Raw genomic sequence first — 72,089 nt, forward strand, 5'->3', positions numbered from 1 at the left:
CTCCCATCCTACCACCTCTCACAATACTAGACAACACTGTTTCAACAGTAGAGACCTTCAAATTTCTAGGTTCTATTATATCTCAAGACCTAAAATGGTCACCTAACATTAAAAATGTCATCAAAAAAACACAACAAAGAATGTTCTTTCTGCACCAACTCAGGAAGCTCAAACTACCCAAAGAGCTGCTGATACTGTTCCACAGAGGAATCATTGAGTCTGTCATCTGCACCTCTATAACTGTCTGGTTTGGTTCTGCAACCCAACAAAACAGATTCAGACTTCAAAAGATAATCAGAATTGCAGAAAAAAATATTACTGCCAACTTGCCTTCCATTGAGGACCTGCATTCTGCACAAATCAAAAAGAGGACTGTGAAAATATTTACTGACCCCTCACATCCTGGACATATATTGTTTCAACTCCTACCCTCAAAACGTCGCTACAGAGCACTGCACACCAAAACAACTAGACACAAGAAGTTTTTTTTACAGACGCCATCACTCTGCTAAACAAATAATTCCCTCAACACTGTCAAACTATTTACTAAGTCTGCACTTCTATTTCTATTTTTTCTCATCATTCCTATCACCCATTTCCTCCATCTTATGACTGTATGACTGTAACTTGTTGCTTGTATCATTATGATTTTTATTAATATTAATTGTTTCCTCATTGCTTATTTAACCCCTATGACAATCACTAAGTGTTGTACCTCATGATTCTTGACAAATGTATCTTTTCTTTTATGTATACTGAGAGCATATGCACCCAAGACAAATTCCTTGTGTGTGCAATCACACTTGGACAATAAAGAATTCTATTCTATTCTAAATGGAGCCTCAACAAGTACAGTACAATCCTTCCCCTCTCTCCAAAGTGCATCATTTCCTTTTGCTAAAGGTCCCAATAAGTGTCTATTCCTAATTCCTGAACAATCGTGTTCATAGAAAAGAATTCAATGTCAGTACTGAAATACTATGATTTTTTTTCACTCGTTATTAAGATGTGCAATAGACACAACTGAGATTTTCAAACTTATTCCAGTAATGGAATTAGTCAGAATTTAATTGGGAAGAGAAATAGAGGAGAGAAGAAAAAACTGCGGAAAAGCCCAATGGCAGCTACAATAGTGGAACAAGGTAGATATTATAAATTAGGTAGGATGGAAACAATGACATAATTGGCTTGGATATTACACGATTCCCAAAAGTGAAGGTGATATTTTGTTACTATCTTTTGGAAACGAAGTGTGCAAGCATTCAAACAGCACAAGTCTCTTTAGTGTTTTCCAACCTTGACGACTTGACTTCAACTCCCAGAATTTTCTGTCTAGGGAATTTGAGGAGTTGAAATGCATCCATCTTCACGTTGCCGAGATTAAGAAGCACTGATTTAGTCTGGTCCACAAATTCTCTTTAAACATTGGCATTTGAAAGCTTCTGTAAAATTATCCTACAGCTGAATCTAGTCCATCATAAATCGTTTATCACCACCAGTAGAAGACCTACAAGTCTTTCCCCCCCCCCAAAAGTAATTAATATTGTGCTGATGACTGTTGCACAAAATGAGGAGACACACCACCAAGGATTTCTGAATTTCTGTATGAAAACCTGTCTGGATGGAGTATGTATGTATGTATGTATGTATGTATGTATGTATGTATGTATGTATGTATTTATTTATTTATTTATTTATTAGATTTGTATGCCAGCCCTCTCCATAGACTCGGGGCGGCTCACAACAATAACAAGAACAATGTAAGAACAAATCTAATAATTTAAAAAACACTAAAAACCCCATTATTAAAAGCAAACATACACACAAACATCCCATGGTTACCATGGAGTAACCACAAGAAATGGGTAAGGAATGTTTTGCACATTATATATACTGGATATATGTACCCTGAAATATTGGTGAGTGTCAAACTCTGGAAAAAAAATGTAAATCACAACACATTAAGAAAAATAGAACTCCATGTCAGCAGACTCCAGATAGAAAACTGGGTTTCCTGCAGTGTAATGTACAAAGTGGCCCTTAATGGCTACAAGTAGCCTGCTGAAGCTTATAATAGCAAATAAAAGGTGTGTGTGTGTGTATGTGTGCCTTAAGATGCCTGTCATTAACACAGCCTCGGGGAAAAATTATAGCAGGAAAGCTACTTGTCATTCTCCCTGGAGTTGCCCAGAAACTCCTTTGGGTTCAGATTAAAGGAAGTGACCCTTATGTGAATCAGGAAGCTCCATTCCAGAGGAAGCAAATTTCCATATATGACTGGGACTTGGCAGTGTGAAGTGGAGCTTTCTCTTTGACAAACAGACCAATCTGGAGCTCTGAAGGGGATTTGAAAAGTCAAACACAGGAGTCAGACGTCAGCTGTAATGGCAGAAATTACATTGCCCTTCACCTTTTAAAGAAAGGACTCCTTTCAAACTGCAGTAACTTCCAGGATCTGGTCTACAGAGAATTATTTCATATATTAGCTTAACCATAGACACGCCACGGTGATAGGCAGGTGCATGAAATGTACAGCTGCTTAGGGGATTTTCCTGAGGTTGTAGCAATAGCATTCAAGCTGTAGTGCTGTTTGCCAACAGCAGGGAAAACATGGAAATAAATGCTCAGCTTTAGGGGTAGCAAAAGTGGGAGCAAGCGGCGTTTCCCCAGCTTTGGATAAGCAAGAATTTATACTGAAGAGCAGCTTCATGTAGACTGAAACCTCTTAGTCCCAAATCCTACAGGATTCTAAAGTGTTGGATGCTTTCTCACAAACAGTTCAGAAGTACTGTATATTCAAGTCCAGGAATGAGTTAGGACAGCGTCCCCCACCTTTCTGGTTTGGTGGACTGGCGGGGTGGGAAGAGATGGTTCTGTGAGAGCGGCAGGCACGCGCATTCACACAAATTAAGCTTTGCATGGGAATGTGAGCTTCTGCTACCAGCACAACTAGAACTGTGTGGGAAGGGGGAGTGCCTTCTGCGAGCCTGAGTGGCCACCACTGGCGCCAAGGGAGCTGTGTACCAAGGATGGGTTCCACTTACCTTTGTCGCCGGTTCTCTTCATGACGTTTCACGCACATGTTCCCCTCATGCAAATTCACTTCCGTGCATGATCAGAAGGTGGTTTCAGCCAGAAACACAGCCGAGGTACTGCTCAGCTGTGCTTTGGGTGAAGAAATAAAGGTCGGTATTAACCCGGGGGTGGGTGGGAGGCCTTTTTTCAAAACAGAGGAAGAGGAGAAGCCATCCAAACACCAAACAAAATCGCCGAAAATTCCACCCAAAAAGATGGTGGCATGCACAGATTGGAACAGACAGAACCGGATCCGTGATGCCATCTTCACCTCACCAGCGGGCCGCTAACAGTTTGGGCGATCTGGTCCGAATAACGAGGAACCCACCCCTACTGCGCATGCATGCTAGCCTATCGCTTGTGTGGCCTTGTTCTGACTGGACTACAGCCCGATTCTAGGCTGCAGCCCAGTGTTTGGGGACCCTTGATTTAGGACACCTTCTTACTTGGACTATGGCAAAGATGGCGGCTTCCTTGTGCTCTCTGAAAAGAAGACAATCTGTTGAATCTTACAGCAAAATTGGTGACACTGTTTCATGGACCTTTTCATATGTTCTGGTTTCTGGTAGAAGTTTAGTAATTACAAATAACTCTCATTAAATGCATCATTTCATGAATAAAGCAATTCCATTTATTTCTCTGCTCTCTTGTACTTCAACACATTCCAGACATCAATTGGTCTGTTATCTCTCTTCTAGCCGCATTTCTCACATTCCTTATCCTGCTTCACTTAGACAAGATTTATTTCTTTACTAAATAGCTATAAAAAACAGCAGCACTGACTAAATACAATACAAAATACTTTGGCTTACTTTAGCGTGGCGAAAACCCCCTCCATATTTCTTTTCAGCAACGTTGAAACTCCATCCTTCTTCTTCACTAGCCCCCTGATGTGCCAAATACCTCACTACAATATTTAACCCATTCCTCTCCTTAATATCTTCTTCCAGACCTTTGCTCTCTACGTTTCTGAATCCTTCTGAATTTAGGGTTAACCCAGTGCACGTCTGATTCTCCCTCGCTAGATCCTGAACTCATAGCCCCATCCTGTGGCTGGCCTCCCACCTGTTCTACTACCTGTAACCCCAGGCCCCCCACTACTTCATAAGCACTATCTGAATCTGAGTCCTCAATATCTTCATCATCCTCCAACTGATCAAGAGTATGTACAACATCATAGGAGATTAGTTTGTGTACCATAGAAATGGCAGGCCATAGAGCAGGGGTCTTCAAACTTGGCAACTTTAAGACTTTTGGACTTCAATTCCCAGAATTCTCCAGCCAGCTTAGCTGGCTGGAGAATTCTGGGAGTTGAAGTCCACTAGTCAAAGTTGCCAAGTTTGAGGACCCAAGCCATAGAGTGTATATAATTCTCTTAAATTGAGGCTTAGTTTCCTTTGCCTCCTAGTATACCAAGGCCTCTCACCCACAACCTGAAAATATTCAGGTAAAATAGGGTTTTCACCCTTAAACGTCAATGAAGCCTAGCCCAAACCCAAATCCTAATTTCATTTTACTGTAATGCAAATATCTATACAAACCCTTGCCCAAGGACTCTCTCTGAGGCAAATCCTTGAACTAAATTTAATAACAGGCCTTAATGAATCTTAGCCTAACCCCAATATTAATAGTAATATTTACATAATACAAGACTCAGAACACATTTTTAACTGCAATATAAATCTAAATCTATCACTAAGTATAAAATCTATTTCCTAACCATAATTACAATAAATTTCTCATCAATCAAGCTTAAAACTAGCAAAACTAGCCAAACCTCACCCTAATACCAATATGCAAATATTGAATTTAATCCTAAATTCTAAGAACATTTCCAGACATAATGTGAATCTAGCCCAAACTTATTCTGGTGTCAATCAAGATTAAATTAATCAATGAAACCCTTCATCAAATACCAGTCAGATTTTATATTTGTATTGCTTTTAGAGTGTTCAGATGTCCTAAAAGATCCATTCTAAAATTTAGGGCATGGGGTGAGTTACCATCAGTACACTGATGACACTGAGCTGTACATTTCCACCCCATGTCCACTCAGCGAAGCAGTGGAAGTAATGTGCCGGTGTCTGAAGGCTGTCAGGGTCTGGATGGGTGCCAACAGGCTCAGACTCAATCCAAACAAGACGGAGTGGCTGTGGGTACTGCCTCCCAAGGACACATCTATCTGTCTGTCCATCACCCTGGGGGTGGGGATTATTGACCCCCTCAGAGAGGGTTCACAACTTGGGCGTCCTCCTCGATCCACAGCTAACTTTAGAACACCATCTTTCAGCTGTGGCGAGGGGGCGTTTGCCCGGGTCCGCCTGGTGCACCAGTTGCGGCCCTATTTGGACAGGGAGTCTTTGCTCACGGTCACTCATGCCCTTATCACCTCGAGGTTCGACTACTGCAATGCTCTCTACATGGGGCTACCTTTGAAGAGTGTTCGGAAACTTCAACTCGTCCAAAATACAGCTGCGTGAGCAGTCTTGGGCATTCCAAGAAATGCCCACATCTCGCCATCACTCGGCGGACTACATTGGCTAGCAATCTGTTTCCGGGCACAATTCAAAGTATTGGTTATGACCTATAAAGCTCTTCATGGCATAGGACCAGATTATCTCTGAGACTGCCTTCTGCCGCACGAATCCCAGCGACCAGTGAGGTCCCACAGAGTTGGCCTCCTTAGGATCCCATCGGCTGGCGGGACCTAGGGGAAGAGCCTTCTCTGTGGGAGCCCCGACCCTCTGGAATCAGCTCCCCCCAGAGATTCACACTGCCCCCACCCTCCTCGCCTTCCAAAAGAGCTTAAAAACTCATCTTTGCCACCAGGCTTGGGACTTTTAGATCTTCCCCCTGATCAATGAATGTTTTAAGTATGAAGTGTTGAATGATTGGTTTGATAGGTTTTACTTTCTTTTAACTGAATTGAAGGTTTGTTTTTAACGTAGTTTTAATTGGATTTATATTATTGTTCTGTTTTTGTATATGCTGTGAACCGCTCCGAGTCCTTGGAGAGGAGCGGCATACAAATCAAATCAAATCAAATCAAATCAAATCAAATCAAATCAAATCAAAAAATAGTGAATAACTTAGAGTAAATTTTTATGGTCAGTGGTAATTATACACTGAGGTTGCAATTTGGATTAAATGTTGGCCTAAGCGCTGAATTGAATATTGATTTGGTATTAGAGTGAAATTTGGGTTAGCAGGGGTCGGCAAATTTAAACCCCCAAAGAGCTATTTGGACCCATTTCCAACAGGGGGGGGAAAACATCGGGAGCCACAAAACCTGGGTGGGTGTGGCCAATTCAACATCATTCACTCCCACACAGTCACATGACTCTCTAACCACGCCTACCCAGCTGATCATCTGTCTCTCTCCCTCTCTGTCTGTGTATCTCTCTCTCCCCTCTCCCTCTGTCTGCATCTCTCTATGGCTCTCTTCCCTTTTCTATCTCCCCCTCTCTCGGTATCTCCCCCCTCCTCTTTGTATCTCACCTGCCTTTCCTCCTTCCTCCCCTCCTCCCCTCTGTCTCTCTGCAGGAACCTTTTAGTTGCACGTTGCACGCAAGGAATCTTTCTCTCTTCCAAACTCCACCAGAAATGAGTCTTTGTGAGACTCATCACACCTGCTCAGCCTCTTGGAGCGAAAGGGGAGAAAGATTTCTTGGGTTCAGCGTGCAGCCAAACAGTTTCTTCTCCTGGTGCTGTGTCTTAAGTGCACTCTTCCTCCTGCTGCTGAGTGAGAGAGGGGGGCGTGTTTGGAAGAGGCAAGGGAGTGTATGCCTGGCTGCTTCTGCCGCTGAGACCGGCTAGAAGTTTGGCTGTTAGCTCAGCTTCCTCAGGCAGCCCACAATAATTTCTTCCCTCTCCTGCTTCACTCAAGAGTCGAAAGTGGGAAGGATCAGTGGACACAACACTGAGGAAGGCAATAAAGCTAAAAATCTCATGTCTTGCCGAAAACAAAATGGTGACACGTGCAGTGCTGGAAACTTGGCTTCTGTGGAAGAGCCACAATCAAGGGGCTAAAGAGCCACAAGTGGCTCATGAGTCGCAGTTTGCCGACCGCTGGATTAAGTTTAAATAATTTTAATGTCTACAGCATGGGTGTCAAACTCGCTGCATCACATTGCCATCACATGACGTTTTGCAACATTTCCCCCACAGACTGGTGTGGGTGTGGCCTGTGTGTAACACATCCAGCCTGTGGGCCACTGGTTTGACACTCCTGATCTACAGTAAAATTTAGTGTGAAGGCTAGCTTTAGGCAACGTTTTTTGTGGTTAGTGATAGCCTTAGGTTTATGTTATGCTTGGAATATTTAGGGGAAGAGTCAAGGTTAGGAAATATATATTTTGTTTACTTTTAGATGTCTTAACATCTATGGTAAGATTTATTGTGAAGGTTAGTACTGTATTAGGATAGTATTAGTATTAGTGTTCTTGGGTTTGGAACAAGTGCTGGTATAAAGAATGAAACATTTGCTTTGACATAAAGTTAAAGTTAGAATTAGAATTAAAATTAGAGTTAGAGCTATGGTTAAGCTACATTAATATTTAAAATTGCACTTAGCGGAATGCTTAGAATAAAGATGATTTTTTATTATTAGTTGCTACCTTATGTTTATGTTATATTAAGGATTAAGCACTTAAATTGTGGAAACTATATCGCTACTGGGATGAAATTAGGACTAGTTTAAGCTTCTGTGATGTCTATGGTAAACTTTATTATTAAGATTAGTATAACCTTGAAATTTCCATAATTAGAGGCAGTCTTAACTTTATTATATATAGTATATTAAGCTTGAGTTCTGCAAGTTAGGACAATTATAAGTGTTGGCTTTGAATGTAAGGGGTTATACTTCGCTGAGGCCTATGGTAATATTCATTTTGAGACTAATCCCTGCCCCAAGCATTCATTCCCAACAATATAATAAACCCAATACTAGCACTAGCCTTAAACACTTAGCTTAATTCTAACCTTCACAGAAATTTTTTACCAAAATAATAAAGGCACATCCTAATTTTAATTCTGCCTCAACATTTGAATACATATTTAACCAATTCTTGCTCCAGTACTAACTATGAATTGTAACATAAATATAAAACTACCATTTACCATATAAAGCTCACACTAATGCTCATACAACAGATTTCAAGAAAGTCTAACTCTAACTCTAACTTCATTCTAATACCAATATAAATACTTTAGCCTGAGAACTCACTCCAATCATAACACAAAATCTACCACTAAAAACAAAAACTTTAATGCTAACCCTTATGCTATATTTTATTTTAGACTTCAATGAAGCCTAACCCTTACTCTAACTTTAACCTAATACTAATACAAATATTCAACCAAATCCTTACAGAAACACTGAAACTGAAAAAGAATATAGAACTAAGAGTACCACTAAGCATAAGACTCACCTTTATTCTGTCACGCAAAATTTAATAATGAACCTCAATGAAGCCTATCCATAACTTAACTTCACCTAATGCCAATAGCAATATTTACCCTAGTCCTAACCCAGCATTCATTTCCAAATGTAACATAAACTATACCACTATCCATAAAATTTCACCTTCATTCTAACCATCGCTTTAAATGTTGAGAGTATACCTCAGTGAAGCCTAAACTAAACTAAGTTCATTATAATGGCACTACAAATATTTTTCCTAAGCCTTACCACAGGACTCGTTCCCAGATATAACATAAACCTAAGACCACAGCTAATCATAAAGCTCACCTTAATGTTAATTCTTACATAAACCTTTTGCATACATGTTAAGAATTTGCACCCTGAATCCTAACTTCACTCTAATGTCAACAGAAATATACGTCCCAATCTCACTCAGTATGAATAGGAACAGAAACCTAAAATTACCACTAACCACACGCACATATACAAATAGGTAACTTTGGGTTCAGATCTCAAGGAAGCCTAACCCAATCTAAACTCGCCCTTCCTTCAGTTCAAAGATTGACTTTAGTGCTCATGTCAAACTTGTGGCCTACATTTTGGATACGTCACCTGCTGGCCACGCCTATCTCTGGTTTAGTGAAGAGAAAACGTTGTGATACGTCACGTGACAAAAATGTGATGCTGTGAGTTTGACACTCCTTCAATAGAAGGCCTGGAGTGACTATTTTCCTGTGATCAAAGATAAATGTGGTTTACAAAATTGTACTGTATAATATATACTGTAGCTGCTTTTTATCTCTAATTTGTTTTCCTTTTTTGTCCTTTTTAAAAATCACATTAAAGCATAACATTTAAAAAATACCAACCTTAACACTGGATCATACCTAAATCCAGTGAAAGGCTATCAAAATTTTTACTACCACACTGTGGGCGTGACTTATGCATTTTCTTTCAACATTCAGTGCAAATTGGGTGCTCTGGGGTGGAGCTCCATTTTCGCTACCCCACTGTGTCCCCCTCACTCTGTAGCCCACTCTGCCTAAATCCATCAGAAAAGCTGTACCTTATATACGGAATTTACCCTATCACTTCTACAAAAATTCAATCTACAATCTTAGCTAACTGTAATATAAATCCAAGCCACCGCTAACCGGAAAAGTTCATTCCCAGTGGTAACTCTGACACCAATTATAGTCCTGATTTAACCCTAACACCAACTTCACCAAAAAAAATAGTTCCTTTAACCATAATCCCACTCCTCATTCTCAACCCAAGCCTACTGCAAAGCAAAAAAACCCCTGGTTATCATTCTAATGCTAACCTTCACATCATTTTTTAATAGACCAGAAGGAAATTAGAAATACTGTACCTACTATCTGGAAGTTGACTCATGGCCACTGCACGTTTTTTCTTGCTGGCTCAAAACTTTTCACTGCTTATCCAAGTAATTTCTTCTGTATGAAACAACATGAAAATAAACTGAGCTGCCATGATTCAACTTCTAGACAATTCTACCAGGATGACTGAGAAGTTCAAACAGATGTCCAAGTGCCGCCACTATGTTGGTTGAGGCAGGCAGGATTCCCTTGGGTACCATTTGTTGGGGGTCAGGGGAAAGGGAAGGTTTGCCCTCTCTTTCTGCTCAAGATCCCCACTGGTGGGCCACTGTGTGACCCAGAATGCTGGACTCGAAGGGCTTTGGCCCGATTTAGCATGGCTCTTCTGATGTTCTTATAAGCTCTATCAATATAAATGCCTACCCTCTTCCTTGTAGGATGGGGTGGACTAGAACAGGCTTCACCAACTTTTTGGACCTCAGGGACCACTAAATTCATAATTTAAAATCTCATGGACCATTAATATGATTTGCCTAATGACCGGCTGGGTGGGCGTGGCTACGTGGGCATGGGCAACTTGATGCCACTTATGCCAAGGGGCATTTCTCCAGCCTTTACTCACCCCTCCCCTCCCAGCTGGCCTTGCCTGCCCGCTTGGGCTTCTTAAGGCCCCAACAGGAAGCAGCTGTAGGAACTAAGCAGTCATCACGACAAAGAGTTGGCAAAAGAGATGGCTCGGTTCAAATTGGACATGACCAAGAAGGAGGCTCAGCAGAAGCACCTCGCTGAGGACTACGAGCATATGCTTTCCAAGCAGAGGGATGACCTGCAGGAGTGCAAAGCAGGTACCGGTTCTTGGAGGCTCGGCGGGCTGAGATGGTCAGCTAGTTCCAGGCCATGACGCAGTCCCACTGGAATAAGGCCCTCTGGCTCTTTGCCACCAACAGCACTTCCCTCCAGCCTTCGCCCAAAGCCCCACACCAGGAGGCTGAAGCAGACCCCAAGTCAGAATTCCCCTCCCCACACACAAAAAGACCCTGAAAGGAAAAACTGTCTGCAACAACGCAAACGCATGTATCTGGCCCTGATTAGCGCAATATAAAAAATGCAAATAATTTTTCTGCAGGCCACCAGTTGGTGACCGCTGGAATAGAAGACCTCCAAGATCCCTTCTAACACTATGATTCTAGAATTCTATGATTCTAATGGGAATAAAAATATACTGCTCAAAAAAAATAAAGGGAACACTTAAACAACCGAATATAACTCCAAGTAAATCAAACTTCTGTGAAATCAAACTGTCCACTTAGGAAGCAATACTGATTGACAATCAATTTCATTTTGTTGTCAGAACATTCAACTTTGTACAGAACAAAGTATTCAATGAGAATATTTCATTCATTCAGATCTAGGATGTGTTATTTGAGTGTTCCCTTTATTTTTATGAGCAGTGCCTATCCTACTCACCATCTTAACTAGTTTGTTTATGGTTGATGGGCTACTGAATAACAGAATACCAGAGTTATTCCAACACTGTTTTTATTTTATTCAGTAGCCTATCGCAGAGATTAAGACTGGCCAGAACAATAGGAAAAATCCTTCCGATTGTTATCGGAAAATAACAGGAACAAAAATAAATTAGGCAGTGATGTTGGAAGGTGGGACCAATAGCTAGATCTGAATGAGAAAGATATTTCTTCAGCACGATTGAAAAAGAAACGAAATAGTATGAATCAATTATCCTTAGATTAAAGAAAAATAAAGAAAACTTAATATCAGGATTGAGGATGTTCATGGAAACTTAATTTCCTGTATTCCTGTAGTTCTTACCCAAATCTTGTGATGTTTGCTAAAGCCAGCAAGAAACAATATTCTAATTAGTGAATTGCTATTCTACAAAACTTGTAGAATAAGAGCCATTTTGGTCAGTGATAACAAAAAAAAACCCTCAGAGAGGTCTAGCAGCACCTTTTCCGACTAACAAATGTTATTAACAGCCTTTTTGATGTTTTCCTGATAAAATGAGCTGCAGCTCATGGACGCTTATGCTTTTTAATTACATTCATTAGTTGGAAAAGGTGCCACCGGAATTCTCCTGACTTTTGTTTTCACATATAGAAAATGTGTGGCTTATGCATTTAAATGAGGACTTGCAATGAAAGGGACAGAAATCAGTCCTTCACTTGCTTTCCCAGGAATCAAGATTCTTCATATATTGGAAGGAAAAATAGAAGGAAGACAGCTGGTTGAAAAGATAAAGGTCTATAACGATCAAGAACTGTTATCCCAGGGACGGTGGGAGCTAGTACTGCTGATTTACAACTCTACTACATGTCCATATAGCAGTAAATGTCAAATTTATCCCCATTCCATGGTGTTTTGTAGCAATGTTTCTCAACCTTGGCAGCTTTTGGATGGGTGGACTTCAATCCCCAGAATTCCCCAGCCAGCCGTGTATCTGAAAGCTGCCAAGGTTGAGAATACTGACCTAAAAGTTTTTATACTGTTATTTATCCCTTCCCCCAAAGCACCCCCAGTTCATCCCACCGCTACCGCACCCTTGTCTTCACCAGTTATGGTTTCCAAGCACTGCCAACATGGAAGAAAGATCTTTCAGCCATGGGGTTGCACTGGGGTGAACAAACTAGTGAGCTACACAACTCTTTGAAAAATGGAAGGGTTCTACTGAACTAGCAGTTAGTTAGTTAGATAGTTAGTTAGTTTACATACATCCGGAACCGCCGTCTACCGCACGAATCCCAGTGGCCGATAAGGTCCCACAGAGTTGGCCTTCTCTGGGTCCCGTCGACCAAAAAATGTTGTTTGGCGGGCCCCAGGGGAAGAGCCTTGTCTGTGGCGGCCCCAGCCCTCTGGAATCAGCTCCCCCCAGAGATTAGAACGGCCCCCACCCTCCTTGTCTTTCGCAAACTTCTTAAGACCCACTTTTGTCGCCAGGCATGGGGGAGTTAAGTTATTCTTTTCCCCTAGGCCATTACAAGTTATGCATGGTATGTTTGTGTGTATGTTTGGTTTTTTATAATAAGGGTTTTTAGTTGTTTTATCAAATTGGATTGTTATACGTTGTTTTACCATTGTTGTTAGCCGCCCCGAGTCTGCAGAGAGGGGCGGCATACAAATCCAATAAATAATAATAATAATAATAATAATAATAATAGTTTGCTTGTTTTTTAAACAAATACAGTGATCCCCCGATCATTGCGAGGGTTCCGTTCCAGGACCCCTCGCAATGATCGGTTTTTCGCGAAGTAGCGCTGCGGAAGTAAAAACACCATCTGCGCATGCGCAGATGGTGTTTTTACTTCCGCAGCGCTAGCGAGGAGCCGAAGATTGGGGTTCCTGGGAAGGGGACTCAGCTGGGAAGCGGCGCTGGGGTTTCCCCACCGCCCACGCAAACTCCTCGCTACCGCTCGCCCGCCCTTCGCCCGCCCACGCCGCTCGCTCGCGCCGCTTCCCAGCTGAGTCCTGAAGCCAATTCGCTTCAGGACTCAGCTGGGAAGCGGCGCGAGCGAACGGCGTGGGCGGGCGAAGGGCGGGCAAGCGGCAGGCGCGCGGGCAGTCAGGCGGCGGACAAGCCGTTCGCTCGCACCGCTCGCTCGCGCCGCTTCCAAGCTGAGTCCTGAAGCCAATTCGCTTCAGGACTCAGCTGGGAACGGCGCGAGCAAACGGCGTGGGCGGGCGAAGGGCGGGCGAGCGGCAGCGAGGAGTTTGTGTGGGCGGTGGGGAAACTCCTCGCTGATGCCCGCCGCTCGCCCTCCCGCCAGCAAGAGGGGGAAGACCCAGGGAAGCCGCCCAGCAGCTGATCTGCCCGGCGCCATCTACGCATGCGTGCCCATAGAAAAAAAGGGCGCGCATGCGCAGATGGTGTTTTGACTTCCGGGTTGAAAAATCGCGATTTAGCCCGTTCGCAATGATCGGGATCGTGATACCTGGGGGATCACTGTATGCCACCTACCACAGTCATCAGTACAATCATAAAAGCAAAACAAATAAAAACTTAGCATGAAATAATACATAATAACACTATAACACTTGGACGTCCTCCTCGATCCACAACTCACATTAGAGAACCATCTTTCAGCTGTGGCGAGGGGGGCGTTTGCCCAGGTTCGCCTGGTGCACCAGTTGCGGCCCTATCTGGACCGGGACTCATTGCTCACAGTCACTCATGCCCTCATCACCTCGAGGTTCGACTACTGTAATGCTCTCTACATGGGGCTACCTTTGAAGAGTGTTCGGAAACTTCAGATCGTGCAGAATGCAGCTGCGAGAGCAGTCATGGGCTTACCTAGGTATGCCCATGTTTCACCATCACTCCGCAGTCTGCATTGGCTGCCGATCAATTTCTGGTCACAATTCAAAGTGTTGGTTATGACCTTTAAAGCCCTTCATGGCACTGGACCAGAATATCTCTGAGACCGCCTTCTGCCGCACGAATCCCAGCGACCGATTAGGTCCCACAGAGTGGGCCTTCTCCGGGTCCCGTCAACTAAACAATGTCGGTTGGCGGGCCCCAGGGGAAGAGCCTTCTCTGTGGCGGCCCCGACTCTCAGGAACCAACTCCCCCCAGAGATTAGAACTGCCCCTACTCTCCCCGCCTTCCGTAAACTCCTTAAAACCCACCTTTGTTGTCAGGCATGGGGGAATTGAAACACCTCCCCCGGGCATGTCTAATTTATGCATGGTATGTTTGTGTGTGTGTATGTTAGTAAATGGGGTTCTTTTTAAATATTTTTAAATATTTTAAATTTATTTGGATTTGTCATGATTTGTTGTATTTTGCTGTGAGCCGCCCCGAGTCTGCGGAGAGGGGCGGCATACAAATCTAAATAATAAATAAATAAATAAACAAGCAAGCAAGCAAGCAAGCAAGCAAGCAAGCAAGCAAGCAAGCAAGCAAGCAAGCAAGCAAGCAAGCAAGCAAGCAAGCAAGCAAGCAAATAAATAAATAACTGGTTTAAATTGAACAAGATGGCAAGGAAGGAATATACATAAGGAGGAAGCAGGCTCTTATCTTCTCTTAGTCCATTAACCAAGTTCAGAATGACACATCGCCATTGGACTAAGTTTGCTTCACTCAGGAGAAAGAGGGGCCAGGAAGAGAAGCATATATAGCAGGTCAGTTTGGAGAAACATCTGGCTCTACTTGAAGCATGCAAACACCCCAAAACATTATGGTTTGAAACTGCAGGGTGAGGGTGGGTATGGGTTTGGGGTGGTTTTTTTTGCACCAATCAGATAGTAGTCAGTACAGAGAAGGTATCAGAGTGTCCAAAAACAGAAAATGCAAAATTTCTCCTTTGCATGGTTGGCTGTTGTAAATGCAAATCACTAACTCAGAAGCATTAAAAAGTCAAACAATTTTTTAAAAAAAAAGTCAAACAAAAAGAACTAAAAAAACCCTGAGTTATTTTGTCTATGTAAATTTGCAAGAGAAACTGAAGATGGGAAAGTACTAATTTTTCAATGAAAAATATGCTAGGGATAGACTATATATAATGTGAGTTTATGTTTTTTTAATTGTCATTGGGGGATGAACCAATAGGGACGTCTGGCCTACAAAGTTTTTGCAAGATGCATTCTAAAAATTTACAAAACAGTCAGTTGTTTAGGGCCCCTTGTTAGACAAAGTGTTGCAGTACAATTTGTGAGATGCAAATAAAATCTAAATTCAGGATTAAAATGTGAACATTTATATCTCATGAGGTTGGATTTATGGGAATGGATCATGGTATAACTGACAAGGAAGGCCATTTTGATTTTGTTCTACAAAGTTTTTCTTCTGTTTAAGTCGGTTTTGGTTATAGATTTCTAGATCAATGTTTCCCAACCTTGGCAACTTGAAGATATTTGGACTTCAACTCCCAGAATTCCCCAGCCAGCAACCCCTGGCTGGGGAATTCTGGGAGTTGAAGTCCAAATATCTTCAAGTTGCCAAGGTTGGGAAACACTGCTCTAGATGCATGGGCGGTACTCCTGTTGTACTCTGTGAATTTCTATCAGAATCCTTTAGTCTGCTCTACACTCGGAAACAGATTGCTGGAGTAGATCATATTATTTCAGGTCTATAGATTATTAATTTGATTTCATGTAATGGCTTGGAGGCAAAATCTGCAATCTCCAGAACATTTTCCCGTACTGTGAGTAAGGTTCATTTTTTAGTCAACATGAGTAATTCCAGGAAGTGAATGTAACAGGGTAATTAATATACGTTTTGTACAAATGTAGAAACAAAAAGTGGCATGATTGCACATCTATATTCTTGGGCTGAAACGAAAACATAGTTTTATTTGCCTAATTAGCGTCTTCTTTTGTCCCACATTAAAGGCAGTTATTATCAATGAGAAATCAAGAACTTGGTAAATTTAATTGTACAGAGAATACATCAGAAGTGAGAAAAGCCATTTGTAACATGAAGAAGCAACCAATTTCTCTTCTTGCTTCTTAGCACTGAATACAAAACTATTTCAATCATCCTTCCAAATTGGTGATTATGTAGCTGGGAATGATGGGTACTTGTAGTCCTTCACCTTTGATAAGTAACAGTTAATGCATTATAGGTGTTGAATCAGTTGAGAGGCAGAATTTGTTTCCAGCATGGATGTAAAGTGCTTTATTAGGACTACTCATTCATTCATTCTGATGCAAACACTTTGATTTTTTTCCCCTCCTTTAATTTCAAAGACTAGGTTCAAGTAATTTAATTGCAGCAGGAGAAAACTTGTTTTCTTGCCTTGAAATCCAGTCATCCCTGGGATATTTCCTTCTAGCAGCTTCTTTATATAATTCTCTTGTTTCAATAGTATGACGCCTCCCCCCACCAATATTTTAGCCAGAGGATACACAGGAATTTTGTAAGCACGTATGGAAACTGTGGCTGCTAGGGTGGATGGGTTGCCCATTCATAATATGCCACAGCAGGCATAGCTAGACACAACATGCGAAAATCAGATGAGGCAGAAAGCTCAGTGGTTGCTCAGTGAAGTCTGTATGGGCAGTTTTGCAAACATACAGCTAGCAGCAGGAAAAGTAGATTAAGCAGAATGGCAGCGTCCTTTAAATAGAGGACCAGAGTTCTTAAGTCATTAAGTTCTGATGTGGTTACAACATTTGGGTTGATTTAAAAGATGCAGATGATTGTGAAGCTCATAGAGGATTCCCTGCTGGGGTGGGTTCCATGCACCTTCCCTACCGGATCACATCATGACGGAAGTACGCAATTTGTGTGCGTACCCTTACTTTGTGCACGCGCCTCTGTCACATCACACAAAACACCCAGAAATGACCCTCTGTGCATGCACAGAAGCCTTTGCACATGCTCAGAGGGTTTTTTTTTTTTTGCAAGTTGCAGCAACTGGAGGATCGGTTCATGAATGTAGACTATTGGTCATTTTTGTTGGTTTGGCGAACGGCGGTAAATTCTGCTACCGGTTAACCAGAGCAACCCACCACTGATTCTCTGGCACGTTAAAAGATCGCTTTGCTAAATACACAAAAAAAGGACTACAGCAAACCTTTGGAAAACATACATTAAACAGAGAAAGGCTTTGGGGACTTTGTAGGAAGCTTACAAAGAGATGAGCTGTAGGGAATTAGAAAGTCCAATCATTTTCATGCTGAGTTACTAAAGAACCCCAGGTTTATTTATTTATTTTTATTTATTTAATTTTGTCCAATGCACAATAATACACAATGAAGGTAGTAGAAGACACCTTCAAGGAAATAAAATTAGAGAAGGAATAGAAGAGAGAGTATAGGATAAAATAAATCAATGAGAGAATAGAAAAAAGATAAAGGGATGGAAGATATATGGGATATAGGAGGTTAAAAGACTGAACGGATAGCACAACTGGCCTAGAGATTTGTGACCGGTACAATACCATTGCTACCAAGTAGGCTTGATCATTATTTGACCTGGCTAAACGCTGGTCTCTCCGTCTATTGGAAAAGCAACTAACGACCAACAGTTACATCTTCTGGAACTGATTAAATGGATGGCTTGCTTGAAACAAAGACGCATCTTTCTTTGGTTGTTCCTGGTCAACTTCACCCCACTTTCCATCCTGGCGAAAGCAATGTTTAGCGATGCTTGCAACCGTTGGGTTTTATACACTGCGCTGTCACTTCCGGCTTTTACCCCAGAGTCCTCACTGCTGGGCTGGTGATTGCTAGCTGACGCCAGGGCCCTAGGGCTGCAATATTTCCTTAATGGCACCTTGCAAGCTTGTTGATACAGAAATGGAAATATATGTTTTTAATGAGATACAACCTCATGCTGGGTCACAGGTCACCTCCTTTGGGGTTGACCCAGCCAGGCTGCTTTTCATTGTCAAACATGTCAGAAGAGTGTCACCAACTTAACCTCTCAAGACAAGTGGGTCAGATTTTGAGGCTCGCCACTGGGCCTCCTTCCTTTCTGTCTGATAACAAGGTCTGCCCCATTGTGCGTTGCTCTGCTGACTAGAGGCTGCAGCATTCATTGGAAGGGTGGGACCTTTTTCCCCCTTTCCATGGACATTCATTTGTGCTCTCTATGGGAGCCTGACTACAAGAATTCATCCGCCCCCCTTTCTGCCCTTCTGCCCTACCCTATTTTCAACTCCCCAACATGCATTATGAAGAATGAGGGTGAGAACGGCCACATTTTGCCCGTCTCACTTCACTCGGCCATCCTGAGACTCTAATGAAGAAGTTCCAAAATGCATCAGCAGGTTTTGAAAGAGGTAAGCGAACATTTAGTAAAATAATACCAGAAACTATATAGAATAGAAGAATAGAATAGAATAGAATTTTATTGGCCAAGTGTGATTGGACACACAAGGAATTTGTCTTGGTGCATATGCTCTCAACGTACATAAAGTAAAATATACATTTGTCAAGAATCATGTGGTACGACACTTAATGATTGTCATAGCGGTCAAATAAGCAACGAAGAAGCAATATTAATAAAAATCTTAGGATATAAGCAACAAGTTACAGTCATATAAACTGAAGGTGGGTTATAAGATCAGCTGTTGCAGTTTTAGAGGTTACCAAGCCTAAACTTTGCTAGAATTCAGCTTTTACACCATTTCTTCTTGCCTTTCTGCAACTCTCTATTTTTCAGATAGCATCCAAGTCTCTAAGTTGAGGCATTCATTTAGAATTTTTCGGAATTTTAAAAAAATCTGGCTCAAGCCTACCTTCCTGTCAATAGGAGAATTCAGCTATGATAACGCTGGCAAAAAAAGCTATTCAACTTGTTGAAATGCCCAAAGCATCTTGCTAAAATGATGTAAAAATGCTCTAAAACAAAATTGTTTAAAGCAGCAAGTTTGGATATTTCCTGAGCAGTTTTTCTTACCGCATATATATACATGGAGCTAAGCCGTATGTGTTGTTAGTGTAAAATATAGACTCAGCTATTGTGGTTTGTAAATCTATGGCTTGTGATTTAGCACATAACACGGTGTCTACCTGAACAAACACTGATTTAAACAAACCATAACTGCAGGAACTCACTTTAGGATTAACACATCAATTAGCAAAATTAATGATGTCTTGCATGAGTTCCAGACTATGATGTTTCAATACTTGAAACTACAACACTCCTGCAGTTTAGCAACAGGCATCCTTTTAAGCCAATGAGCACATTTTGTGGGTGCTCTCATAAAATGGCTCCAAGGCAGAGAGATTGTCTATTCCAGTGTTTCCCAACCTTGGCAACTTGAAGATATTTGGACTTTAACTCCCATAATTCCCCAGCTAGCGAATGCTGGCTGGGGAATTCTGGGAGTTGAAGTCCAAATATCTTCAAGTTGCCAAGGTTGGGAAACACTGGTCTATTCCAGCACAGCTGGCTGAGGAATTCTGGGAGTTGAAGTCCACGAGTCTTAAAGTTGCCAAAGTTGGAGACCCCTGGTCTATTCCTAAAATGACAGATAGGCATGACCAGTCACAAATATTCATTCGCAAGAAGGAAAACCAATCCAATTTTTGTACCCTTTCTTTCTTTCTGGGCAGCTGATCACAACTGGAAACAAAAGAATGAGCTGTAACTGCCCACCATTTTATTTTCAAAGAATTCCTACAGGGGCCATGTGAAAACCTGAGTAATTATCATAAATAATGATGATGGAGGGTTGGCACTTTATGTTGCAACTTGCCCATGTTGCACATTATTATTTTAATTAAAAGAAACCAAAACATTAAAAAGTCAGTGGGGATAGAAGTGCTTGGCAGACACCATAGGAGACATTTGTGACCATAGCAGCTTCCTTAGATACCCGCGTTCCTTATCCCTCCTATGGCACACTGTTTGCATTTTCCAAGCAATCAAATTTTTAGAAGCTGAAAAAACATGCAAACTGCTCCTCTTGCTAATCTGGCCTCCTAATCAGAATGGCATGGGGTATTTTTCAAATGCTGTTCTGAAATCAAAATATGGTAGATCTAAAGCATTCCTGCTATTTACTGACAAAACCGTTTGGTGCATATAAGGTTGGTTTTGCAAGGTTTGTTTTTAATATATCCATGTTGATTTCTAGTAATTGACATATTCTTTACAAAGCATTTTCTACTAAATCCCCGATCCCCCTCTTTAGCGACAAAGACCTTTGCTCTTCTCCAATCTTCTTGGTATGTCACCTGATCTCCGGGATTTCTTCAAAATAGTGCCTGGAGGTTTTTTTCCATCACAATCACCAAATGCCTCCAATAACCCAAAGTCCAATTAACCTGCATTTGGAGATTTGTTTAATTCTGGATAAATAGGCATTCTTTGGCCAGCTGTTCTGTGACCATCCTTCTATCATTCCAACTTCAATCTTGTCTTTTCATACTGCTTTTCACAATTGTCTGGGGGAACTTGTGTCCCATTGTCAGAAAAGAGTGAGCCAAAAATGGGACTTGAATAGTTCTGCCTGTTCATTGTTATGTCTTAGAATTTTGCCAATTTCTCTAAGCAGCTGGTATAATGATCCCTTTTTCTTCCTTTCATTTTCAGTGTGAAGCAGCTCATTTTATTCTCAGCATCCAACAGCCTTAGCTCATTTTGAGCATTAGCCTTTTGGATACCACCTCTATTATTCCAAACTACCTGTTTATACCACTCTGAACCTCATATGTATCATTTCTGGTTTTCAGATTAACTCTGTTTGTTTGTGTGTATGTTAACTACATTGGCCTCTTCTCCTGTTCTCTACTTTTTTCTTATTTAAATTGCTAGTCCTTCTGTTTTTAGAATCTCCTTTTTAAGGAAATTCCTACTCGGTGAGCTTCTTTGCCTAATAGCTTCTTTTGGCAGTGGAAGCTTAATTAGATCCACTCCAAGTTCATTAAAATTCACCTTCTTGAAATTGTGTTTCATTAGGCTCAGTTTTATTTTTCCTTAAAATCAAATACTTCAGCACTTCATGGCTAATGTTCTTGCTACTTCCACTTCCAAGTCTTTTCACCACTTAAAGGTAAAAGTACACGTTATACATGTCCAGTCATGTCCAACTTTAGGGGGGGAAAGCTCATCCCCCTTTTTGTAGCCAAGGGCATTGTCCAAAGACAATGTGGTCATGTGGCCAGCATGACAATAATAAGAACCTATGATTACAACAATATGCCAAAGGTGCAGAAGTGGCACCTATTTGTCTACTTGCATTTGCATACTTTCAGACTTGTAAGTGGGCATGAGCTGGGATAAATAGCGAAAGCGCATGTTATCAGGAGATGCCCAGGTCTTGAACCCTGGGCTGTCAGCTTTCCAGCACACAAGCTCAGTGGATTTAACTGCTGAGCCATCATGCTCCCTATTGTTATAATTTACATGGAATCAAAAATAAAGGATTTTCTTGTGCCTTCTGGTACCTTCTGAAAGAAAAAGTTTAGCAAGATAACCCCAAAAGTGTTAGAATTTCTCAGAGCATTGCTTTCAGCTTTGGAATGGTTGAAGTACCCCAATATCACAATCATTAAGTGTTGTACCGCATGATTCTTGACAAATGTATATTTTCTCTTATGTATACTGAGAGCATATGCACTAAAGACAAATTCCTTGTGTGTCCAATCACACTTGGCCCTTAAAGAATTATCTTCTCTTCATTTTGGATGGCACAATGAAAAAAAGCTGTAGTATTATCCATCTCTTCCTTAGAGGTAGGTGGGCGATAGTTCTAACTACTCTATTGCTTATTTTAACCAGATGTTCTCAACTGTATCTCCAAATTTATTCACATGGATTTCTGAGCTAGTGAGAATATTTTTAATGTTCAGTGTACTTCCCCTGCATTTTTCTTTCAGTTGAGTTCTGTTTCCTTTGAACAAATATTATCCTTTGATCATGATCCTCAAACCATGTGAGTCATCCTGTTGAGCCTTCTTTACTTATTTCATTAATTTAATAATAGTTCTAAGCCATATCTATCCACATGGATTCTAGACAACATACAGCAAGGTACACCAGAAAAATCAAAACAATTGAAATGGTGATAACAATCAGCTAACTATAATGGTTGCCCAAACAATATTCAAGGCCAAAAGCTCCCTGCAATAATATGAATGTAATTGCTTTCTGAAAGCAAGGGAAGTTGGGAATTGTGCAGGTAGCCCCCAACTTACAACTTTTGTTTAGTGACTATTTGCAGTTACAACTGCACTGAAAAAAGTGACTTATGACCACTTTTCACACTTGTGATGGCTGCAGGATCCCCATGGTCCTCTGACCAAAATTCAGACACTTGGCAACTAGATGATATGACATTTGCAGTATCCCAAGGTCATGTGATCTCCTGGCAAGCAGTCAATGGGGAAGCCAGATTTACTTAGCCACCTTGTTACTAATTTAACAACTGTAATGATTCACTTAGCAACTGTGGCAAGAAAGGTTGTATAAGTGGGCCAAAACTCACAACTGTTTAGCTTAACAAGAAAATAGCAAAACTTTCAAAAACAATGTGATATTAACTAATATTAACATCTGAACTGTTTTTTCCTTGTTAAATTAGGGTCTTGAAATGGAAACTACATGGAAATTGCAAATATAAGAGTGGATTATTTGTAAGTGAAACTTTGCATTTGGTTCTGACATATTCTAGGTGAAGAATATGCTCAAATGCATCAAGTCCCTGAGATAGCTAGAGCATAAGCAGTTTGAGGGTATTAAAGTGAAAACCAGGGTTTAAATTGTGCCTGAACTGAGTTGACAACCACCACAGGTGTTTTAACATGGATATTCATCTTCAGAATCTAGAATTGGTAGGATGATGTTGCAGTTGTCATAAAAACACAAACATGAAGATCTGCTAGAGGTTAAGTCTTCCATACAAATACCCATGTCCATTATGACCTAAATTCTGCTGTATCTATGGGTTGTTAAACCCATTATGGCTTACATCTGTATCTTAGTCTTCCTCTAGAGTTTCAATCCTGGGTGTAAAATTACTATAGAAGGAAGATAGCAGCTGCCCTATGCCTAGTGGGGTTTCTGGCTGAGCATGTATCTAAATCTCCAGGGGCTAATTCCTACTTGTCATAGGAATTAAGCACTGTGTGGATCCCATAACCAGCTATGAAAATTTTGAAGCACAAAGTTTCATATTGCAATTTGTCTAAAATGTCTGTTGCTTTGTCATGGGATTTTGAGGAAATGTGATCCATTGACTGGGAACCTGGCATAGAAGCCATGCTTGAAGGCCCTTTGGCTACTGGCAACTGACCTTTGTTTTCTAGAGGAAGAATACATCACAGTAGGCCATCATTCTTACTTATAGCCAAACTGAATCTTTCAACTAGTTCAAATGGATCGGTTTTATAGTGAAACACCTTTTTGAAAATGTCAGTGTGTGATTTCTCATAGATTAAATTGATTTTAGAACACCCTGCAGTTTATAAAACACTTTCAAGGTCCATTGTTACTTTGCCCAAGTGAACTAACACTGTATTCTAGTGGACATCTGGGTTGCTTTTATTCCTCCACTGCTCTGATTCACACATTAGGCTATGCAAGTGATTCATCTGGTTTGTGACTTAGTGTGTTGCATAAATCCAGTAGCTTTTATGATGTGTAAACTTAGCCACTGTAGCTTCATTAACAAGTTACCATTTACATAAAACTACGGTTTGGCAGAATGTGTAACCTAGCCACAATATTTATTTTATTTTATTTATTCATTTGTCCAATACACAATACATATAGAAGAGAATAGACATGAAGTAATATATATAAAGATAATATGTAAAATTAGAGGAGAAGATATATGAAAGGAAGAAAATATATATGATATATGAGATAAAGGAAACACAATTGGACAGGGGACGGAAGGTACACTAGTGCACTTATGTACGCCCCTTACTGACCTCTTAGGAACCTGGAGAGGTCAATCGTGGATAGTCTAAGGGAGAAATGTTGGGGGTTAGGGGTTGACACTATAATGAGTGTAATGAGTTCCATGCTTCAACAACTCGATTGTTAAAGTCATATTTTTTATAGTCAAGTTTGGAGCGGTTAATATTAAGTTTGAATCTGTTGTGTGCTCTTGTGTTGTTGCAGTTGAAACTGAAATAGTCGTTGACCGGTAGGACGTTGCAGCATATGATCTTGTGGGCAATACTTAGATCGTGTTTTAGGCGCCGTAGTTCTAAGCTTTCTAGACTCAGGATTGTTAGTCTATTTTCATAGGGTATTCTGTTTCAAGTGGAAGAGTGAAGGGCTCTTTTGGTGAAATAGCTTTGGACGTTTTCAAGGGTCCCTTGCAGCTTCTAACAATACGTCAAGTATTACTAGACTGGACAACAGACTGAGCAGATTTAAATTCTTGGCATTTAAACAAATGAAGTCCAGAAGAACTTTTTAAAAAGATAACAAATTGTACAAATGACATATAAGTCATAGTCAAGCAGGTTAGGCATGTTACGATCAGGGGTGGGTTTGGACCAGTCCACTTGGTAGCGATCCACTGGTATTGTCAGATATCACTGAACTGGAATGCTCACGGCCGGTCTGTCGGCACTGCCATCTTTTTTTTTTTTAAATTCTTCTGAGCATGTGCAGAAGCTGAGTTCCTGCACTGTGCATACGGTCACCATCTTGTTTTTGGCTTTATTTATTTATTGAATTTTTTTAAAAAAAATTACTTCTGAACATGCACAAAAGCCAAATTTCTGGCACTGTGAATGTGGTCACCATCTTTTTTTTGGCTTTATTTCCCCCCCCCCCCGGATTTTTTTGTTACTGCCCGCACATGCGAGGCTTGACCACGCGGCACAAGAGGGAGCAAACGCACAGCGAGGTAAGTTGGAACCCACCCCTAGTTTAGATGATTAACCAACTTCCTTTGTTTAATCAATCCACAGTAACTGAATTTAAACATGCCTGGGATAAACATATATTCATCTGAAAATAAAACACAGGAAATAGTATAAGGGCAGACTAGCTGGACCACGAGGTCTTTTTCTGCCGTCAATCTTCTATGTTTCCATGTTTCGATCATCAATACTATTGCAGCAGTATGGTAGGTCCGCAGCCTTTACTGAGTCATCAACTAAGATCATTGTTCTGGGCAGACCTGCTGTACCTACAAACTCCAATTGAAATGAATATGCAGGTAGATTACTTTTGGAAATACAGAAGGGGATGCAAGATAATTTACAATTTAATAAACAAGCCTACCACTTACTGGCGGAAGAAAAGGCCACCATCAATCTCTTCCTTTAAATTTCCTGCTACAGTATTACATCAGAGGCAAAGCAAGCCTCAGAAAATAAACAGACAAACCTTTTAGCTAGTACTCTCGTGATTATAATTGTCCTGTATTGATTAATCAGGTAAAGCTTTACTTGTGCATTCTATATAATAATTACACCGATTAAAAAACTTGCAGCACAAAGAACATTATTTCTTGCAAAGGAAAAAAAAATTCACCCCCTGCTGGTTAAAGCACTTTTTAATGATTTGTTATTTGATTTATTGTTGCGTTTGGGGGTTTGTTTTGTTTTGACGAACAAACTTGGTGACCTCGCCTTCATTTTTGCCTTTCTGCCTTGGAGACTTAAACAGAGGCTCAGTACCCCTCACATTGTATTTCTAACATTCACCTCTGCAGACGAGTCTTACTTTCTACGTTCATTCAAAGCTTTTCTCCTTCTGAAACCTGCTACTGTCCTGTCCATGCGGCAGCAGCCGATTGCCAGAGGGTGCGGTGTGTTTGGTGGGTTACAAGAGTCACGGTGAGATGCAGCAGGAAGTTATGATGCTCTAGTCTAGCAGGTGGCAGGTTGCCATGGCTGGAGGCGTTTTGGATGTCACCGCAATTGTGGTGGCTGCTGAGGGGCGTGGCGAATTGTGGTGCTTGTGATGTGGTGTTGGCACACAGGCTGGGCTCCTGCGGAGGGCTGGGGGTTGTTGCTGTGGTTGGTGGCTGCTGCCGCTGCCGCTGCCTTGTTGCTTGGAGGAATATTGAAGAATCTTTCCTGGCTGCCAATGGGAACAAGGCACTCGTTTCATTTTCAGAGTGTCAGTGTCCGAGAGGATCGATGGGAACACTGTGTTACAAGTGGGGAGGAGGGGGCTGGCTGTCAACCATTGTAAATCTCCGCTCCACTTGCACAGATCGTTTGCTGGAAGGAATGACACGCAGCATGCAGTGTGGAGAATCGATGAGGCCAAACAAGACGTCAGCGCGCATAAGTCTTGGTCAGAGTTCTATTCCGAGGTGCCTTTTGAACGTGCTCAGCCCTTTGAGAGACATTTCTTGCCCTTTCCCCACTGGCTTTAGAAACTCGCCCTCTCTGCAAGGCTTAAGGGAGCCTTCGCTTTTGGACTGAATATGCTGCATGGCGGACAAATCAGAAAGGACGATTCAAATACGGTCCAAAGAGATGGTTTCTTTTGAGGCTCCTGCTTTGTTCCAAGTGCTAGAGGGCTTACAGCACAGGAGCACAGGCTGAGTGAGTAAGCATGACCTCGGAACAGCAGAAGACATGCAGGATAGCAATGCTAATAATATCTATCATAGGTTTGGAATCTGCTTACAACATATTGGTTGAGGCTAAAGCAGTGGTTCCCAATCTTTTATTGGCCATGCCCTACCTAAGCATCTCTAAAATCCTGAGGCCTCCACCCCCTATGACATATAATTCTTATTATTCAAAAAGTGAACTACTGACCCCTAGGAAGCCTAAAAGGCCATTAACTAGGTTTAAATAAGATTCCAATTGCCCCCATTAAAAATGAAATTGCCCCCCTGTGGGGTGTGGGCCCCAAGTTGGGAATCAGGGGCCTAAAGATATATTTCAAGGTGATTTTAGACAACAGCAGCTATATTGCCCCCTCCTCAAGAAGCCTTCCCTGAACCCAGCCGTGCTTAATAACTACTGTCCAGTTTCCAACCTTCCCTTTATGGGGAAGGTTGTTGAGAAGGTGGTGGCGCTCCAACTCCAGCGGTCCTTGGAAGAAGCCGATTATCTAGGTCCTCAGCAGTCTGGATTCAGGCCCGGCTACAGCACGGAACCTGCTTTGATGGATGATCTCTGGCGGGCCCGGGAGAGGGGCTTGTCCTCTGTCCTGGTGCTTCTTGACCTCTCAGCGGCTTTCGATACCATCGACCATGATATCCTTCTGCGCCGGCTGAAGGGGTTGGGAGTGGGAGGCACTGTTCTCCAGTGGTTCTCCTCCTACCTCTCTGGTCGGTCGCAGTCGGTGTTAGTGGGGGGTCAGAGGTCGACCTCTAGGTCTCTCCCTTGTGGGGTGCCTCAGGGGTCGGTCCTCTCCCCCCTGCTATTTAATATCTACATGAAACCGCTGGGTGAGATCATCCAAGGGCATGGGGTGAGGTATCATCAATATGCCGATGATACCCAGTTATATATCTCCACCCCATGTCCAGTCAACGAAGCAGTGGAAGTGATGTGCCGGTGCCTGGAGGCTGTTGGGGCCTGGATGGGTGTCAACAAACTCAAACTCAACCCAGACAAGACGGAGTGGCTGTGGGTCTTGCCTCCCAAGGACAATTCCATCTGTTCGTCCATTACCCTGGGGGGGGGGGAGAAACTATTGACCCCCTCAGAGAGGGTTTGCAACTTGGGCGTCCTCCTCGATCCACAGCTGACATTGGAACATCATCTTTCAGCTGTGGCGAGGAGGGGGTTTGCCCAGGTCCGCCTGGTGCACCACTTGTGGCCCTATTTGGACAGGGAATCGCTGCTCACAGTCGCTCATGCCCTCATCACCTCGAGGTTCGATTACTGCAACACTCTCTACATGGGGCTACCTCTGAAAAGTGTTTGGAAACTTCAGATCGTGCAGAACGCGGCCGCGAGAGTCATCGTGGGGCTTCCTAGATTCGCCCACGTTTCTGCAACACTCCGTGGCCTGCATTGGCTGCCGATCAGTTTCCGGTCACAATTCAAATTGTTGGTTATGACCTTTAAAGCCCTGCATGGCATTGGACCAGAGTACCTCTGGAACCGCCTGCTACCGCACGAATCCCAGCGACCGATAAGGTCCCACAGAGTTGGCCTTCTCCGGGTCCCGTCGACCAAACAATGTCGTTTGGCAGGCCCCAGGGGAAGAGCCTTTTCTGTGGCAGCCCCAGCCCTCTGGAATCAACTCCCCCCGGAGATTAGAACTGCCCCCACACTGCTTGTCTTTCATAAATTACTCAAGACCCATCTATACCACCAGGCATGGGGGAGTTGAGACACCTTTCCCCCAGGCTTTTTTATATTTATGTTTGGGTATGTATATGTTGTTTGCTTTTTTAAATATAATAGGGTTTTATGTGCTTTTTAATACTAGATTTGTTTTTGCTGGAATATTATTTTTATTATTGTCGTGAGCCGCCCCAAGTCTTCGGAGAGGGGCGGCATACAAATCCAATAAATTGAATTGAATTGAATTTGTTGTATTGTCTGCCAACAGTGACCGTTTCATGTTAGGTCCAGTGAAACGGTCATCTTCCATGGGGTGATAGTTGAATCCAGTGTATGTGCTCTTTATAACATGGCATCTGTCTTTGGAAGGACAGATTTCAAGCTTGTTGGGTTCAATTCCCTGCTGAGTTCTGGAACCCAAGGACCAGAATCTGATGCTACATTATTCTGAAGCCTTTTGAATCTCAAATTGGGGAATTGCTTGGTGGTCTTTTTCATACAGAAAAACTCTTTTCTTTCATTTCAGCAACATAATTTACAGTGATGGAAGGGGAAAACAATCTTTTTCATCCTTATGGTTAAACATCAGATGAGAAGCCAGAAAAGTGCTGATGTAATCTACTTTCTGCCCACCTATGCAATTGCATTTTTGATGTAGCAGGATGGGTGGGAAACATTTCACTTAACATAATGCAGAGTGCTGCCTGTTGTTGTTTTGTTTTAAATTTAATACCTAAGTATCAGGTTGTTAATAGAGGAAGTTCCTGGGCATGTATCTGCTTCATCCTCACTCTGCTAAAGATGAAATACAGTACAGTCAGTATGTTAGCTAACTGTCCTTTCTAAAATGATTTAGCAGCCTATCTTCAATAATTGGGCAGATGAATTTATATCTAGATATAGTCTCTATTTAGACAGAATGTTCATAGTGCATAGAAGCTAGCAATTTGATCACTGGATAGTATCATATGCTTCCAGGACCTCCACAAAATATTATAATGGGGATTACATCAGATATTCCCTGTTTAGTTACCACAATTGGGACTAGCAACTTGCTCATTAAGTAAAGTGGTTGCTAAGTGAAACTGTAACCCTGTTCATTATTTGACTTCAGCTTTCCTTCGATTTATCGAACTGTGATAGTCGTAAATATAAAGATTGGTTGTGGAAATTTCTTTTTCATCACTATTGTAATTATGAATGGTCACTAAACAAGGTAAATGAGAATTGTTTGCATCTTAAAACTCCATATAATGCTGGACTATCTTATCTTAAGAAGGTTGTCAGCCATATAATAATAATAATTAATTAATAATAATTTATTGGATTTGTATGCCGCCCCTCTCCGCAGACTCGGGGCGGCTAACAACAATAATAAACACAACATGTACAATCCAATAATAAAAAAACAACTAAAAATCCCTATTATAAAACCAAACATACACACAAACATACCATGCATAACTTGTAATGGCCTAGGGGGAAGAGCTATCTCAACTTCCCCATGCCTGGCGGTATAAATGAGTCTTGAGTAGCTTACGAAAGACAGGGCGGGTGGGGGCAGTTCTAATCTCCGGGGGGAGTTGGTTCCAGAGGGCCGGGGCCACCACAGAGAAGGCTCTTCCCCTGGGGCCCGCCAAACGACATTGTTTAGTCGATGGGACCCGGAGAAAGCCAACTCTCTGGGACCTTATTGGTTGCTGGGATTTGTGCGGTAGCAGGCGGTTCCGGAGGTAATCTGGTCCATTGCCATGCAGGGCTTTAAAGGTCATAACCAACAATTTGAATTGTGACCGGAAACTGATCGGCAGCCAATGCAGGCCACGGAGTGTTGCAGAAACGTGGGCGAATCTAGGAAGCCCCACGATGACTCTCGCGGCCGCGTTCTGCACGATCTGAAGTTTCCAAACACTTTTCAGAGGTAGCCCCATGTAGAGAACGCTGCAGTAATCAAACCTTGAGGTGATGAGGGCATGAGCGACTGTGAGCAATGACTCCCTGTCCATATAGGGCCGCAACTGGTGCACCAAGCGGATCTGGGCAAACGCCCTCCTCGCCACAGCCGAAAGATGATGTTCGAAAGATGATATCCTTTACATCAAGTCCTTTTTTTTGGCATCTTCCACAAAAATACTATCCTTTGCAAGGGCTTCATTGTTTTTCCAAATTGTGCTATATAAAGAAAGCAATAGCACACTCTCTGCCTTTTTATAGCAATTGTTTTACAGGCTTTCAAAGCTGTGTTAGAATTTACATTCAGTATTTTAGATGAGTAGCACCTTATAAAACATTTCCATTTCGCAGTGGAAAGTTCTATTGTCTATCACAGACGTCTAATGTGAATTTAGACACCACCACATACTTGCAATTTTCCAGAGAGCTGAGCCAATGAGATATGATGGAAGGAGCGTAACTGTTACCAGGGCCTCAGATAAATTGAATTTATTAGGTAACAGTCATGTTATGATATTATCCTTCTGTTCACCCACAAAGACAAAGCATATTTTAAAAATGAATTATTCAACTTTCAAGAAATATTTTACTGATATCCTCAAATATTTACGTGTATAGAGTTAAAATAATACATAGGCAATATAACATGACCATTAAAATATGGAAACTATGGTCACAATGTTCTACAGTAATTGTAATTTAGATGTTACTTGCTACATATAAAACCTTAGATGACTCAAGAGTTTTAGTGACAGTCAAACCCCCTTTTGAATACCATGTCCAGTTCTGGAGACCTCACTTAAAAATAAATGATATTGATAAGATTGAGCAAGTCCAGAAATGGGAAACAAAAATGATACAAGATCTCAGGGACAAAACATATCAGAAAAGATTGGGGGAGCTGAATATGTATTGTACACCCTCGAAGACAGAAGGGAAAAGAGGATTGAAACCTTTAATTTTACCAAGGGTGTGAATATGGTTCTAGAAGGCAGCATTTTCAATAGTAAGCAAAAATCAATAACATGATAGCATAACCACAGATGGATAGGAGGGAAGTTCAAAAGCAACATTACAAAAAAGAGTAGTAGAAGCTTGGACCCAACTCTCAGAAGTGGTAGAAGATTAATCTTCAGTAACAAAGTTTAAACATGCTTGGGATAAATACATGCCCATCATCCCACAAAAATAAAATAAAAATTAATAAAATATAATTATGAGGTAACAATACTTGGAGACGGCAGAATAAATAAAGAGTGGAGAAGATATCAAAAGGCAAAGATCTGCAAGTGGAAATAAAATGACTGTGGCAAAAGGAAGCAAACGTAGCACCAATAGCAATAGCACTTAGATTTATATACTGCTTCCCAGTGCCTTAAAGCTCTCTTTAAGCAGTTTACAGAGTCAGCATATTTTCCCCAACAATCTGGATCCTCATTTTACCCAACTTGGAAGGATGGAAGGCTGAATCAACCCTGAGCCTGGTGAGATTAACTGCCAAATTGCAGTCAGACATCAGTCAGCAAAAATAGCCTGCAGTACTGCATTCTAACCACTGCGTCACTATTATTTATTTATTTTTATTTATTCTTTGTCCAATATACAATACATATGGAAGAGAATAGACATTAAGTTATTTATTTATTTACTTACTTACTTACTTACTTACTTATTTATTGGATTTGTATGCCGCCCCTCTCCAGAGACTCGGGGCGGCTAACAGCGACAATAAAACAGTGTACAATAGTAATTTGGTATTGATGATTAAAAATCAATTAATATAAAAACCAAACATACATACATAGATACCATGCATAGAATTGTAAAGGCCTAGGGGGAAAGAGGATCTCAATTCCCCCATGCCTGGCGGCAGAGGTGGGTTTTAAGTTGTTTACGAAAGGCAAGGAGGGTGGGGGCAGTTCTAATCTCTGAGGGGAGTTGGTTCCAGAGGGCTGGGGCCGCCACAGAGAAAGCTCTTCCCCTGGGTCCCGCCAGGCGACATTGCTTAGTTGACGGGACCCGGAGAAGATCCACTCTGTGGGACCTAACTGGTCGCTGGGATTCATGCAGCAGAAGGCGGTCCCTGAGGTAATCTGGTCCGGTGCCATGAAGGGCTTTATAGGTCATAACCAACACTTTGAATTGTGACCGGAAACTGATCGGCAACCAATGCAGACTGCGGAGTGTTGGCGTAACATGGGCATATTTGGGAAAGCCCACGATTGCTCTCGCAGCTGCATTCTGCACGATCTGAAGTTTCCGAACATTTTTCAAAGGTAGCCCCATGTAGAGAGCGTTACAGTAGTCAAGCCTCGAGGTGATGAGGGCATGAGTGACTGTGAGCAGTGACTCCCGGTCCAAGTAGGGTCGCAACTGGTGCACAAGGCGAACCTGGGCAAACGTCCCCCTCGCCACAGCTGAAAGATGTTTCTCTAATGTCAGCTGCGGATTGAGGAGGACGCCCAAGTTGCGAACCTTCTCTGAGGGGGGCAGTGATTCTCCCCCCAGGGTAATGGTTGTCCTTGGGAGGTAAGATCCACAGCCACTCCGTCTTGTCTGGGTTGAGTTTGAGCTTGTTGACACTCATCCAGGCCCTAACATCCTCCAGGCACCGGCCCATCACTTCCACTGCTTCGTTGGCTGGACATGGGGTGGAGATGTATAACTGGGTATCATCGGCGTATTGATGATACCTCACCCCATGCCCTTGGATGATCTCAACTAGCGGTTTCATATAGATATTAAATAGCAGGGGGGAGAGGACCAACCCCTGAGGCACCCCACAAGGGAGAGACCTAGAGGTCGACCTCTGATCCCCTACTAACACCGACTGCGACCGACCAGAGAGGTATGAGGAGAACCACTGAAGAACAGTGCCTCCCACTCCCAACCCCTCTATTCGGTGCAGAAGGATACCATGGTCGATGGTATCGAAAGCCGCTGAGAGGTCAAGAAGCACCAGGACAGAGGACAAGCCCCTGTCCTGGGCCCGCCAGAGATCATCCATCAACGCGACCAAAGCAGTTTCCGTGCTGTAGCCGGGCCTGAATCCAGACTGCTGAGGACCTAGATAATCGGCTTCTTCCAAGGATCGCTGGAGCTGAAGTGCCACCACCTTCTCAACAACCTTCCCCATAAAGGGAAGGTTGGAGACTGGACGGTAGTTATTGAGTATGGCTGGGTCCAGGGAAGGCTTCTTGAGGAGGGGGTGCATAAGTGCCTCCTTATAAGGAGCCGGAAAGGACCCACTCCCCAAAGAGGCGTTGACAATCTCCCGGACCCAGCTCCGCGTCACCTCTCGACTGGCCGAAACCAACCAAGAGGGACACGGATCCAGTAGACAGGTGGCGGAACACACAGCTCCAATGGCCTTGTCCACTTCCTTAGGTGTCACCAAGTCAAACCTCTCCCAGACAGATGGACAAAGACGTTTAGCCCCAGTCACCTCGACTGACTCGTTGTCAGTTGACTCTGTTTTACAATTGGAGTCGAGGTCCGTTCGAATCCGAGCAATTTTATCAGCGAAAAATGTGTTAAAATCCTCGGCACTACTCTGCAAGGGCTCTCCAACTCCCCCCTGGTTAAGAAGGGAGCGGGTCACCCTGAACAGAGCGGCTGGGTGGGATTCCACTGATTCAATCAAAGTGGCATGATACGCGCATCTTGCTGCCTTGAGTGCCACTTTGTAAGTCATAATATGAGCTCTTACAAGTGTTCGATCGGATTCGGACTTACTCTTCCTCCATCGCTTCTCTAGACGTCTCTTCTGGCGTTTCAACTCCCGGAGCTCCTCGTTGAACCATGGAGCTCTACGGGGTCTAGTGCCGCGGAGAGGTCGCAGCGGTGCAATTCGGTCAAGGGCCTCCGCTGCAGCCTTGTTCCAGGCCTCAGCCAGAGACTCTGCCGAACTGTGGATGAGTGCATCTGGAAGAGCCCCAAGCGCCTTCTGAAAGCCTTCTGGATCCATCAGGCGCCTGGGGCGGAACAACTTAATCGGTTCCGCCTCCCTGCGAGGGAGGATTGGAGCCAGGAAGTCAAGCCACAGTAGAAAATATGACGATAGAAAGTAAAAAGAAGAGAAGTAGATGGGAGGGAGAGAGTATATATGATATAAGAGATAAGGAGAGAATAGATATAGATATATAGATATAGATAAAGAGAGAATATATATGACATATGAGATAAGGAAAGACAATTGGACAGGGGACGATAGGCACATCAGTGCACTTATATACGCCCCTTACTGGCCTCTGAGGAACCTGGAGAGGTCAATCGTGGAGAGTCTAAGGGAGAAGTGTTGGCAGCTTGGGTGGAATCCCAAAACAACTGGAGCACAACTTGAACACCATCAGCATTGACAAATTCACCATCAGTCAATTGTAAAAGGCAGCTTTACTCAATAAGAGCTTCCATCCTGTGACGATACCGCTAACACCATCAACTATCCACATCTGCCTAGCCCAGGTCCTTGGGAACGACTCGATAGGTGGATCAAAATGCCAAATCCAATCTCAACATCTGGCAGACTGTGTGACAAACCATAAAATAATAAATGCATAGATTAAAAAGAAAAAACAGAAAAAAAACAAACTCAAAGGGCAGACCAGACTACGTCTTTTTCTGCTGTCAGATTCTAGGTTTACTATATCTCCAAGATGCCTTTCCCAAAACAGATTTCCACCCCCCTCACTGACAGTCCCCACCTCTTGTGAGGGGCAGCAACAACAACCATCATTCTCTGTGGGAGCTCCCCTCTTTTACATAGCTTGTACCATTCCCCCAAATAAGGGTCAACCTTATTTCTGGTCTTCCAAAATCTTTTGAAGTCTTGGTTGCTCTGAAAAGTGTTCAGAATCTGAACGGCCCAGATGTTGTTGTTGTTATTATTATTATTTATTAGATTTGTATGCCGCCCCTCTCCGTAGACTCGGGGCGGCTCACAACAATAACAAGAACAATGTAAGAACAAATCTAATAATTTAAAAAATGCTAAAAACCCCATTATTAAAAGCAAACATACAAACATACCATGTATAAACTGTATAGGCCCGGGGGAGATGTCTCAGTTCCCCCATGCCTGATGGCAGAGATGGGTCTTAAGAACTTTAAGAAAGGCAAGGAGGGTGGCGGCAATTCTAATCTCTGGGGGGAGCTGATTCCAGAGGGTTGGGGCTGCCACAGAGAAGGCTCTTCTCCTGGGTCCCGCCAAACGACATTGTTTAGTCGACGGGACCTGGAGAAGGCCAATTCTGTGGGACCTAACCGGTCGCTGGGATTCGTGCGGCAGAAGGTGGTCCCGGAGGTATTCTGGCCCGATGCCATGAAGGGCTTTATAGGTCATAACCATGTACCAAACTTGGTTGCTTTTATTTTAACAGTTGATATTTAATGAATTGTTTGTAGAATCGCTTTGCAGTGATACGTTCATACAGAGAGGAATTCTGCCCTATAGCTTAGATCAAAATGCTTTCTGCAGTTTTGGAAAACCTCCAGTGTATGTGTGAACATGCCCAAGGGTTATGTCTCAAGATGGAACCACTTCATGGTCTACTAATTTATATTTAATTTATGTGGGAGCATAATAAGTATTATTATTGTGGAACATACTTTTTAGCACCATTGTGATGACTAATGCTTCCCCCCCCCCACACACACACACCATGTAAATTTACTCGCATGTCATTCCATGTGTTTTAAGAGATGTGAGAAATCTTCAGAAAACAATGAGGAACTGGAAAATATTATTCTCTCCTTCTCTTAGAAAACAACAGCTAAAAATCTTAACCATCTCACCTTTCTCTTCGACCTCCAGGAAACCTGATGTCCTCCATATGTTTTGGGCTACAATCCTCGCCATTCCTTCGTTTGGGTCATACAGCCTTGGGTTTACGGGAGTCAAAAAGCACCTGGTTGCCCACTTTTCTTGTTCATGCTAGTTTCCCATATGGAATAGTTAAATCTGAGAGGATCAGATGGAAAGGGGGAAAGGGCTCCTGCAGCTTTAATATTTGCACGCAACAGGGGATTTTAGCCAGCACAGCTACCCATGGCCTAAAATCTCTTCTAGTGCACAAATATTAAAAGTGCATGAGCCTGTCTTCTCTTTTGTTTCTGCCTTCTTCTACCTTTTTATCCAACGTAGAAGCTATTTAAGGGCATTGAGAAATTTGTGCAAAAAACACCCAATGCTAAAATAAAGTGATCTAATTTGAAAGGCTATACTTCTGCAATGGGCATAAATTAAGGCTGAGACAGCACTACAATGAAATCATGTAGGGTTCACCTATGTGGACTGCCAAACTTTGGATCATCATTAAGGGCTGCAATGAAAAAGGGAAAACACTAGCCCTTGGCTGCCCCCCTCATGGTCAACTGGATTGTTGCAGCGCAGATGACCTAATTTTTGCCCATTATCAGGGAAAATGAACAGCATAATCTGAGGTAACTTGAGGCCTGGTGAAGACCAAATGGAGCTTGCAAAATTTAATAACTGAGAAATTGGAATGCTGCCATAATGTACATTTCTCCAAATCTTTGCTATTTCTATAGATCAGTCACACATGCACAGAAATACACAGAAAATAGTGTACAGTGTTCCCTCGATTTTTGCGGGTTCGAACTTCGCGAAACGGCTATACCACGGTTTTTCAAAAATATTAATTAAAAAATACTTTGCTGTTTTTTCCCCTATACCACGGTTTTTCCCGCCCGATGACGTCATACGTCATCGCCAAACCTTTGTCCGCCTTTAATAAATATTTTTTTAATAAACTTTAATAAATAAACATGGCGAGTAATAATCTAAATGGTTGCTAAGGGAATGAGAAATTGCAGTTTAGGGGTTTAAAGTGTTAAGGGAAGGCTTGTGATACTGTTCATAGCCAAAAATAGTGTATTTACTTCCGCATCTCTACTTCGCGGAAATTCGACTTTCGCGGGCGGTCTCGGAATGCATCCCCCGCGAAAATCGAGGGAACACTGTATATCATCTGTACTGTTTGCTATTTGCTGGGAGGCAAATCGCTGGGAGGCAGAATTTTTTCTTCTTGTTTTCCGACCCAAAAGCTAGGTGCATCTTATACTCCAAAAATATGGTACATTCATAACCCGAGAATTTGCAAGAATGAATCACACAACTTGAATGTGGTCCACTCCTTTTCGCCCATGCATTCGCTAATTGAATGTGCAGGCCATTAAGTGCACAAGGTATCACAAAGTGGAGAAGGCTATTGGAGGGCCTAGTGTTTCCAACACCCAAGGCCTTCCCCAACCCTCTGAGATATCTCATGCTTCCCCCCCCCCATCCTGCCCCACTAGGTCACTTACCTTCTATAGATCTCAATGATCAAGGGAGCTGTCTCCTCCCCAGCTTCTCTACTGCAGTTTTGCCTTGAGCGAAGCTTGCCAAGACCTGCAAGGATGAGAGATTGTGTCCCTTATAGGCTCCAGTCATTTATTTGCAAAAAAAGATTTTGCCGCCAAGAATGGAAGCCAGGAGGGATACATGCGGCCCTCCTGGACTTCATTCTTGGCAGCAAAGCTTTTTTGCAAAGAGAAAGTGTTTGCAAATGGAGGGAAGGCTTTGGTGCTTCAGTCCTTCCCTCTGCTTGCAAAGCCTTTTGCCGCAGATCTCATCCAGGCCTCTTTTTGCAAAGAACAGAGGCCTAAAGTACCATGAGAGCACATGAAATCAATTGCACAAGATGACGCACTACTGATCTCATGTGATCTCGTGACACCTTAGGCCTCCATTCTCTGTGAACACACTGAAGGCCTAAAGCAACGAAGCAGGCCAAGAAACTGAAGACTCGCTAGATCTACATGGGGCTACCTTTGAAAAGTGTTCGGAAACTTCAGATCGTGCAGAATGCAGCTGCGAGAACAATTATGGGCTTCTCTAAGTATGCCCATATTACTCCAACACTCCGCAGTCTGCATTGGTTGCCGATCAGTTTCCGGTTGGTTATGACCTATAAAGCCCTTCATGGCACCGGACCAGAATATCTTCGGGACCGCCTTCTGCCGCACGAATCCCAGCGACCGGTTAGGTCCCACAGAGTCGGCCTTCTTCGGGTCCCATCGACTAAACAATGTCGTCTGGCGGGACCCAGGGGAAGAGCCTTCTCTGTGGAGGCCCCGACCCTCTGGAAGATTAGGATTGCCCCCACCCTCCCTGCCTTTCGTAAACTTCTTAAGACCCACCTCTGCCGTCAGGCATGGGGGAACTAAAACACCTCCCCCTTGCCCATGTTGTTTTGTTGATTGATTGACTGTGTGTTTTTTATATATATTGGGATTGTTTTATGAAATTACTAATTTTAAATTGTAATTAGATTGGTGGGCATTGGATTTGTTATTATGTACTGTTTTTTATTATTGTTGTGAGCCGCCCCGAGTTTGCGGAGAGGGGCGGCATATAAATCCAATAAATCTAATCTAATCTAATCTTTGCAAGGTGAGTCTCCACAGGCCCAGTGCCTGTGGAGATCCAGCGGGGATTGGGGGGGGATAGGCTGAGCGAATGTTATAGTGCCTCTGCAGTTGTTCGTAAGGGTGGAACAACTGCCATGGTGCTGCAAGATTTGTAACTTTGGACTGCATTGTGAGTACCTGGGGGAGGGGACTTAATGTAACTTCAAATGGTCACTAAGTGAACTATGGTAACTCGAGGATTACCTGTAATTATACATCCCATTAAATCATAATGTGGCTTATTTGTTCTGGCCTCAGCAGGCTATATGAATTCAACCCATGTCAAAGGAGCCACCATCAGGAGCCTTCTACTGGCGGCATACAAATCTTGAGTTCATGATTGCAGACAGCAACATGGGCAGGACTTCAATATATATCTGGGAATCAATGCTATAAGGCATGAAAGTATACTTAGCCACAAGCTGTTCACGCCTGGAATGACATCGAAAAAAGGCGGCTATTGCACCTTCAACTCAGTGTTAAAGGTATGAACTGGTCTCCTACAGATCTCTTGTCAATATTTCAAAAGTGATTTGCTGCCATTACCTTCATCCTAAGAGAGTGTTTTGCCCAAGGTCATCCAGTTGGCTTCATGCCTAACATGGGACTAGAACTGAGTCTCCTAGTTTCTAACTTGGTGCCTTAACTACTGCATCAAACTTGTTTTCTGATTGGAACAGAAAGCAGCTTAATTAAATGGTTTTATTGCCCTCCTAAAGGAATTGACAAAAAGATGCAGAAGGTACAAGAACAGAAGGAAATATTATAGTTTTCTCATCATAATTCACAAATACTGTATAGGTAAAAATTTGCCTTAGTATTCCAAATCCACCATTCAGGTTTTTACCTTCTCAGGATCTGTACTCTTGTCTGTTTTTTCTTAGCAAGCTGACTTTTTAACTTGCCTTTACTCTCTTCCAAATTTGGATCGGTTGATTGAACAAGTCTATGAAATTATGGCAGAAATATCCATGTTCCAACATGATGGGAACAAAAACATTGTTAATGATTATATGGGCTCAGAAACTTTGATGATGCTGTACACAAACATTTCAAGGTGCTTTCTATCGCAATTTACAGATTAACGGAAATATGTACTGTATGTATGTATATATGTATGTATTTATTTGGATTTTATATGCCGCCCAACTCCCAAAGGACTCTGGGCCAGGACCAAATATTACTGAGCCAGGACCAAATATTACAACACAATATTCACTCTTCCAGCCAGTTTTTAATCATGCTCTCTTCTGGAAATCTCCCTTAATCCACCCCAACTAACACTTAATATTATGTGGCTGCCACTGAGCATGCAGAATCCTCAATTTCTCCCAAGCTTGATGGTAACTACTCCTTTCTCATGGGTGCCTAAGCATTGGTTTAAGATTTAGAGAATACATTATACTGCTAGTAATGTAAAAGAAAGTTTAAATGCTTCGGTCAACACAACTTAAATTTTTGTTTAAATTGCAAAAGCTTTCAGAAATTACAACTTATAGCTTGGACAAGGTGTTATTGGATAAAAGTTATGTTATCCAAGGAGGCTTTTACAGATGGGACAGAAGTAGGATACTGACCAGTAGGTGGTCAGATTATCTTTAGACTCTGACTGAAAATGACAACAGCTGATGTGCTTAATAGTAAAGGGGTGAGAAGCAGTGTTCCCTCTAATTTTTTTGGGGGGTGGGCGGAAAAGTATAGTGTCTGAGCGGCAGTCCCTTTGGGACTGGGCGGCACAGAAATAATAAATAAATAAATAAACGAACAAACGAACAAACAAACAAATAAAAAACCCACCCTGTTTTGCCTCAGAGAATTTCAAAATAAAAAACTGTACTGTGTGTCTATAACAGTGAGCTCATAATAGGGCAACTCTATCAATATCAAAATGCCACTTAAATAGTTGAGCTAGTTTCAAACTAGATTTTGATTTTCTTTCTCTTTTCCTTCCTCTCTTTTTTCTATCTGTTTCTCTCTCTTCCTCTCTTCCTCTCTCTCTCCTTCCCTCTCACTCTTTCCCTCTCGGCTTCTGGGCAGGTTTGGAAAACTCTGAGTTGATGATGATTTTTAAGTGAGCGATTGCTCACTGCTCAGCTTAGAGGGAACTATGGTGAGAAGAGCAGCAATCAAACACTCTCCAAGAACATCACATTCCTCATCTCTAGGGGAAGAATGTCTGATGTATGAATCAAGGTGGATTAAGTCTACTTGTATTTTGGATAAAGGGTTAAATGGTTCCCAGACCAGATTTTGCACAACAGGATTCCAGAGCATTCCAAACATTACACATTCTTTTGAGCCATTTCGACTGAACCTAATAAAGATAATACCTAAATATATATTTTGTGTGTGTTTGCTATTGATTAATAATAAACCAGAATTGGCTAGGCTTCTTTTTAAATGGCATTTGTTAAGCAAAAGCTGGAAGAAAAGGGGTTTTTTAAAGTGGGGAACTCGCCATCCTTTGGGCACTTTCAGGTTAACCCTAACTCTCTAATTCAAGAGGTGCTTCAGTTCAGTTTCTTCCCAGCTTCCAATAGAAACACTGGAACTTTTTGGAACCTGGGTTCAGCCTAATTTCCCACTTAGCATTTTTCTGCTCTTTCCAATGCTGTCTATGCAATAGCAAACTTTGAATATTGTCAAAGCATGCAACAAAACTATCCACGCATGGGAGCTTTGTGATGGATCTTTTTTTGCCCCTTCTTCTCAGCTGGAAACTGTGCTATCCTGGTCATCCTGCTCGGGTTTTGGATATAGATGTGGGGAGCAGCCGTATGTAAGGAGATTTGGGAAAAGGAAGCAGGGGGGATGTCCAGCTGGAAGGAACCCCCGGGAAGGCCTTGGCTGCAGGGACAGTAGAAAACAGTGACATGAGCAGCATATAAATTTAATAAAGTCAATTTGGGGCTCACGGGGGCCGCTTCCCACTTAGGATAAACCAGATAGCCCCCCCCATCCCTCCAGAGGCTAAAGAGCCTCAGTCGTGCAGTGGTTATACTGCACGCTACTTCTGCTGATCACCAGCTGCCAGCAGTTTGGCAGATCGAATCTCAGTCGGCCCAAGGTTGACTCAGCCTTCCATCCTTCCAAGGTTGGTAAAATGAAGACTCAGATTGTTAGGGGTAATATATTTACTCTCTGTAAACCGTTTTACACTATGAAGCGGTATATAAGTCTAAATGCTATTGCTAAAGGATGCTCCATAACAGGGGTCCCCAACTTTGGCAACTTTTAAGCCTGGAGGACTTCAAGTCCCAGAATTCCCCGCTTAGCATTTATCTGCTCTTTTCAATGGCGTCGAGACTTTGCTGCCTATGCAATTGCAAACGCTGGCTGGGGAATTCTGGGAGTTGAAGTCTTCCGGGCTTAAAAATGGCCAAGGTCGGAACCCCCTGCTCCAGAGCGCGGGCCCTTGCCTTTATTTTTCCCCCCCGGCCGTCCTTCGCAGAGGATGCCTCGTCAAATGGCTCGCCTCCCGACCGCGAGTTCTCAAATATTGACACACACGGCGGACGCGCCACACCCCGGCTGGGTCTTGTAAAGCTCTCGGCAGAAAGGGGACGGCGCGTTCGGGCTCCTCTATAAAGAAAGTTCGCGATTCCTTGAGAGTTTATCTTCCCTCAGTCCCACCCCACCCCATCCAGCAGGGCGAGGCAAGCTGCTGCAAGGACTTTCCCCTCACGCACACACACACCTCACTTTTGGGCCAAGCCCGGCCTGCCGACGGACGCTCCCTGGGTGAACCCGTCCTGCGGTCACACACTGACTGGCGGGCGGGAACGGGAAGCGAGTACTGTATTATAATAAACTTGGTTTGCCTTTCAAGTCCCGGACGAAGTCCGCAAACAAAGCGAGCGCTGGCGAACGCGTGGCTCGCCGGCCAGAAAGTGGCTGGCGCTTTTCCCGTCTCTCTTTTCGCGCCTTTCCCAAGCGGTCGGGTTGGCTGGATTGCGGGCGCCCGTGGCGTTGGCCTCCCCGCAGGTGCGAAAGCCGTTCTCGGGAGACTCCCGCTCTCCCTGGTTCCTCCGAGACTGACATTGGAGCGGGGCGAACTGGAGTGTCAATTGGGATGGCGGCGGCGGCGGCGGCGGCTTCTTGGCCGAGCCAGAGAGCCTGCAGGTCGCGAGAGGAGCGGATCCGCTAGAAAGAGAGAGGGAAGGAAGGAAGGAAGGAAGGAAGGAAAGAAAAGTAGGAAAGAAAGAAAGGAAGGAGAGAAAGGAAGAAGGTAGGAAGGAGAGAAAGAAAGAGGTAGGAAGGAGGAAGGAAGGAAAGAGAAAAGAAGAAAGAAAAAGAAGGAAAGAAAGAAAGAAAGAAAAAAGAGAAAAGGGTAGGAAGGAGAAAGGAAGGAAAGAGAAAAGAAGAAAGAAAAAGATAAAGGAAGAAAAAGAAGGAAGGAAAGAAAGAAAGAAAAAGGTAAGAAGGGGGAAGGAAGGAAAGAAAAGGAAGAAAAGAGAAAGGAAGAAAAAGAAGGAAGGAAAGAAAAAAAGGAAAGAAAGAAAGAAAGAAAGAAAAAGGTAGGAAGGAGGAAGGAAGAAAGGAAAGAAAGAAAATCAGAAGCTGGTGGTTGATTCCCTCCCCTCCAAGGTGCTTCAAATGCTTAATGTTGGTTTACCGGGAACAGCTTCTCTTTCTTGCCGGGTTTTGGGCCGCTCCCAGCTCTTTTGACATTCCTCAGGTGAAGCTCGGGGACTGTTTTTCTGCTGGACCAAAGAGGCTGGGGAGTAAGAAAGACAATGCCTCAAGGCCGCATAGTAAGTGCTGGGAAGAGGTGGGCTTTGAGAGACCAAGGTTATCCATGGAGGGGTGTGTGGGTTGTCCTTGGTGCATAGCTTCCAAAGTGCTTCCAGACTGGGCTTTTGTTTTGCAATCCAAGCCTTCACAGTTTGTCCCTCACTCCTGCAATCTTGGGGATTGTATTTCATGGCTTTAGCGGCCTCTTCCCTCCTTTGCTTTCTTAGCAGTTCTTACCTTCTTTTCTCCTTTTGCCGCTGAGAAGCCATTAGGGGAGGGGATGGCAGAATAAACTGTACAGTGTCTCTTCACTAAGAACCATCCGCCCACCAGGCCCTCAAATGGAAGCAGTCCTCAAGCATCCATGGGCCCTTTACTGCATTTCTTTGGAGCTGGACCTGGCTGTAAAACGCATACACACTTCCAACTGTAGACTACCTACTTGTGAATAGTTAATGAGAAACAGAGCAGCTGGACTACATGTGTTGCCCTGTTTCAGCCTCTATAACCCTTTCCTTTCCAACTGATTCCAGCTGTTCACTCACAGCTGCTTCAGCCAGACACTTCTGAATCTGTCTTGAATGCTTTCGTTTTCTTCTGCAGGCCATCATATCATTGATTGTTCCTTATGTCTTGTATTCTGCAAAAGATGAGGGTTATTACTAAGTTGCATGAAGAAGCAAAGGCCACAGGAAATATCTTTGGGAGGCTCTGAGCTAACTTCACCTGGGCTGATCAAAGCAAAACAAAACAAAAAACAACAACAGCCCCATTGTTGTTCTACCTTAGCTTGACAATTATAATTGCTGGCTTTCTAATTGTTCTCCCCACTTTAGTGAAATTCATCATAGTGATGGTGAACCTATGGCACAGGTGCCACAGGTGGCATGTGGAGCCATATTTGCTGGCATAGGAGCTGTTGCCCTAGTTCAGCTTCAACATACATGTGTGTGCCAGCCAGCTGATTTTGGCTTGCACAGAGGTTCTTGGGGGGGGGCATTTTTGGCTTCCAGAGAGCCTCCGGGGGTGGGGGGTGGGGAGGGCGTTTTTACTGTTCCCCAGCTCCATGGAAGCCTTTGAAGCCTGGGGAGGGCAAAACACGAGCCTACTGGGCCTACCAGAAGTTGGGAAACAGAGGGCCTCCGAGGGGCGGGGGAAGCTGTTTTTGCCCTTCCCAGGCATTGAATTATGGGTGTGGGCACTTGTGCATGCGCGATACTATGCGCCCACACTCTTTCAGCACCCAAGTAAATCACTGATCTATCGTAACATTTGATCCATCACCAGGGCCTCGCCTGTATTAACTTGGCTATATGAGACCCAATAGTTGGAGAGAAACTATTCATACGTCTTTTGTTCTTGCTGAACTTGATACAAGGTGCCATTGGAAAGACAAAAAAACAAGACAAACAAACAAAAAACATCCTGGTTGCTTCACTGGAGAGAATCCATAGATGAAAGGGACATCAATACAGTTGTCACAGTATCTAGAGAAAAGCTAAACCTCAAATGTTGTGCCTTTTAATTTGCAAAGAACATCTGATTGGCATGTCTGCCTTCTGTCAAATCAGAGTATTGTTCTCATACCTTATTGCTACCTCCTGAAATAACGGAAGTGGCTTTTTTCAGATTGGACTCTTTCCCTGTCCTACTTAGATATGTCAGAGATTGGATTGTTCTGAGATCTGCTGAATGCAAAGCTTGTCCTCTAGCACCGAGCAACGACCTTCCTTGTGTGATGTGTGATTATAGAGATTCATACTCTGCTTTACAGCGCTAATCAGGGCACAAACTTTACCCATTCTTTTTCTGCATTTGACCTTGATCTGCATGGCCCCCGGGCACCCGGGAAGTCTCAAACTTGAGCAGAAAACTCTTTCCTTAAATTTTCATTCCGCGGCTCTAATCGCTGCTTAACCTCAAGGAGAGCAGAGGCTGGTACGTGTTCCTTCAGATCTTGCTGTGATGAATCAGTGCAGGCATGTTGGCAGACACACCTGTCTAGGACAAATGAAGACATCGAGGAGCAAAGCTAAAAGTAAAGCCAAGAGTTAACCAAGTCAAAAGGGATGGAAAAAAAAAAAAGCATAAGGAGGAAATGATAACAACTGAAATGACATCATGATTCTAGACTGAACCATATGTACTGAAGGTTGCTAGCTGTGAAACATGAGGTATGAAACTGGACCAGGAAAGGATGGCTGGCTTTTATTATGGTGTCCTGCCAGGCTATTGGCTTTAGCACTTTTAACATAAAGCAGAAATGTGAGTGATAATTAATCCATATTCATGACCTTATGAATTTTTGCTGCACAGTGTCTTAAAGTGACAGGAATTGCAAAGAGAGAGAGAGTATTTTCTTATTTCTCCTTCTTTCCTTTAGCTGATTTCTCCAATGCACAGAAGTAAAGGATCGTTCCCCTCCTGTCCTCAGTGCTAATCCTGAGAAAGGTCTTAATTAAAGGCCAGTTCAGTTTGGCCCAGCAGGCTGGCCCCTCTCATGCTTAGTGCTTGGAAGCTGAGTGGTGTCGGAGAACAGGAACCCAAAAATATAGGGGTGGGGTGGGGAGAAGAAGAAAGACTTTCATAGAGAAACTGAGATCTCTGTTCTTTTGATTGTCCCTCCTTCTGTGTGGCTGATCAAAGAGTCTGATTGTACGCAATGGCAATGTGGGAGAACAGCCTCATCTTACAGCTTGCTTGGGATGGGAGGGAGGGTGAGGAGGGGGCAGGAAGTGAGACAACACAGAGAAGACTGTGCAGCAGCTGAACCCATACAAAAAGTAAGCAAGAGCAATTAAAGAATTTATACCTTATCCATGCAGGGCCATTATAATCATAGATATCAATTATTTCCTGTGTCTGGTACTAAATTATAGTGTTTTGCTCACAGCCCCTGAAAAACATTACTTTTCAGATACTAGAGATCAAAGCACAAATCACTATTTCCTTTTAGTCATGGAGGACCAAGGCAGGGGAGTCAAGATACCGGTCTGAGCAGAAATGTTGCCCCCAGAAGACTTGAACTATTTTGTCCACCTGGTCAGGGCTCCACCTGTGATATTCAGCTTTTAAAAATTGAGGTTGGAGGGAATTCAGAAGCAAAAATGTGGAAGAAAACAGTCAGATATTTGGAATGAATAATCAGTAGTCAAAACTGAAAGGAAACTCCAGAGAAGAAAAGTTTGAGGTGGCATGTCATAAAAAAATGAACGCTTTCCCCAATTGCTCTTACAGTGATAATTGCAGTGCTGTTTTTCAATTGTAGTCAAGGCACCAGATGTTTCATTTCAAAGACAAGCCATAGAGTTAAAAGTGGCCTCAAAGCGATTGGAGACAGAAAATCCTTATGGGTCCAGAATATTGGGTCCCTGAAATGTTGTAGCCAATAATCTCTGAAGAAAAAATGTTTGCCATTGTCTGACTCATTCTGTACATTGTTGAACAACTTGCACTATCGGAAGTGGTTTCTAAATGTTTACCTAACATTGTTTTCTTTATAACTTGAACTTACTATTTCAGGTCTGTCTTCTGGAACAACAGGAATAAATTTGCTTTATCTTCATGAGAGCTCTTTCAATATTTGAAGATGGCTATCAGCTGGTTTTGCTTTATCTTTTCTCCCTATTAAATATACACATATATTTCCTCCTTTCTTCATAGGATATGCCCATTTTTTTCTAGCTTGCCTATTGTAATAATGCATCTGTTATGATCGCAAATAGCATATGGTATATGGTTTTACAGTTATAACCACTGACAGGTTGGTAGTCATAATATTTTTTTCCCATCATCAATATGTCAATTTTTTTACATACCTGGTTCTCCACCAATTTACCTCTAGATATCATCAGGAATGATTATTTTATATGGATTCAAACTCACAGTTATTTATTTATTTATTTATTTATTTATTCATTCATTTATTTATTCATTCATTCATTCATTTATTTTGTATGCTGCCCCTCTCTGTAGACTCGGGGCGGCTCACAACAGTAATAGAAAACAATATATAATACAAATCTAATAATTAAACTAAAAACCCATAATTTAAAAAACATGCACACAACATACCAAACATAAACAGTATAGGCCTGGGGGAGTTATCTCAGTCCCCCCATGCCTGACGGCAGAGGTAGGTTTTAAGGAGTTTACAAAAGGGAAGGAGGGTAGGGGCACTTCTAATTTCAGGGGGGAGCTGGTTCCAGAGGGCCAGGGCAACCACAGAGAACGCTCTTCCCCTGGGACCCACCAAACGACATTGTTTAGTTGACGGGACCCGGAGAAGGCCCACTCTGTGGGACCTAATCGGTCGCTGGAATTCGTGCGGCAGAAGGCAGTCCCAGAGATATTCTGGTCTGATGCCATGAAGGGCTTTATAGGTCAAAACCAACACTTTGAATTGTGACCGGAAATTGATCGGCAACCAATGCAGACTGCGGAGTGTTGGTGTAACATGGGCATACCTTGGGAAGCCCATGATTGCTCTCGCAGCTGCATTCTGCATGATCTGAAGTTTCCAAACACTTTTCAAAGGTAGCCCCATGTAGAGAGCATTACAGTAGTCGAATCTCGAGGTGATGAGGACATGAGTGACTGTGAGTAATGAGTCCCGATCCAAATAGGGCCGCAATTGGTGCACCAGGCGAACCTGGGCAAACGTCCCCCTCGCCACAGCTGAAAGATGGTTCTCTAATGTGAGCTGTGGATCGAGGAGGATGCCCAAGTTGCGCACCCTCTCTGAGAGGGTCAATAATTCCCCCCCCCAGGGTTATGGATGGACAGATGGAATTGTCCCTGGGAGGCAGAACCCACAGCCACTCCGTCTTATCTGGGTTGAGTTATCTGCCTCATTATTTAGCAAATATTTCTCCCTCCACTATACAGTGATACCTCTACTTAAGAAGTTAATTCGTTCCGTGACCAGATTCTTAAATAGAAACGTTCTTAAGTAGAAGCAATTTTTCCCATAAGAATCAATGTAAAAGCAAATAATGCGTGCAAACCCATTAGGAAAGAAATAAAAGCTTGGAATTTGGGTGGAGGGAGGAGGAGGAAGAAAAGGAGGACAGTCGCTGCCGAAGGAAGAAGGTGAGGTGAGTGCCCCCCTTTGCCTTTCTGCGCCCAGACGCTCCAGGAGGCAATTTCGCACCGTGTGTATGGGAGGCAGCACGAGGGAGTCACCACAGCGAAATGGTTTATTCCCTCTCCAAGCACCAGAGAAAGGAAAATGCTTCGTTCGTTCTGAGCTGCCAAAGCCTCCTTAAGCACCACCGAAAGGCTCCTCTGGCAGCCCAGAAAAACCTGAGATGGCCGGGATTAGAGAGAATGGCAGGAAAGTGGCCGGGCCTCCTGGGAAATTATTCCGGGCTTGGGTTCTTAAGTAGAAAATGGTTCTTAAGTAGATGCAAAAAAATATTGAACACCCCGTTCTTATCTAGAAAAGTTCTTAAGTAGAGGCGTTCTTAAGTAAAGGACCACTGTATTTTTATATTTAACTTTTGAACATGGTATATTTGAAGAGACATACACTGTACATTACTTATACATGGTACCTCATCTTATGAACGCCTCTTCTAACGAACTTTTCAAGATACGAACCCGGTGTTTAAGATTTTTTTGCCTCTTCTTCCAAACTATTTTCACCTTACGAACCCAAGCAGCTGCTGCTGGGATGAAGGGGTTTCTTTTTCCCCCCTTTTCTGAAGAAAGAAAAGGGAGGGGCTGCTTGGAGTAGGAAACATTTTGCAGAGAACAATGTGCTTGCAAAGGGACTGAAAGGGTGTCTTTTTAAGAAAGAAAAGGGAGGAGGGAGGGGCAGCTTGAGGGAGGAAAAATTTTGCAGAGAACAATGTGCTTGCAAAGGGACTGAAAGGGTGTCTTTTTAAGAAAGAAAAGGGAGGAGGGAGGGGCAGCTTGGGGGAGGAAATTTTTTGCAGAGAACAATGTGGTTGCAAAGGAACTGAAAGGGTGTCTTTTTAAGAAAGAAAAGGGAGGAGGGAGGAGCAGCTTGGGGGAGGAAATTTTTTGCAGAGAACAATGTGGTTGCAAAGGAACTGAAAGGGTGTCTTTTTAAGAAAGAAAAGGGAGGAGGGAGGGGCAGCTTGGGGGAGGAACAACGTGCTTGCAAAGGCACTGAAACGGTGTCTTTTGAAGAAAGAAAAGGGAGGGGCGCCCCCTTGCCTTTCTTCCTTCCCACTCACCCTTTAGCCTAGCCTTGCTTCTTTCACCTGCCCCCTTTAGCTGCTCCTCCCTGCCCTCTGTTCCCCTCCCTTCTAAAGTTTGGGATTTTCCTGAAGGATTTGTACGCATTATTTGCTTTTACATTGATTCCTATGGGAAACATAGTTTCATCTTACGAACTTTTCACCTTACGAACCTCCTCCTGGAACCAGTTAAGTTCATATGATGAGGTACCACTGTAATCTTCTGGCCATGTCGTCATTCTGTGGGAGAGTTCGAAACACAGGTAGTGTTATGTCCCTAGCAACAGTAGGGGGAGCTCTTTTGGAGGGAATCTTGTTTCATTCCCATTGGTTGGTTGTAGAGTATAAGTAACCTGTCAATTGTGTGGGGTTCTGTGTTGTTGTATTGGAAAGTTAATAAAGCAAGTTGTACCTGCCTCAGCTGTCCTCTCGGTCACTACATTGGCGACGAGGAAATCCACACTCGGCCAGTCTGTCATTTCAACAATCCTATGGACAAAAAATTGGTAATTTATTATGTCGACTCAGATCGTTTTTCCCCCTTTCAACCCTCAAGGGGAATCGTGGGAGGCATATCTCGCTCGTTTTGAATGCTTTCTTATTTCAAACGACTACAAAGACCTTTCAGGCGATCGTAAGCGCGCATATTTCCTAAGTTTTTGCGGGACTGAAATGCTGGAGACATCTCTCTCTCTTTTTGCCCCTCGCTCCATCCACGATGTCCCCTGGGATGAGTTTTTAAATACGCTCCAAAACCACTATGCCCCCCCACCTTCTCGTAGCGCTCGTCGCTACCTGTTTTATCATCGTAATCAGGCAGAGGGGGAGACCATTAATCAATTCGTCGCTGCCCTCCGTCGCGCTGCTAAGTCTTGCGAATTCCACGATTTAGATGACTACCTGCTAGATCGTTTGGTGTATGGCGTTCGGGACACCCGCCTGCGCCGCCGTCTATTGTCCATGTCTGATTTGACGTTTGCGGCTGCATTGAAGGAGGCCAGGGCCGTGGAAATGTCCACGCAGTCATTGGCTGATATGGATTTGCCGCCTGTCACAGCTGCTACGCACAGCACAGTCGCCTCTCCTCCGTTGCCAGCTGATATCGAGTCTAGTTTGAAGCAGGAGGAGGAAGAGGTTCATAGGCTGGCCAGTTTGCCGAGGGCCAGGCAGGCCCCACAAGGAGAGCCCCGCGGCGCTGGAGGAATGCGTACTCCGTGTGGGGGTTGCGGGGGCGACCACCTCCGGGCTAATTGCGGTTTCAAGGAGGCTTATTGCCGCCGTTGTGGCAGGCAAGGGCATATCGCCCGCGTGTGCCGTTCTCGGAAGAATTCATCCAACGTGCAGGCGGGGTTGGGAATCCGCCACGCAAGGATTGCACCATGGCACCCTTCAAGCAATGGGTTGGCAGAACGGATGGTGCGCAGCACCAAGGATATGTTGGCAAGAATTACTCAAGGGACGTTGCAGGAGAGGGTGGATGAACTCCTGTTAGCACAGCACACGACACCGTGCGCCACCACTTCTAAGGCTCCGTCGGAGTTGTTAATGGGGCGGAGGTTGCGAATCGTGCTGGACCGACTGCATCCGTTATATGGTAACCCGGGGCGACAGTTGACCAACGCCCGTACTTTCCAGATTGGGGATATGGTTTTCGCTCAGAATTTTATGGGGTCCCCGCGTTGGGTTGCGGGAACGATCACCCGGTTGCGGGGTCCCCGCGCTTACAACGTACTATTGCAGGATGGAAGAGAGTGGCACCGCCATGTGGACCAATTAAGGGGTCGTTCAGGGAATATAGATCCAGGGGCAGAGGTGACCGATATGGCGCCATCTGGTGGCCCTGTCAGTAGCGAGCTAGGTGATTCTGGGGCATTGCCACCCAACGAAGGTACCACGGTTCCCTATAATGGAAGCTCTCCTGAGCCGGAATTGGCTAAGGAGATATTGCATGCTCCGTCGACTGGGGTGCCAGAGAGTGTTCCTACTACTCCGGACGGTGCACTGTCTTACAGGTCATTACCCCGTCGCTCGGAGCGTATCCGTCGTAGACCAGCATATTTGGAAGATTATTCATGCACCCCCTAGGGGGAAGGAGTGTTATGTCCCTAGCAACAGTAGGGGGAGCTCTTTTGGAGGGAATCTTGTTTCATTCCCATTGGTTGGTTGTAGAGTATAAGTAACCTGTCAATTGTGTGGGGTTCTGTGTTGTTGTATTGGAAAGTTAATAAAGCAAGTTGTACCTGCCTCAGCTGTCCTCTCGGTCACTACAGGTAGTCCTGAACTTATGACCATAATTAAACCCAATATTTCTATTGATAAACAAAACAGTTTCTAAGTGAGTTTTGCTCCATTTTATTAACACCTTGCTCCTGTTGTTTAGAGCAGTGTTTCCCAACCAGTGTGCCGCGGGACATAGTCAGGGGTGCCGCGAGCCCGGCCTGGCTGGAGCTTCCTTGGCAGTGACGGAAAGTGAGCTTTTGGGGCCCAGTGGGAGGGCACCGGCCACTGTTGCTTCTAAGCTGCGTGGGTGTGCGCCCGCACAGCCATTAAGAACCCCCCCGCCACAGAAATTTTTGAAGTGGCGCAAGGCCACACAGTCCTGAATCGCTCCATTCTCCGGCCAGCAAAGTCGGCAGCCCAGGAAAGCGCCGCGTTTGAAAAGCGTGCGTTTAAAAAGCGTGCCGCTTTCCCAGGCAGCCGGCTTGCTGGCCGGAGAAGCGAGCAATCCAGGACTGCGTGGCTTTGCGCCATGATGACAACAACGGCGCCGTGGTGGCCTTCAAGTGCCGCCCTTCGTGGCGCCCCACCACCCGTTCCTGTAGGTAGAAGTCGGGCGGGGTACTGGGAGGCGGCGTGTGGCCGGGCGCTGAGCGCCATGGACACCTGGGAGGGCGAAGGGGTGAATGTGGCTGCTGCCTCTTAGGCAGAGGCGAAGGCGATGGCGGAGTCCGCGCTGGGGCCATGAGGGGCCGCTGATCCAGGGGGCCGCGGACCGGCAAGCCACCCTCCACTCTCTCTCTGCTCTCTCTCTTTCTCTGTTGCCGGCGTAGTGCACGAGAGAGAAAGAGAGAGAAAAAGGAGGAGAGAGAGAAAGCAAGGGAGAGAGAGAGAGAAAGAGTGTGTGTGTGTGTGAGAGAAAGCAAGAAAGAGGAAGAGAGAGAAAGAGAAAGAAAGAGAGTGAGAGAAAAAGAAAGAAAGAGAGAAAGAGAAAGAGAGAAGAAAAGCAAGAGAGAGAGAAAGCAAGGGAGAGAGAAAGAAAGCAAGAAATAGAGAAAGAGAGAGAGAGGAAGAGAGAGAGAAAGAAAGCAAGAAAGAGAAAGAAAGCAAGAGAGAAAGAGAAGGAAAGCAAGAGAGAGAGAGAGAGAGAAAGCAAGGGAGAGAGAAAGAGAGAAAGAGTGTGTGTGTCAGAGAGAAAGCGAGAGAGAGAAAGAGCAATAAATAGAGAAAGAGAGAGAGGAAGAGAGAGAGAGAGGAAGAGAGAAAGAAAGCAAGAGAGAGAAAGAAAGAAAGAGAGAAAGAAAGAGAAGGAAAAACGAGAGAAAGAGAAAGCAAGAGAGAGAGAAAGCAAGGGAGAGAGAAAGAGAGAGAAAGAGTGTGTGAGAGAGAAAGCAAGAGAGAGAGAGAAAGCAAGAAATAGAGAAAAGAGAGGAAGAGAGAGAGAGAGAAAGAAAGAGAAAGAAAGCAAGAGAGAAAGAGAGAGAAATCAAGAGAGAAAGAGAAAGAGAGAAGGAAAGCAAGAGAGAGAGAAAGCAAGGGAGAGAGAAAGAGAGAGAATAAAAGAGATAGCAAGAGAGAGAGAAAGAGAGACAAAGCAAGAAAGAGAGAAAGAGGAAAGGAAGGAGGGAGAGAGAAAGAGCAAAAAAGAGAGGAAGGAAGGAAGGAAGGAAGAAAGAGGGATGGAGAGAGAGAGGGAAAGAAAGAGGGAGGGAGGGAGAGAGAAATAGGGCGAAAGGGAGGAAGAGAGGGTTTTTTTGTCCAAACTGTTTTAGCCCCCTGCCCACCCCGCCCCCTCTCAATGTTCCCCAGGATTTTGTAAATGTGAATAATGTGCCACGGCTCAAAAAAGGTTGGGAAACACTGGTTTAGAGCATTGTTTCCCAACCATGGCAACTTGAAGATATTTGGACTTCAACTCCCAGAATTCTACAGCCAGCGTATGCTGGCTGGGGAATTCTAGGAGTTGAAGTCCAAATATCTTCAAGTTGCCAAGGTTGGGAAACACTGGTTTAGAGAATTACTAACTTAACACTAACTTAAATGTTAAGTTAGTGACACAGCTGTCAGTGAATGGCTTCTCCATTGGCTTTGCTTGTCGGTTGCAAAAGGTGGTCACATGACCCAGGGATATTTCAACTGTCACAAATACGTGCCAGTTAACAAGCATCTGCATTTTGATCCCATGACCACAGAGAGGCTGCAATGTTTATAAATATGAAAACTGGCCAGAAGTCACAATTTTCAGTGCTGTATAACTTTGAAAGGTCCTTAAACTAATGGTTGTAAGTTGAGGATTGCCTGTATTGGGGTGTGTGAGTGTGTGTGTGTGTGTGTGTGTGTGTGTGTGTGTGAGAGAGAGAGAGAGAGAGAGAGAGAGAGAGAAATACTAGGGATTGTATTTTCCCAATTGTTCACGTAGTCTCCTCTGAACAACTCTAAAGGCTTGGCTATTTCATAAATTCTTGGTCGGAGGGCCACTTTAACTAGCCTTCTGAATAGCAGACCAGTTTTAATTTAAGTTTATTTAATTTATTCAACTTCTATGCTGCTCAATCAGGGCGGCTTACAACAATAAAAACAGTACGATACATTATTTATTTATAGCTCAAGTATTCATTCCCAGTTTTTTTATATAATCACTTTTGCAAGGTGGATTTTTAACATCTCATTTTAACCCAAATTAGAAATGTGAGGAGACATGTGCACCCCGGAGTCTCTTTGAAGAGCTTATAGGCACCGTATATAAAATAAAGTAAATAATAAAATAATTAGTAGGCTCAGATTTGGGGAAAACCATTGTGGTTGTTTAACTGGAAATTTTAGGAAGAGGGTGGGCAACATTTGGTATTCTCTTCCATGTATGCTGCTTGTTACTGTTTTTGCCTCAGAAATAGGTACAGTACTTTTTAAATCAATCGGCATTTTTTTAGGCCTAACTCTAAAGCTTGCTGTCTATAGAGAATCTTTGTCGTGGTCGTGTTTCCGCTAGCAAACAAAACAATCCTGTTGCTGAAAATCAAATGTAGTGTCAGAAGCAGAGAATGTAGTATCAGGCATCTTCCATTTTTATGAGCCTTTTCGGACCGCAGTTTTGCGGTGGGTGGTTGCAACATGTCCCACAGGAGATGTTCAACAGGGCTGTTTTGCCACTTGCCTTTGGCTCTAGCCTGACCTGTAGTGAGGAAAAAAAACACCCCAACAACTTGCATTGCAGGTATATATCCAATCACAGTTACTTTTTGTTATGTTTGTAAGTTGTTAGAATAAAGGTGATCGCTGATTGGAGCAGGGTAGCCAATAAGAAGCTTGCTAGTGCAACCAATGGGAAGCCTGGGCGCGACCAATAAGGAGCCTCCGGGCTCAACCAATAGGAAGCTCCAGCGCAAAGTCTTGAAACATTGTCACCAATCCCTGCGCTAGTAACAATGTATATAAGGTGCGGTTTTGGCCGCTTGTTTCCTAAGTCGCTACCTGCCTGCGAGCTGGTCACTTTAGATGTTCCTGATTATTAAATAAAGAGCTGTTATCCTCTTCATCGGCCTCTAGCCTCTGATTTAACACTTTTGATTTCAGAATAGATGTATACGGGCGATACAGGCTGAGAATTCTAGGACTCAGAGGCTTAGCACATCTGGACGATAAAGTCAATGCCAGTTGTAGGTAAGCATCACCCGTAGCCTTTCGTTCTGTAAGGTCGCTTGAAGGTTTAATGGAGTAGAATCGTTTTTTTCCTTGTAGTTGTTATAACAGCAACTGCGTGGACTACAAAGGGGGCCTCATTTTGTTTGTTCCCTGCAGCTGAGAAAACCAGATATTTCTTTGTTCTCTGTGCTTCAGAAATAGATTGTTTTACACATCGGTAGCTACAGATAGTCCTCGACGTGCCTTTTGTTTTGTGACCGTGTTCAAAGGTTCAACAGCACTGAAAACGTTGATTTCTGACCATTTTTCACATTTATGACCATTGCAACATTGCCATGGTTATGTGATCAAAATTCAGATGCTTGCCAATTGACTTGTATTTTGGTAATTGCCATGTCCCAGGGTCACCTTTTGCAACCTTCTGACAAGCAAAGTCAATGGGGAAGCCAGATTCACTTAACAACTGGATTGCTAATTTAACAACTGCAGTGATTTACTTAATAACTGTGGCAAGGAAGCTTGTAAAATGAAGCAAAACTTAACCATGGTCTTGCTGAGCAACAGAAATTTTGAGCTCAATTGCAGTCATAAGTCAAGGACTTTAACTTTAAACTAAGGATGCCAAACTCAAGGCCTGTGGGCCGAATGTGTCACGCACCGGCCCCGCCTACCGGTTTTAGCAAAGGAGGAGAGGAGTCACAACATGTCACATGACAACGTGATGAGGCAAGTTTGATACCCCTGCTTTAAACAGTGAAAATGATAACTTTACAGTAGCCTAGGTTTTAAAATGACGTATTTTGAGTATTCAATAAATTCATTTCCAGATATATTTAAACAGTTTTAATTTTCCTGGTTTCAAGAAATCTAAAAGAAATGTTTGCAGAAAAGACTTTCATAATTATCTTTACCTTTTAAGAAAGGAGGTGGGGGGGGGAGAGCACACAGTCCTAAATGCATACTAGCCCACAGTTGGATAAAAGCTCAGAACCCTCCTTTTACTGCCAATTGTCAAGACAAAAGAGGCTTTTGTGGAATACAAATGGCAGCCAAACCCTCTCGAGCTCCTCGGCTGTGCTGAAAGAGTTAACCCTGGCGCCCACCCCATTCCTCTGCTGGGGAGTAGCACCATTAATTGAGCAGGCCTCCCCTGTGTGATCCATCACTGAAGGGGAAACCTGGGACGGATGGGGGGTAATAACAACAAGGTCTCGGCTAATTTGGGAAAATTGCTCTGATTTGGGAAAATTGCAGTGTTTTGCCCCAGGTGATTGACGAGCTTTGGAGAACGGAGGTTTTTCAGCCAGGTGCCTGTTTGTGTGGCATTCAACTGCTGGCTTCCCTCCACTGCCTCTCATAATGCTGAGCTGGCAGGGCCAAGGCAAGGCTGCTCAGAAGCCAAAGAGACTTCGACATCATCTTTGGAAATCTTCGAGCACCGGGGTTGTCCTCCACCCTTGGTTTGGCATTCCCTCTCTGGCCTCTGAGCTATTTCCAAAGTTGATGTTACTTACCTTCTTTCAGGTATCAAAAGTTCACCCTCTGGAACCTCACTCTGTTAAGGACCTTGAAGTATTCATATCTAATCACCCAAGTGCCAGAGCCTATTGTAATAACATTGCCAAAAAGGCACTAAGAGTTGCTAACCTAATCTTGCATAGCTTCTTCTCTGGCAATATTAAACTGCTAACCAGAGCATATAAAACATTTGCCAGACCAATCCTCGAATACAGCACACCTGTCTGGAACCCGCAGTGCATATCGGACATTAACACAATCGAGAGAGTCCAGAAATATTTCGTAAGAAGAGTCCTCCACTCTGCTTGCAAGAGAATACCTTATTCTATCAGACTTGAAATTTTGGGCTTAGAAAACTTAGAGCTACGCCTTCTATTTGATCTGATCTAAATGTAGTTTATTCAGTCATTCATTCATTCATTTATTGGATTTGTATGCTGCCCCTCTCCGCAGACTCGCGGCGGCTAACAACAGCAATAAAACAATATATAACAAAATCCAACACTAAAAACAGTTAAAAGCCCATTATATAAAAAACTAATCATACATACAGACATACCATGCATAAAATTGTAAAGGCCTAGGGGAAAAGTATATCTCAGTTCCCCCATGCCTGGCGGCAGAGGTGGGTTTTAAGCAACTTTCGAAAGGCAAGGAGGGTGGAGGCAATTCTAATCTCTGGGGGGAGTTGGTTCCAGAGGACCAGGGCCGTCACAGAGAAGGCTCTTCCTCTGGGTCCCGCCAAGCGACATTGCTTGGTTGACGGGACCCGGAGAAGACCCACTCTGTGGGACCTGACTGGTCACTGGGATTCGTGCAGCAGAAGGCGGTCCCTGAGGTAATCTGGTCCGGTGCCATGAAGGGCTATATAGGTCATAACCAACACTTTGAATTGTGACAGGAAACTGATCGGCAACCAATGCAGACTGCAGAGTGTTGGTGTAACATGGGCATATTTGTGGAAGCCCATGATTGCTCTCGCAGCTGCCACAACAACACACGAGCACACAATAGATTCAAAGTCAATGTAAATTGCTCAAAACTCGACTGCAGAAAAAACGACTTCAGCAATAGAGTGACCAATGCATGGAATGCACTATCCAACTCTGGTTTCCTCCCCAAACCCCTAAACCTTTAACCTTAGACTGTCTACAGTCGACTTCACCCTATTCCTAAGAGGTCTGTAAGGGGCATGAATAAGCACACCAGCGTGCCTACTGTCCCTGTCCTACTGTCCTATTGTCCAAATTTACTTACACCTACTTGCTTTTGTCTGTGTTTATACCATACCTATTACCATGAACACTTTTTGACAAATAAATAAAATAAAATAAAATACAGTGGTACCTCTACTTAAGAACGTAATTCGTTCCATGACGAGGTTCTTAAGTAGAAACATTCTTAGTAGAAGCAATTTTTCCCATAGGAATCAATGTAAAAGCAAATAATGCGTACAAACCCATTAGGAAAGAAATAAAAGCTCGGAATTTGTATGGGAGGAGGAGGAAGAAGAAGAGGAGGAGGGCAGTTGCGGCTGAAGGAAGAAGGTGAGGTGAGGGGAATCAAAAAAGTCCAAAACTTTAAGGCAACGCCCAGAGAAAGGGACTCTGAGGCAACGCCCAGAGAAAGGAAAACGCTCCATTCACTCTGGGTTGCCCAGAGTGAAGGAAGCGTTTCTTTTCTCAAGGCGCTGGCAGAGGTTTATTCCCTCTCCAAGTGCCCAGAGAAAAGAAAATGCTTTGTTTGCTCTAGACTGCCAAAGTCTCCTCAAGCGCCACCGAAAGGCTCCTCTGGCAGCCCAGAAAAGCCTGAGGTGGCCGGGATTAAAGGGGGAATGGCAGGAAACTGGCCGGGCCTTTGTGCCGCTCTGAAATTTCCTGGGAAATTTTTCCGGGCTTGGGTTCTTAAGTAGAAAATGGTTCTTAAGTAGGGGCAAAAAAATCTTGAACACCCGGTTCTTATCTAGAAAAGTTCTTAAGTAGAGGTACCACTGTATTTGGAACTCCTGGAAAGGAACCGGGCTTCTTGAATTGAAGGCCACGGTTCTTCACTGCTGATTTATGGCCGAGTATTTCCTACCAATATCCTGGATGAGTTTGGAACATTTACCTCAGCTGTGGATTCACCTAATGCATTGCAGAGACCTACAGTTTCTTCTCCCACAGAAGAAAACTTTAAAGCTGGCAAGAAATTACAGGTAGTCCTCATTTTACAACCATCCCTTTAACGACTGTTCAAATATACAACGGCACTGAAAAAAGTGAACATGACTATTTTTCACACTTACGGCCATTGCGGCATTCCCACATTCACATGATCAAAATTGGCAACTGGCTTGTATTTTGGTAGTTGTAGTGTCCTGGAATCATGTGATCATCTTTTGGGGGATTTGAGACATCTTTCCCCCAGGCTCCTTATAATTTATGTTTGGTATGTATGTGTTGTTTGTTTTTTTAATTATGATAGGGTTTTTAGTTATTTTTAATATTAGATTTGTGCCATTATAATATTGTTTTTATCGTTGTTGTGAGCCGCCCCGAGTCTTCGGAGAGGGGCGGCATACAAATCTAATAAATTGAATTGAATTGAATTTTGTGCTCCTCTGACAAGCAAAGTCAATGAGGAAGCCAGATTGACTTAACAACTGCAGTGATTCACTTAACAAATCTGGCAAGAAAGTTCATAACATGGGGCAAAACTCACTTAACTGTGGCCTAGGAGCATAAAATTTGGGCTCAATTGTACGTCAAGGACTACCAGTACTATTTCGCTGGGGGAAATAGTGCAGATGTCATACCCACCTAGGTTCGGGGGTCCACTCCTTGGTCAGGTTCAGAGTTAAACTGAATAACCTTTGTTCAATGCATGCAGATTATACATTTGCCTCTCTCTTCTCCCCCTTCCACTTGATAGTAGCTCAGCAGGAAGCTTATGAATACCATTTGAATTGGATAAGGACAGAAGGTACTTCTGCTGGTCAGAGCGAGAATGTGTAAATGAGCTGCGCAGTGGATTCCAGGTCCACATTTCTGGCTATAATTTGTGCCCTCTCACAGTAGGAGCTCCGAGACCATGCAGTGTAATAACCCGGGAGAGCTCCAGTCTAAATCCCAATCTTGAGTTCACTTGGAAGCCTTGAACGAGTCACTCACATCTCAATATGCCTCCATATTTTGAGCTGTATGGAGTTTTGAAGTGGTATCAATGACAGAGGTAACATAAGGGAACGGTCCTGAATTAGGGATTGGGACTTTCAGAAGCAAAGTGTGGTTCACCTAAGAGAGAGGAAAGAGAAACCACTTAATCATGTGGTGATAATGATGGGAAAATATGCCCATGTTACACCAACACTCCGCAGTCTGCATTGGTTGCCGATCAGTTGCCGGTCCCAATTCAAAGTGTTGGTTCTAACCTATAAAGCCCTTCATGGCACCGGAACAGATTATCTCAGGGACTGCCTTCTGCTGCACGAATCCCAGCAATCAGTTAGGTCCCACAGAGTGGGTCTTCTCCGGGTCCCGTCAACTAAACAATGTCGCTTGGTGGGACCCAGGAGAAGAGCCTTCTCTGTGGCGGCCCCGGCCCTCTGGAACCAACTCCCTCCAGAGATTAGAATTGCCCCCACCCTCCTTGCCTTTCGTAAGCTTCTTAAAATCCACCTCTGCCGCCAGGCATGGGGGAACTGAGATACTCTTTCCCCCTAGGCCTTTACAATTTTATGCATGGTATGTTTGTATGTATGTTTGGTTTTATAATAAGGGTTTTTAACTGTTTTAATATTGGATTGTTATATGCTGTTTTTATTACTGTTGTTAGGCGCCCCGAGTCTACGGAGAGGGGCGGCATACAAATAAATGAATGAATGAATGAATGAATGAATGAATCAATCAATCAATCAATCAATCAATAAAATCGGTGAAATATGGAGACTTCCTTCCAATATACAGGCATTCCTCAATGTATGAGCACAATTGAGCCCAACATTTATGTTGCTGAGTGAGAATTTTGTTAAGTAAATTTTGCCCCATTTTACCACTTTTCTTGCCACGTTTGTTAAGTGAATCACTGCAGTTTTTAAATTAGTAATAAGGTTGTTAAGTGGATCTGATTTCCCCATTGACTTTGCTTGCCAGAAGGTCACAAAAGGGGATCCCATGACCCTGAAATACTGCAAGTGCCATAAATATGAATCGGTTGCTAGGCATCCAACTGTAAATCACATGACCATGGGGACCCTGTGATGGTCATCAGTGTGAAAAGTGGCCACAAGTCACTTTTTTCAGTGCCATTTTATTATTATTATTATTATTATTATTATTATTATTATTATTATTATTATTATTATTTATTTTTATTGGATTTGTATGCCGCCCCTCTCCGTAGACTCGAGGTGGCTAACAACAGTGATAAAAATCAGCATGTAACAATCCAATATTAAAACAACTAAAAAAAACCCTTATTATAAAACCAAACATACAAACAAACATACCATGCATAAATTGTAAAAGCCTAGGGGGAAAGAGTTTCTCAGTTCCCCCATGCCTGACGGGAAAGGTGGGTTTTAAGACTTGAACAGTCAGTAAGCAAGCTGTTGTAAGTCAAGGGCTACTTGTAACATTTTTTTAAAAAAATTGCTTGATGATAATGGATGGGCAATTTTCTTTGCGCAATTGGCAGAAATGGTTTCACTACCCACATTGTTATGGGACAACAATGAAGGATAAACCAGAGAGATGACATTAACACCTGGAGAAAGGCAGATTGGAACTGTAAGAGAAAATACAATTTAGTTCTAGTTTATCTCTCTGTAAGTTGTACAGAGTAAGGAAACAATATAATCAGGACAGAGGAAGTCAAATCAGTCCACGTAGTCTTAGGAAATATATTTCTATAATGATTTGCTTCTAGCAGATATTCAATGAAAACTAAAAATAGGAAGTATAGGTAGTCCTTGAATTACGACCACAATTTTGCTCAATATTTCCATTGTTAAGTGAGACTGTTGTTAAGAGAGTTTTCCCCAGTGAAGGGCTACCAAAAATTTTACTACCACACTGTGGGCGTGGCTTATGCAGGAGGCCCTGCATTTTCTTTCAACATCTTTCAGTGAAGATTGGGCGCTCTGGGGTGGAGCTCCCTTTTCGCTACCCCACTGTGTTCTCCCCACCCCTGGTCTGAGCAATAGCCTACCCCTGGTTTTGTCCCACTTTACAATCTTTCTCACTATAGTTGTTAAGTGAATCATTGCAGTTGTGAAGTTAGTAATAATAATTTAATAATATTAATTTATTAGACTTGTATGCCACCCCTCTCCGAAGACTCGGTTGTTTAGTGAATCTGGTTTCCCCATTGACTTTACATAGGTTGCAAAAGGGGGAGTACATGACCCCAGGACACTGCAGCCATCATAAATACATGCCAGTTGCCAAACATCTGAATTTTGATTGTCACGTGACCGTGGGGATGTTGTGACCAGGGCCGCCATCAGGAATTTTGGGGGCCCATACAGCCTAAGTGTCTGGCCCCCCCCCCGCCATTTTAAAACTATTTTAAGTCGCCAAGCCACTCCATCCCCTGGGGATCATTTCCCGCTTCACGCCAAGCGAGGCGGTCCCATAGGCCAGTGTTTCCTAACCTTGGCAACTTGAAGATATCTGGACTTCAACTCCCAGAATTCCCCAGCCAGCGAATGCTGGCTGGGGAATTCTGGGAGTTGAAGTCCAGATATCTTCAAGTTGTCAAGGTTGGGAAGCACTGCCATAGGCTATTTCAGGAACTGGGTTAAGCCGATTGTGTGGACTCGTCCAGGAGAATGAAAGAAGCGGGAGCGGTGAGGGAAAGAAAGATCCTGGCATCGGTCAGGCGGAGCGAGGCTTATTTACGGCTCCTTTCTTGGAAGAGGCCTTGATGACAAAACCATGTGCTTTCTAGCGAGGGGAGAGGGGAGGGGGATCCCACACCCGGCAGCCACCGGCGAGGAGCTGGAAAGGATGAGGGGAGAGAAAAAGCAGGGTACCAGCAGTCGGGCGGGTGTCTTGAGGGGGCACTCCCATCTGGAAGGAAGGGAAGAAAGGCGAGGGCGAGCTATGAAGGGAGGAAAGAGGAAGGAAGGAAGGAAGGAATGGTAAAAGGGGCGATCAAGAGAGGAATGGGTGAATGAATGGACGGAGGGTGGGAAGGAAGGAAGGAAAGAGGGAAGGGACAGGAACAGAGGAAGGGTGCAAAAGGAAGCAAGGAAAGGGGTGAAAGGGGAGTGTAATAGAGGAAGGAGTGAAAGGAGGGAGTGAGGGAGGAAAGAAGGGAGGAAGGAGAAGGAAAGCAAAAAATGGAGGGAGGGAGGGAAGGAAAGAAAGAAAGAAAGAAAGAAAGAAAGAAAGGGGGAAGGGACAGGAACAGAGGAAGGAAGGAAGGAAACTTATGAAAGGGGAGAGTAAGAGAGGAAGGACTGAAGGAAGGGAGGGAGGGAAGAAGGTAGGAAGGAGAAAGAAAAGAAGAAATAGAGGAAGGGAAGGTAAAAGAGAGAAAGAAAAAGAGCAAGAAAGAGAAAGAAAAAAAGAGAATGAAAGAGAAATAAAAAGAGAGGGGGAATGAAAAATGGAAGGAGGGAAGGAAGGAGAGAAAGAAAGAGGAAGAAAGAAAGCAAGAGAAATAAAAAAAGAATGAAAGAGCAAGAGAGAAAGAAAAAGAAATGAAAGAAAGAAAGAAAGAAGGAAAGAAAGAAAGAGAATGAAAGAGAAATAAAAAGAGAGGGGGAATGAAAGAAATGGAAAGAGGGAAGGAAGGAGATAAAGCAAGAGAAAGAAAGAAAGCAAGAGAAAGAAAAAAGAATGAAAGAGCAAGAGAGAAAGAGAGAAAGAAAGAAGAAACGAAAGAAAGAAGGAAAGAAAGAAAGAAAGAAGGAAAGAAAGAAAGAGAAAAGAAAGAAAGAGAATGAAAGAGAAATAAAAATAGAGAGGGGGAATGAAAGAAATGGAAGGAGGGAAGGAAGGAAGGAGAGAAAGCAAGAAAGAGAAAGAAAGCAAGAGAAAGAAAAAAGAATGAAAGAGCAAGAGAGAAAGAGAAAGAAAGAAAAAGAAAGAAAGAAAGAAAGAGACAGAAAGAAAGAGAATGAAAGAGAAATAAAAAGAGAGAGGGGGAATGAAACAAATGGAAGGAGGGAAGGAAGGAGAGAAAGAGAGAGAAAGAAAAAAAGAATGAAAGAGCAAGAAAGAGAGAAAGGGAGAAAGAAAGAAAAATAAATGAAAGAAAGAAGGAAAGAAAGAAGGAAAGAGAAAAGAAAGAGAATGAAAGAGAAATAAAAATAGAGAATGAATGGTTGTAAGTCAAGGATTACTGTACAACCTGGTTAGACTATTGAAGCTGCAATTGGAGTGATTTAGAGAAAATCCAGTTAGCACAGACCCAGGCCATGAAAGGCTTTAAACTCCAACCCAATACAGTATCTCCAACTGAGTATGGAGCTAAACCAGTGGCAGTGTAATTGATCCAACATCTCTACACCTACTAGCCTTCCAGTCTCCATAAGGAAAATGATTTTGGATCATCTCCAAGAGCACCTGGGTATTGAGTATTATAGTCACCAAGCTTGAAATTTCCAAAAACACACGACAGACTATTTATGGGACCGTCTCCTGCTGCATACCTCCCAGAGACCAATAAGAGCTCACAGATTTGGCCCACTCCAGGTCCCGTCGACTAAACAATGTAGGTTGGCGGGACTGCGGGGGAGGGCCTTCTCTGTGGCTGCCCCAGCTCTATGGAACCAACTACCCCTCCATGTCCGTACTCAGTGATGGGCTCCTACAGGAACGGTCAGGAACGCAGTTCCGGTAGCAAAATTTGGAGTCACTTTGTGAGTGAGATGGGTCGTTTCTAAATTTGATATATGAATGAATGAAAATGAATGGAATATGCTCTTTTCTATCTGGTAATTTGGCCTCATTGATTTAAAAAGATAAAATTTCCATCAAATGTCACGAAAGCCTTCCCTGTGTGCCTGACTGCAGTCTGCACGGCTGCATAGCTTCTGCTTCAGGATTAGAAACACCTTTCTTCCAATTGGAAGCCCTTGGTGAAGTGGTTAAGGGCATCTCAGTTGCATAAGCTAGGATGGTTCGGGAAGTTCAGCATGGCTAGTGGCAGCCCGTAGTAATTAGCTTTTATCAGGGAATTCTTGGAAGGCATAGTCCATCAGAGAGTTTAAATTATTCTCCTACTAGATCATAACAGACCTATACCTACCAACAGTAATGGGCAGCCATAATTTTTACTGCCACACTGTGGGTGTGGCTTATTTTGTGGGTGTGGCTTAATAGTCATGTGACTGGGTAGGAGTGGCTTGCCAGCCATGTGACCAGGTGGGAGTGGCTTGAACGATCATCATCGTTCAAGTGAACTGTTAAGTCCTTGATTTACAACCTTACCAGTGTCGCTCGCTGGGGTGAGAATTTGCTTTGTGTTTCCCGCGCTTTCCTTCCTGCTGGGTAGCTAGGCGAATGGGTGCTGCCAGAAGCATAAATGCTGCCAGCGCTGCTTCCACCAGCGCCTTCTGCTTGCACCTCAGTTGGGAGTTGGCCATGTGAGGCTGGAGGGGAGCCGGGCAGGAGAGAGGAAAGCTCATCCGAGGCCAGGAAGGAGGAAAGAGGAAAAAAGCAAGGACACAGCAGGGAAAATAAGTAAAGCTGAGCCCAGACCAGTAATCCAGAAAGTGACAGCTACCAATCAGCTGGAGCTGCGCACGTATCTTCATTTCCGCTGGTGGAACTGCGTTCCACCCCATCCTACCTGCTGCCCACCCCTGCCTACCAAACATCAAGTGAGCCACCAACCTTTTGCAGAGATGTAACTTTTTTTCTCTAGGGAGCACAACAAAAACCAGTTGAAGATATGAAGAACAGTTCAGGGGTGAGCTATTCTGAGCATGTTATGTCTAATGGGCTGTTTTCATCAATGCTGGTTTTCTTCTTTGTTACCCAGGTATCTTCATCCATCTTCAGATCTGTCTCTGTTTTCATTTGCCCATCTGTCAATGACTAATTGGATCTGCTTTTCCTCATTTAGGCTAGATCCTGCATAGTCAAGGTTGCCTCTCACACTTTCCTTCACCTTTTCAAAGGATTTATGCTTCCAACATCATTGTATTCAGACTTCAGCAAAGGGACTGATTATGAGTGCATGTTAGCCCAATAAAAGGATATTCAGATCACTTAAATCTCCAGGGCTCAACAAAAGTGAGAGAGTTTTGTATTATTCATCATCACTAAAAAGAATAAGAGTAGACTTCGGTTTAGTCCTAACATGGGTTCTATATTGTTGTGGTTGGCTCTGGCCCAGCTCCTGCCCCAAGGAATGTGGAGGTGGATGTGGGGGAAACATCCACATGCCACAGGCCTGTTTTGCTCCCGATAGAATCTCCCGACGAAGACTCCTTTGACGAAGAAAGCGTGAGTAGCAGGGAAGAGAGGAGTTTGGCAGACAGCCCAGAAGGAGATCAATCATCCTTATCATCCCTGGATTCTGAACAAGAACGTATGACGGACCCACGCATGCGTAGAGTGATGCATAGGAGAGAACAACTGAAGGATTATTACAGGAGATAAGTGAGGCCACCTGTGGTTGGGTGGGGCTGCTGTAATTAGTGCTACAGATAAAAAGAGCAGCGTGCTGGTTTAGCCTTGTGGAAGTTTATCTGATTCATAGTTTCGTCAAGATCGTGGTTTTGCTGTTTCCCTGTTCAAGACTGTGTGTGGACTTTCTGGACTTTGGAATTGGACTCAATTTCCCAGTTACTGGGTGAGAAATTGGATTGCATTTAACCTGTGCCTTGTGTGTACCAGAAAATCCCTTTGACATTTAAAAAGGGAGCTGTTTCTGTTTTTCTGTTGATAAAGACTTTTGGTTTTCCTTCTATCATGTGGTCTGTGTCTTTTTGGACTAATTACCCTGTAATTACGGGCAGTTGGGACACGACGGCAGAACATATATATTGTAGAAACTCCTTTATATTTTATATTGTTTATTCTAGTTTACATTTGCTTACTTAAAACAGACTTCAAGAAGAGATACAATTGAACTGCCATTTCAGTTAGAGCTCCAAGTGCCGTTGATATAATTTGTAAATTCAAAATTAATCCACCAAAAAATAAGACTTTATGGCTGGTACTCCATCTATTTGAGTGTTCTTCCTTCTGAAGGATACTTTTCTACTGAAAAATCACCCCTGAAATTTGAAAATGCTCTTGTACTGATATTATTCTGGAACATAGGTGACCTCAGTAGTTATGAGAATCAAATAGATTGTATTAATCTGTAGGGCCAAGGAAGACTTCTAGAGAATTCAGGAGGTTACACACCTTTTTGTTTGTTGTTAAATCTGTCAGCTTTAATAAAGACTAAGCTATGGCTTTGGGATTTGTTGTACCCTTATGGGCCTAAGTTTAGATGTTCTATGGAGAATCTTCTTCAAATGTCTCTATCAAAGGCTCACAAGGAAGAGAGTTCATTCTTAATTTCAGAAGCCTACCGAGGGAATGTTCTCCCCAAAGTGACTTGTCTGGAAATCACCCACTTTTTTTTAAAGTGCCAACTTGAGATAATTTTCCCAAGTATTTTTTATGATAGCAAATTTACCTTTGGGATGTGTTTATATTATAATGGGAGTGTGGTTTTAATGATATCCTTTTGTTATACTTCTGATGTTTTTATTACTTTGAAAAGTTTTGTGTTCCGCTCTTGTTATTGGAGGAATTAAACATACGTTGCTTTTGTGCAGTGCAGTATTTCAAACCGCAGATGGGAAATAAAATGTTGAATGTTCACCCATGTCACAGGCTCTCTAGAGTTTTGCGCAATAAACACGTTAGGAGAAAAGATACTTCTCCCCGACATGTTAATTTTCTTGGCATAGGGACTGCTTTATGTGGGAAATATTCAGATTTATGAAAGTCCCTCTTGTATTCTTAAAAAATGATACAGCTAAGCAGTAGATATATGGATTGCTTTCCTATTTTGGAACATGGAAAGCTACCATATACCATGTACCCTCTTTCATAATGCTAGAACCCAGCTGTCAGCCAATAAAGTTGAATGGTGGGAAATTAAGGACAGAAAACAGGAAATATCTTTCACATAGCATACTGTATAGTTAAAATGAGCCATTTGTTTTCACGAGATACAGTGAAGGCTGCCAACTTGGAGGGCTTAAATGGAACTAGACAGATTAATGACAGTTAAGACTATTAATGGATACTAGTCATGTTGGCTATATATTAAATCCAGTAATGGAGTTGTTGAATTCAGTTGCCAGAGAAGATGACTCGAAGGGTACTGCTAAGCTTATGTTCTATTTGCAGGATTCTCTTGCTAGATCTTAGAGGTATTTAAATTGCCATTTTAAGAACAGAATGTTGGTCTGGAGAAAGCATTGATTGGTACAGCATACAGAATTCCTTATGGGCCAACTGTGATTGGACACCCAAGGAATTTGTTTTTGTTGCATATGCTCTCAGTGTACATAAAAGAAAATATACATTTGTCAAGAATCAGGAGGTGCAACACAATGATTGTCATAGGGTTCAGATAAACCAGTGTTTTTCAACCAGTGTGCCGCGAGTCATGGTCAGGTGTGCCACGAAGCTCAGCAAGAGAAAGAAAGAAAGAGAGAGAAGGAAAGCAAGAGAGAGAGAAAGAGAGAGAGAGAGAGAAAGAAAGCAAGAGAGAAAGAGAGAGAGAAAGAAAGCAAGAGAGAAAGAGAGAGAGAAAGGGAGAGAGAGAAAGAGAGAGAAAGACAGCAAGAGAGAGAGAGAAAGAAAGCAAGAGAGAGAGAGAAAGAAAGCAAGAGAAAGAGAGGCAGGGAAGGAGGGAGAGATAGAGAGCAAAAAAGAGAGGAAGGAAGGGAGAAAGAAAGAGGGATGGACAGATAGGGGAAGAAAGGAAGAGAGAGAAAGAGGGAGAGAAATAGAGTGAAAGGGAGGAAGAGAGAGATATAATTTTTTTTGTCCAAACTTTTTTTAGCCACCCCACTACCCCCCCCCCACGCTCAATGTGCCCCATGATTTTGTATATGTAAAAAATGTGCCGCAGCTCAAAAAAGGTTGAAAATCACTGAGATAAACAACCAGGAAACAATCAATATTAATATAAATCGTAAGGATTCAAGCAACAAGTTACAGTCATACAGTCATAAGTGGGAGGAGATGGGAGATAGGAACAATGAGAAGACTAATAATCGTAGTAACACAGCCTTAATGAATCATTTGACAGTGATGAGGGAATTATTTTTTTAGTAGAGTGATGGTGTTGTTCGTGGAAAAACTGTTCTTGTGTCAAGCAATTTTCCCAAAGTACAGGTTGATGATTTTTCATCTCACCCACTTACATCCCAGATCATGGCAATGACATGTGCAGTATGGCTTGTCCATTAACTTAGGAACCTATCTAAGAGGGAACATACTGATTTAACTCAATGTCAACCGCTCCAAACTTGACTGCAAAAAATACGACTTCAGCAACAGACTAATCAATGCCTGGAATACACTACCTGATTCTGTGGTTTCTACTCCTAACCCCAAAACATTTAACCTTAGACTATCTACAATTGATCTCTCCTCCTTTCTAAGAGGTCTGTAAGGGGCGTGTATAAGCGCACCATTGTGCCTACCGTCCCTGTCCTATTGTCTACTTTTTATCATTACTTATCTAATGTTTTATATGTACAAATTATCACCCTATAATTGTTTGACAAATAAATAAATAAAATAAATAAATAAATAAATAAATAAAATAAAATAAACTCTTCATATACAGTGATCCCTCGAGTTTCGCGATCTCGATCTTTGCGAAACGCTATATCGCGATTTTTCCACCCGATGACGTCACTCCCTTCCTTTCTCATCTTTCTTTCTCTCTCTCTTTCTCTATCTTGCTTCTTCCTCTCTCACACTCTCTTCCTCCCTCTCTCATCTCTTTCTTTCCTTCTCTCTCTTTCTCTATCTCTCCCCCTCTTGCTCTCGAGCGGCGGGCGGCACCCAGGGAAGGTTCCTTCGGCCGCCCACTAGCTGATCTGCTTGGCAGCGCAGTAGCAGCGAGGAGCCGAAGATGGGGTTTCCCCTTTGCGTGGGCAACGGGGAAACCCCATCTTCAGCTCCTCGCTGCTACTGCGCTGCCGAGCAGATCAGCTGCGGCGGCCGGACAAGCGGACAAGCGGCGGACAAGCGGCGGCCGGACAAGCGGCAAAGCGGCGGACAAGCGGCAAAGCGGCAGACAAGCGGCGGAAAAGCGGCGGCCAGACAAGCGGCGGAAAAGCAGTGGCCGGACAAGCGGACAAGCGGCGGACAAGCAGCGGAAAAGCGGTGGCCGGACAAGCGGACAAGCGGCGGACAAGCGGGCAGGCAGGCGGCTCCTCAGCTGCTGGGTCTTTCCAGGTGCGGAAGTAAAAACACCATCTGCGCATGCGCGGCCATGGAAAAAGGGGCGCGCATGCGCAGATGGTGTTTTTACTTCCGCACCACTACATCCCGAAAAATCGATTATCGCGAGGGGTCTTGGAACGGAATCCTCGCGATAATAGAGGGATCACTGTATATGTATATGATGGGTCTGGAAGACCATTTTTTTTGTACTTGTGAAGCCAAGCTCTCTGGATAATTTTGGTTCTAAAAGAGAGATCCTGACATACTGTATATTTCCTCAAAAGCAAAAAAAACATTCTGAAAAGGACTGGAGCAAGGATCTTGTAAAACTGAGCTTAAAATGAAATTCTAGTTTCAAATGTGGAAATACTTTGCCTGCTTGCGCTGTTGCTACATGATTTAATTTTTTGCATTTGAATTTCGTCCACATCCTGGCTCAGCGCTAAAGCCAGGAAAGATTTAAGCAGATTATTATTACATTTACCTGTGATATATAATTTAGGTGGGAAGATGAGCTGAAGGTTCTACTTTGATACCTGTTTTCCAAAAGAATAATGGAGACTCAGTTGTGGAGACAAAAATAAACAAGAACTGAAATATGATACATAGTGAGATTCAAGCTTCAAAAACCTAATCACCTTGTTGCCTAGAGTAATAGTAGCAACATATCCATGTGCTAAAAAGTGGTAGGGTGAAGGAGACTGAACAGCCTCAAAATAGCTTCCAGAAATGTAGTATTGCCCACAGTGTTCCCTCTAATTTTTTTGGGGGGTGGGCGGAAAAGTATAGTGTCTGAGCGGCAGTCCCTTCGGGACTGGGTGGCACAAAAACAATAAATAAATAAATAAATAAATAAACAAACAAACAAACAAACAAACAAATAAAAAACCCACCCTGTTTTGCCTCAGAGAATTTCACAATAAAATACTGTACTGTGTGTCTATAACAGTGAGCTCATAATAGAGCAACTCTATCAATATCAAAATGCCACTTAAATAGTTGAGCTAGTTTCAAACTAGATTTTGATTTTCTTTCTCTCTTCCTTACTCCCATTCTTTTTCTTTCTCTTTTCCTTCCTCTCTTTTTTCTATCTGTTTCTCTCTCTTCCTCTCTCTCTCCTTCCCTCTCACTTTTTCCCTCTCAGCTTCTGGGCAGGTTTAGAAAACTCTGAGTTGATGATGATTTTTAAGTGAGCGATTGTTCACTGCTCAGCTTAGAGGGAACTATGATTGCCCAGTGTTCCCTGTGTTGTGGGCTTCTACTTTGAATTACAAGACAGCAATTTCCCACAATTTCAGCCAAGGGATCTTCCTTATTCTTAAGGGAAGAAACCAGGATCAAGTCAAGTATTTTGAAAGCATACAAAGTGTGTACAGAGCTAGCTTGAATTTCATAATTATTAGCTTATAAACATTTATTCCCTATGGAAAAGAAAGATGCTTCCAAATTAATGCAACTGTGTCGA

The 72,089-nt window shown here is 43.3% G+C and overlaps 1 long non-coding RNA gene across 1 annotated transcript; it reads right to left on the reverse strand.

The window, feature by feature from the left end:
• Positions 1-24,913: 24,913 nt before the first annotated feature.
• Positions 24,914-43,061, reverse strand: LOC139158650 (uncharacterized). Its single transcript, XR_011557729.1, has 3 exons — positions 42,596-43,061; positions 37,753-37,837; positions 24,914-26,784 (listed from the first exon to the last, which is right to left on the reverse strand). It is a non-coding gene; the product is annotated as an uncharacterized lncRNA (long non-coding RNA).
• Between the last annotated feature and the right edge of the window lie 29,028 nt (positions 43,062-72,089).

This window comes from Erythrolamprus reginae, chromosome 2 (assembly GCF_031021105.1).
Source record: "Erythrolamprus reginae isolate rEryReg1 chromosome 2, rEryReg1.hap1, whole genome shotgun sequence".
NCBI lineage: Eukaryota > Metazoa > Chordata > Lepidosauria > Squamata > Dipsadidae > Erythrolamprus > Erythrolamprus reginae.